The sequence below is a fragment of the Chiloscyllium punctatum genome, chromosome 47 (genome assembly GCF_047496795.1).
Source record: "Chiloscyllium punctatum isolate Juve2018m chromosome 47, sChiPun1.3, whole genome shotgun sequence".
Taxonomy (NCBI): Eukaryota; Metazoa; Chordata; class Chondrichthyes; order Orectolobiformes; family Hemiscylliidae; genus Chiloscyllium; species Chiloscyllium punctatum.
Window position 1 is genome coordinate 18,155,445 of NC_092785.1, and position 72,089 is coordinate 18,227,533.

Genomic DNA, 72,089 nt, shown 5'->3' on the forward strand with positions numbered 1-72,089 from the left:
AGGGTTAAATTGGAGAGGGTGCAGACAAGCTTAACATGGGCGTTATCAGGTCTTGAGTTTAAGTTATATTGAGAGGCTGAATAGGCTGGGGTTATTTCACTGGTGGATAGAAGGTTGACCGGTGACATTTTAAAGATTCATAAAACCTTGAGGGGCACACATAATTTGAATAGCAAAAGGTCTGTACGCTAGGGATGTGGAGTTCAAAGGTAAATCTTAAGGTGAGAAGAAAAAGATTCAAAAGGAACTTGAGGGACACGTCTTTCATAACGCGAATGCCGCCTGACCTGCTGTGCTTTTCCAGCACCACTCTACTCTTGACTCTAATCACCAGCATCTGCAGTGCTCTCTTCTGCCTGGTTAGATGAAAGGTCTGTTTCCATGCTATATGACTCTATGACTTAACTTTACTATGAGTTTGGAATTTTGTGGGGAGACATAACACAAAAATTTGTCCACAATCTCAGATGTGTTATTGGATTTTTTTTTCAAACACAATTTATAAAATTAATTCATTCTCTGTTACCTGCAGTGTAATGAACATGTACGGAAATAGACACTGAGACACACACACAAGCTCAACAGCAACAGATGGGAGTCAAATATGCTATTTTTCTTGCAATATACTGGACATGTACAGTGAAGAAAGCCAAAACAACTGACTGCTGGTGGGATAAAATTGTTTTAAGAAACCGTTGGTATGAAGCTAGTTCGGTATTTGCACACACAAGGATACAGAATTATAAAATCCCGGTATTAATCAACCTGGAGTTAGTTTACTGCAGTGAATCCGGATAATAATGTAGAATGGGAACTTGGTGTGAGGACTGATAAAGACAGAAAATGTAGAGTGTGAATAAAGTCGCTATTTTCAGGGTGTTAGGCTGGTATTTGTGGGTGCAACAAAGATCATCGCTGGAGAGACAACTCTTTTAAATCCTCACTGATGACTGACATATTGGGATCATGTATTATGCTGATTTCACAAAGTTAGGTGAGAGAGGAAAATGCAAGAGACATATAAAATGTCTGCAAAATGCATTGCATATGTTCAATAAGTGATTGATCAAGAAATAATTTGTGCAACATAATGTCAAAAATGTAAGCATTTGATCCATAATTTTAGTTTTGTGAGTGTTTCAGACTGTTGTTGCTTTTTTAGACAAAATCAGAAGTCACACGACACCAGGTTCCAACAGGTTCATTTAAAATCACAAGCTTCTGGAGACTGTTTCTTCCTCCGGTGACGTGGAGTGAGTGTACGGGCACAGAATATTTAGGCAGAGACACAATGGGAAGAATATTCAAATTAATCAAGCGGGTCAACGGATAAGTACAAATAGTGTGAGTAGGGTATCAACAGGCTGAATAGCCAGTGTTTACACTTAATCAAAGTGTCAGACGCGGTAAGTAAAGTGTCAACAGCTGAATAGCAAATGAATGGATGACATCTGACTTTGTCCACCGTAGTCCAAAACCTGCACGTCCATATTTTTAGACAATGATCCTTTCCTAGTTCAAGAAACATCAACATTGCCTTCTCTCCGTCTGATTTCATTATTCATTTGACCCTTCTAAACTCAAGAATACGACCCTGGGCTTGTGCTGGTTCACCCCTCATTTTGAATCGCAGCTGTGCCGATATCATTCTGACGAATGAATGCTGCACTGAAACTGCCATGGACTGGGACTTCTTTGCTCTTTCTGGCTTTTTAATGTTTATAAAATCAATGTCAGTACTGTGATAACATGAAATGGCACTGGTGAACAAACCTAAAATGGCGGACTGACTCACTGGGACCTGAGAAATTATCTGTCTTGCAGACTAACACACATCTCATACTTTATGCACTCTCATCTCTCGCCCTGTTTCATATGAAATACAGCGAAATGTGAAGTTAGACTTCACACTTTGGATGTTAGACTATGGAGGGCATTACAAACTAAATGGTGCAAGTTAAACCAGGTGCAGGAAGAGACAAACCTTCAGTTTCCGCCGAGCATCCTACCAGTACGACAGAGCAGAACACGTGTCAAAAGCTATTTCTTTCACACATTCCTACATGATAGAAAAATCTGTTTTAATTGTAGAAGCAGTGAATGGGGAGGCTGATAGAAAGAATATGCAAATTTCAATTGATTATGATGTGTTTTCCAGATTATGTTGAAAACCAGGTGTAATTGGAAAGGTGTTCTGGACATTGTCCAGTTCCTTCTGAGATGTTAGAACATAGAACATAGAACATAGAACAATACAGCACAGAACAGGCCCTTCGGCCCACGATGTTGTGCCGAACTTCTATCCTAGATTAAGCACCCATCCATGTACCTATCCAAATGCCGCTTAAAGGTCGCCAATGATTCTGACTCTACCACTCCCACGGGCAGCGCATTCCATGCCCCCACCACTCTCTGGGTAAAGAACCCACCCCTGACATCTCCCCTATACCTTCCACCCTTCACCTTAAATTTATGTCCCCTTGTAACACTCTGTTGTACCCGGGGAAAAGGTTTCTGACTGTCTACTCTATCTATTCCTCTGATCATCTTATAAACCTCTATCAAGTCACCCCTCATCCTTCGCCGTTCCAACGAGAAAAGGCCGAGAACTCTCAACCTATCCTCGTACGACCTACTCTCCATTCCAGGCAACATCCTGGTAAATCTTCTCTGCACCCTCTCCAAAGCTTCCACATCTTTCCTAAAGTGAGATGACCAGAACTGCACACAGTACTCCAACTGTGGCCTAACCAAAGTCCTGTACAGCTGCAACATCACTTCACGACTCTTGAATTCAATCCCTCTGCTAATGAATGATAATACTCCATAGGCCTTCTTACAAACTCTATCCACCTGAGTGGCAACCTTCAAAGATCTATGTACATAGACCCCAAGATCCCTCTGTTCCTCCACCTGACTAAGAACCCTACCATTAACCCTGTATTCCACATTCTTATTTGTTCTTCCAAAATGGACAACCTCACACTTGGCAGGGTTGAACTCCATCTGCCACTCCTCAGCCCAGCTCTGCATCATATCTAAGTCCCTCTGCAGCCGACAACAGCCCTCCTCACTGTCCACAACTCCACCTATCTTCGTATCATCTGCAAATTTACTGACCCACCCTTCGACTCCCTCATCTAAGTCATTAATAAAAATTACAAACAGCAGAGGACCCAGAACTGATCCCTGCGGAACTCCACTTGTAACTGGGCTCCAGGCTGAATATTTACCATCTACCACCACTCTCTGCCTTCGACCGGTTAGCCAGTTTTCTATCCAATTGGCCAAATTTCCCTCTATCCCATGCCTCCTGACTTTCCGCATAAGCCTACCATGGGGAACCTTATCAAATGCCTTACTAAAATCCATGTACACTACATCCACTGCTCTACCCTCATCCACATGCATTTGAGAACAACGGTAACATAACATTAATATTGACCTCTCTACGGCACTGCAAAACTTCTCCTGATGGTTTCTGAGGTGATTGGATCTTTACACCATCCTGCAACACACTAAAATGAGGTAAACTTGCTGAGACTTCTGGCATGTTTCTGAATTCCTCACCTGCGCCCTGATCCATGACGTGTGCACACAAAGGAGAAACGTCTTCTAAAAGAAATCAAATGTTTAAAAAATTCTTAAAGTTTTTCTCCTGCTTTGGGTATAGGATTTCTCCTGATTTCTGAAGTGTTTCACAAACACATGACACTTTCTGTGGTCTCCAGTTTTAATTCCCTTCAGTTATTCACTTTTTTTAAACATTATTATCGCAATGTTATGAATCAGCCTTTTCGTAAATTATTCAACATTAGACCTGAAAATCTTTTCCCGAGTTGGTGTCTTTAAAACATTTTGCATACATTTCACAAACGTGTTCACCGAACAATAACGTCGCTTAATTTTTTGAGGAATGTGCATTGAGTCTGATCCCTCAAGATTCCTGTTCTATTATGTTTCTGTGTATTGACTCTGGGGCATGCACAAACTGGACAGCAGCAGATGGGATTGAATCATCGTCAGTTTCCAGCAGTGTTTTGGGCATGTTTTGTGAAGAAACTTGAAACAACGGGTTTGGATGGGATGTAAAAGTTTGAAGGAATAAGGGGGCTGAGGCCAAGGAGAGATTTGCAAACACAACGATGTTGAATTATCAAATCCAGGTATTGTTGAACCAGGAACCCAAGCACGTCAGGGAATTCAGCTAGAGATGGGGAAAAGGGACTTGGTGAGTTAATTCAGAAAGGACAGAAACCTGACAGCGGGAACATCCAAGTCATTTTCATGCCGACAGACTGTTATTAGTGGGTGCCTCCAGAGTGTTGGGAATATTCAAATGGTGACATGTCATGCCCATGTCTGTATTATAGATATTACACATTGTTTTGAATATGTTGGAGAGTTTTAAGCTGTTGACGGACTTGTTTTCTCCAAAAAAATAAATCAACATCAGTCATGGAACAAGTATTTTACAGGAAGAAAACTACAAAAGCAATTTTTAAATCAGGATTCTGTATAACCTCTTTCTTGATACAAATGAGTGAAGTATAAATTGTAATTGTCAGAGCATGTCCAGAATCCTGACCACAAAGGTCACTGTCTCACACAGGTAGGAAAGACAATTAGAGCAAAAGAGAATGACGACTTTGATGGACGTTCCCTGGATATGACAATTTTTTAATCTTTATATTAATCAAACACATAGTGTTATCTCACGGGACGCATGGTCACGATTCTCACTTCCTCCAGGTCCCTTTAATTCCCTGCCCGGTCGAAAAAAACGTTCCTTCCATCTGGAGGCATATTGTTTCTGGAAAAGCTGTCTGAAACGTTTTCCTCTTGCAGAAGACGAGTTGATGTGGGCTTCCTCACTGGACTTGGACTTGCAGGGGTAATCTTCACATTGTCCAGTTCATTCTGAGGTGTTGTATTTGATAACAAAGAGATAATAGCTTTAACATGTCCTTTTCTACAAATCTGCAGTTCATCCTGCAATGGTTTCTGAGGTGATTTTATGTTTACATCATCCTGGGTCTCCCTGTTATGGAGTGAACTTGATGAGTCTGTTGTCATGTTTCTGGATTCCTCAGACGTGTACTGGTCCATGAAATCTCCATGCACAAAAGGAATATCTTTGGGAAGAAGCAAAAGTAAAAAAAAAAGTCACAAATATTTCTCCTCCACTGGGGTTTAATTAAGCTGGGCAAAACTTAATACATCTTTCAATAAACCTGACACGTTCCTTGTTGTCGACTTTCAAATAACTTCAGGTGTTCACTATTCTGTAACATTATTTTAACAAGTTAATTAATTAGCCATTTTACATACTTCAAATTGAGACTTAAAAATTAATTCTCCAATTTTTACTTGAAGAGTACTTTGTAGATATTTGAAGAATTTGGCCTCCCAACATCAATGTGACTTCATTTTACGCTGAATATGTGGAGAGTCAGTCCACCTCTCCCCCGCCGCCCCCCCCCCCCCACCACAGATTCCTTTACTCCTCTGTTACTGTATACTGACTCTGAGACACAAATGATTTCTACAGAAGCAGATGGGTGTGAATAATGTGCAGTGTTTCTGAATTCCTCACCTGCGTTCTGATCCATGAAATGTGTACAGGACATGTGCGATGAAGAAACCTAAAACAGCTGACTAATGATGGGATGAAGCAATTTGAATGAAACAGAGGTGATTTGCAAAAACGGCAAATTTGAATGATCAAATCCATTTGTTGTTGCACTCAGAACAAAATGGACGTCAGTGAGCGTAGTTCGTGATGGGGAAATGGGACGTGGTGTGATGATTCGTTAAGTGCAAGATGACCGTGGGACAAATAGTTCACTTCCTTTCTGACAGACAGGTATTAGTGTGTGTTAAAGAGTGATCAGAATATACAAACAGTAACCTGTCAGGTCAGTGACTGTGTTATCCTTATGGCACATTGTTTATGTTGGAGAGTTTCAAACAGACATGAAACTGGACTTATCCAAAAATAAGTCAACACCCCAAATGATTCAAATAGTTAACAGAAGAAACCCACAATAGTAAAATTTGAATAAGGATTCTACGTAACCTCTTTCCTGAGATAAATTAATGAAGTCTGAATCGCAAATAAGATAGCATTTCACGTTTCTGATAACAATGTCAGCAGTCTTACGCAGAGAGGAATAACAAATAAAGAAAAAGAAGGTGATCACTTTGATGGTGTTTCCCTGGATGTAATTAAATCTTTATCGGTGTATTAATTAAACACATAGTTTCATCCCGTCGGGTCCATTGTCACTGTTCTCACCTGCTCCAGGTCCCTTTGCTTTTACTGCCGTGCCGCACGGAATGCTCATTCCATCTGGAAGCATATTGCTACTGGGACCGCCGACTGAGATGTTCTCCTCTTGCAGAAGACCAATTGGTCTGGGATTCCTCACTGGACTGTGGCATGTAAGGGTAATCTGCACGTTGTCCAGTTCATGCTGCGATGTTATAGTTGAGAACAAAGGGATAACAGTTTTAACATGTCCTTCCCGACAAACCTGCAGTTCATCCTGCAATGGTTTCTGAGGTGATTGAATGCTTACACTATCCTGGGTTTCCCTGTTATGACGTAAACTTGCTGAGTCTGTTGTCATGTTTCTGAGTTCCTCACACATGTACGGGTCTGTGGAATGTCCATGCAGTCTAGGAATATCTTCGGGGAATAAAAAGCAAAGTATTAAAAGAAAAAGGTCGAATATTTTGAATTCTTTCGGGTAAATTTTGGCTGGGCACAATGTAATATATTTTTCAATGACTGGATACTTTCCGTGTTGTCCACTTTCAAATATCTTCAGGTGTTCACTGTTCTGTAACATTATTATAACAAGGTAACTAATTATGCATTTTTCATACTTCAATATGAGAAATGGATATCAATTCCACAGTTGTTACCTTAACAGCACTTTGTATATATTTGGAAAAAAAAATGGTCTCCTAACATTAATGTCACTACATTTTACACGGAAGATGTGAAGAGTCATTCCCTCCAAGATTCCTTCATTCCTCTGTTACTGTATATTGACACTGAGAGACAAATGATATTTTCAGTAGCAGATGAGAGAGAATCATATCCTGTTCCCAAGCAGTCTCCAGGATATGTGTAATGAAGAAACGTTAAGGAGCTGACTTCTGATGGGATGAAACACTTTGAAGAAAACGCAGGGATTTGCCAACATGGTAATTTTGAATGATAAAATTCAGGTGTGGTTGAACTCAGAACAAAGTGAATGTCAGTAAGCCCAGCTAATAATTGGGAAATGGGACTTGGTGTGAGGAGCGATAAAGGAAAGTAAACTGTCCGTGGGACACACAGATCATTTTTATGCTGGCAGACTGGTATTAGTGGGTGCTACAAGAGTGATAAGAAAATACAGAGGGTCACTTATCGTGTCAGTGATTGTATTATAGGAGTGACTTATTGTTCTAAACATGTCGGAGAGTTTTAAACAGGCATGAGGCATGTCTTATCCAAAAAAAAACAAGTCAACAGCCAAAATTATTCAATTATTTTACAAAAGAAAACTGCAATAGTAAATTCTGAATCCGGATTTTATGTAACTTCTTTCTTGGGGTAAATGAATGAAGTATAAATGTAAATATGAGAGCATTTCGCATTTTGAATAACAATATCAGCAATTTCACATAGGGAGGAATAACAAATAAAGAAAAATATTGAACACTTTGATGGTGGTTCACTGGATGTAATTAAATCTTTCTCTGTATATTAATTAAACACTCAGTTTCATCTCACCGGGTATTTTGTCACTGTTCTCAACTGCTCCAGGGTCCTTGGCTTTCACTGCCGTGCCGGACAGAATGCTTATTCCACCTGGAAGCATATTGATACTGGGACCGCCGATTGAGATGTTTTCCTCTCGCATAAGACCACTTAGTCTGGGATTCCTCACTGGACTGGGGCATGTAGGGGTACTCTTCACGTTGCCCAGTTCCTGCTGAGGTGTTGCAGTTGAGAACAAAGGTAGAATTCTTTTCACATGTCCTTCTCTACAAACCTGCAGTTCATCTTGCAATGGTTTCTGAGGTGATTGAATGTTTACACTATCCTGGGTTTCCCCGTTATGAAGTAAACTTTCTGAGTCTGTTGTCATGTTTCTGAATTCCTCACACATGTGCGCATCCTTCGAATCTCCATGCAGAACAGGAGATTCTGTGGGAAGAAACAAAAGTTTAACGAAATGAAAAGCACAAATATTTCTCTTCCACTGTGGTTTAAATGGGCTGGACAAAATCTAATGCATCTTTCAATAACCAGATACGTGCGGTCTGGTCGACTTTCAAATTCCTTCAGGTATTAAGCATTCTACAACATTATTATAACATGTTAATTAATTAACCATTTTACAAACTTCAAAATGAGAAATAAAAACGAATTCTCCAGTGTGTACCTGAAGAACATTTTGCAGATATTTGAAGAATTTGTTCTCCCAACATTAATGTCACTTCATTTTACATGGAATATATGGAGAGTCAGTCCCCCCCCCCCCCCCCCGCCCCCCAACATTCCTTTACTCCTCTGTTACTGTATGTTGACTCTGAGTCACAAATGATCGTTACAGTATCAGATGGGAGTGAATCATTTTCTGTTCATTAGCAGTGTACAGGATCTGTGTAATGAAGAAACCGGAAATGGACGTCAGTGAGCCTAGATGGTGATGGGAAAATGGCACTTGGTGAGAGAATTGATAAAGCACCAGAAAACGATTGTGTGCAAACAGGTCATTTTCCTGCTGACAGATTGCTCTTTGTGTGTGCTGTAAGAGTGATTAGAATATATAAACGGTAACATATCAGGTCAGTGACTGGAAAAAAGGAATGGCACATTGTTCTCAAAATGTCAGAATGATTCAAAAAGACACGAGGGTAGTTTTATCAAAAACGAGCCAACAGCCAACATGATTCAATTGTTTTACAGAAGAAAACTGCAAGAGCAAATTTTGAAGCAGGATTCTATGTAACCTCTAATTTCAGATAAGATAATGAAGTATAAACTTTACGTATCCTAAGCCGGATTTATGCACTTAATGGTAAGTTCCAAGGGAGTGTTGCTGAACAAAGAGACTTTGCTGTGCAGGACCTTCAAAGTAGAGTCGCTCCTTGAAGGTAGATAGGATAGTGAAGAAGGCGTTTGGTATGCTTTCCTTTCTTGGACAGAGCATTGAATACAGGAGTTGGGAGGTCATGTTGCAGTTGTACAGGACATTGGTTAGGCCACTGTTGGAATATTGCATGCAATTCTGGTGTCCTTCCTATCGAAAAGATGTTGTGAAAATTGGAAGAGTTCAGAAAAAAACTTACAAGGATGTTGCCAGGGTTGGAGGACCTGAGCTACAGTGAGAGGCTGAACAGGCTGGGCCTGTTAACCCTGGAGCGTCGGAGGCTTAGGAGTGACCTAATGAAGGTTTACAAAATTATGAGGGGCATGGATAGGAAAAATAGGCAAAGTCTTTTCCCTGGGATCGGGGAAACCAGAACTAGAGGGCACAGGTTTAGGGTGAGATGGGTTAGTTATAAAAGAGACCAAAGGGGCAACTTGTTCACGCAGAGGATGGTAGGTGTATGGAATGAGCTGCCAGAGGATGTGGTGGAGGCTGGTACAATTGCAAATTTTAAGAGGCATTTGGATTGGTATATGAATAAGAAGGGTTTGGAGGGATATAGGCTAGTTGCTGTCAGGTAGGACTAGATTTGGTTGGGATATTTGGTCGACATGGACGGGTTGGACCGAAGGGTCTGTTTCCATGCAGTACATATCTCTGACTTTTTGACTCTATGACTGCATTCCTGATAATAATGTTAACAGTCTTACACAGGAGAGAATAACAAATAAAGTAAAAGAGAATGAACACTTTGATGGTGGTTCCCTGGATGTAATTAAATCTTTCTCGGTATATTAATTAAACACACAGTTTCATCTCACCGGGTCTATTGTCACTGTTCTCAACTGCTCCAGGTCCCTTTGCTTTCACTGCCGTGCCGCACGGAATGCTCATTCCATCTGGAAGCATATTGATACTGGGACCGCCGATTGAGATGTTCTCTTCTTGCAGAATACCACTTGGTCTGGGATTCCTCACTGGACTGGGACATGTAGGGGTACTCTTCACGTTGCCCAGTTCCTGCTGAGGTGTTGCAGTTGAGAACAAAGGGATAATTGCTTTAACATGTCCTTGTCTACAACCCTGCAGTTCGTCCTGCAATGGTTTCTGAGGTGATTGAATGTTTACACTATCCTGGGTTTCCCCGTTATGAAGTAAACTTGCTGAGTCTGTTGTCATGTTTCTGAATTCCTCACACACGTGTGCGTCCGTGGAATCTCCATGCAGAACAGGAGATGCTGCGGGAAGAAACAAAAGTTTAACGAAATGAAAAGCACAAATATTTCTCTTCCACTGGGGTTTAAATGAGTTGGACAAAATCAAATGCATCTTTCAATAACCAGATACGTGCGGTCTGGTCGACTTTCAAATACCTTCAGGTATTAAGCATTCTGCAACATTATTTTAACATGTTAATTAATTAATCATTTTACAAACTTCAAAATGAGAAATAAAAACGAAATCTCCAGTTTATACCTGAAGAACATTTTGAGATATTTGAAGAATTTGTTCTCCCAACATTAAAGTCACTTCATTTTACATGGAATATATGGAGAGTCAGTCCCCCACACCGCCCCCCCCAACATTCCTTTACTCCTCTGTTACTGTATGTTGACTCTGAGTCACAAATGATCTTTACAGTATCAGATGGGAGTGAATCATTTTCTGTTCATTAGCAGTGTACAGGATCTGTGTAATGAAGAAACCTAAAATGGACGTCAGAGAGCCTAAATGGTGATGGAAAAAAGGCACTTGGTGAGAGGATTGATAAAGCACAAGAAAATGATCGTGGGAAAACAGGTCATTTTCCTCCTGACAGATTGGTATTAGTGTGTGCTACAAGAGTGATGAGAATATACAGACGGTAACATGTCATTTCCGTGATTGTATAAAAGGAATGGCACGTTGTTCTGAAAATGTCGAAATGATTCAACAAGACATGAGGCTAGTTTTATCCAAAAACGAGCCAACAGCCAAAATGATTCAATTATTTTACAAAAAAAACTGCAATAACAAACTTTGTCGCAGGATTCTATGTAACCTCTAATTTCAGATAATAGAATGAAGTATAAACTTTACGTATCCTTAGCAGGACTTATACACTTAATTGTAAGGCCCGAGGGAGTGTTGCTGAACAAAGAGACCTTGGAGTGCAGGTTCATTGCTCCTTGAAAGTGGAGTCGCTCATTGAAGGTAGATAGGATAGTGAAGAAGGCGTTTGGTATGCTTTGCTTTATTGGTCAGAGTATTGAATACATGGAGTTGGGAGGTCATGTTGCGGTTGTACATGAAATTGTTTAGGCCACTGTTGGAATATTGCATGCAATTCTGGTCTCCTTCCTATCGAAATGATGTTGTGAAAATTGAAAGGGTTCAGAAAGATTTACAAGGGTGTCACCAGGGTTGCAGAATCTGAGCTACAGGGAGAGGCTGAACACGCTGAGGCTATTTTCCCTGGAGCGTTGGAGGCTGAGGAGTGACCTAATAGAAGTTTACAAAATTATGAGGGGCATGGATAGGATAAATAGGCAAAGTATTTTCCCTGGGGTCGGGGAGTCAAGAACTAGAGGACAAAGTTTTAAGGTGAGAGGGGTAAGATATAAAAGAGACCAAAGGGGCAATTTGTTCAAGCAGAGGTTGGTACATGTATGGAATGAGCTGCCAGTGGATGTGTTGGAAGCTGGTACAATTGGAACATTGAAGAGTCATTTGGATGGGCATATGAATAAGAAGGGTTTGGAGGGATATGGGCCGGTTGCTGGCAGGTAGGACTAGATTTGGTTGGGATATTTTGTCGGCATCTACGGGTTGGACTGAAGGGTCTGTTTCCATGCAGTACATATCTCTGATTCTTTGACTCTATGACTGCATTCCTCATAACAATATTATCAGTCTCGCACAGGAGAGAATAACAAATAAATTAAAAGAGAATGGACACTTTGATGGTGGTTCCCTGGATGTAATTAAATCTTTCTCGGTATAATAATTAAACACACAGTTTCATCTCACCGGGTCCATTGTCACTGTTCTCAACTGCTCCAGGTCCCTTTGCTTTCACTGCCGTGCTGAACGGAATGCTCATTCCATCTGGAAGCATATTGATACTGGGACCACCGATTGAGATGTTCTCTTCTTGCAGAAGACCACTTGGTCTGGGATTCCTCACTGGACTGGGGCATGTAGGGGTACTCTTCACGTTGCCCAGTTCCTGCTGAGGTGTTGCAGTTGAGAACAAAGGGATAATTGCTTTAACATGTCCTTGTCTACAAACCTGCAGTTCCTCCTGCAATGGTTTCTGAGGTGATTGAATGTTTACACTATCCTGGGATTCCCTGTTATGAAGTAAACTTGCTGAGTCTGTTGTCATGTTTGTGGATTCCTTATACATGTGCGGGTCCGTGGAATCTCCATGCAGAACAGGAGATGCTGCGGGAAGAAACAAAAGTTTAACGAAATGAAAAGCACAAATATTTCTCTTCCACTGTGGTTTAAATGGACTGGACAAAATCTAATGCATCTTTCAATAACCAGATACTTGCGGTCTGGTCGACTTTCAAATACCTTCAGGTATTAAGCATTCTACAACATTATTTTAACATGTTAATTAATTAACCATTTTACAAACTTCAAAATGAGAAATAAAAACGAATTCTCCAGTTGTTACCTGAAGAACATTTTGCAGATATTTGAAGAATTTGTTCTCCCAACATTAAAGTCACTTCATTTTACATGGAATATATGGAGAGTCAGTCCCCCACACCCCCCCCCCCCCCCACCAAGATTCCTTTACTTCTCTGTTACTGTATGTTGAATCTGAGTCACAAATGATCTTTACAGTATCAGATGTGGGAGTGAATGATTTTGTGTTCATGAGCAGTGTACAGGATCTGTGTCATGAAGAAACCTAAAATGGACGTCAGAGAGCCTAAATGGTGATGGGAAAATGGCACTTGGTGAGAGGATTGATAAAGCACAAGAAAACGATCGTGGGAAAACAGGTCATTTTCCTGCTGACAGATTGGTATTAGTGTGTGCTACAAGAGTGATGAGAATATACAAACGGTAACATGTCAGGTCAGTGACTGTATAAAAGGAACGGCACATTGTTCTGAAAATGCCGGAATGATTCAACAAGACATGAGGCTAGTTTTATCGAAAAACGAGTCAGCAGCCAAAATGATTCAATTATTTTACAAAAGAAAACTACAACAGTAAATGAGGATTTTATGTAACCTCTTTCTTCAGATAAATGATTGAAGAAAAAATTGTAAATATCACAGCATGCCTACATTCCTGATATAACAATATTAACAGTCTCACACTGGGCGGGGAGGGGGGGTGGTTGAAACAGCAAGTAAAGGAAAGGAAAGTGAGCACTATGATACTTGTTCCATGGACATAATTAAATCTTTCTCAGTGGGTTAATTAAACAGAATGCTGGGTGCAAGGTCACTGTTTTTATCTGCTCCAGGACCCGTTATTTTCCCTGTTATGTCTAAATAAAATGTTAATTCCATTTGGGGGCACGTTACCATTGGGAACGCTGATTGTAATGTTCTCCTCTTGCTGAAGAACAGTTGGATCTGGATTCCTCAGTGGACGAGGACTTGCAGGGGTAATCTTCATAGGGACAACTTCCTTCTGAGGTGTTGTATTTGAGAACAATGGGATAATAGTTTTAAAGTATCCCTCTCTGCAAAACTGCAGCTCATCCTCCAATTGTTTATTAGGTGGTTGCCTATTTATAAAATGTTGCTCCTCCCTATTATGAGAAAAAATTGCTTAGACTGTTACAGTATTCCTGAGTTCCTCATTCGGTTTTGGATCCAAGACATCTCCATGCAGATCAGAAAATTCTTCAGGATGAATACAAAGGTTTGAAAGAAAAATGAAATAGCATCAAATACTTCCCCTGCTTTGGTGTTTATGACTGGGCATAACTTATTACATTTTTCAAAAACCGAAAACTTTCCATGTTTTTCCCGTTCGAATTCCTTTAGGTTTTTTAAACTGTTCTATAGCGTTAATATAACTAACTTATCATTCTGCATATTTCAATATTGCACATAAAAATCGATTCCCCAGTTCGCACCTTAAGTGCATTTTGCATATAATTGAAGAATTTGGTTTCCCAAAGTCGATGTAATTTAATTTAGACCGAATATATGTGGATGTTTTACTGGTCTCTGGTCAATTAGACATCAGCCTTGAAGAGTGATGCTGCCCTCATTATATGAATGTGTAAAGAATAAATATATCCATACTATGAAATAAAAGTGATCTCACCGAATGCTTGTGCATGTATGTTGTTTTCATTGTCTCCATTTGAATAGGGTTGAGGAGCTGAATCTCCATTCATGGAATTCCTGGATTTAATGCAAATGTCCGTTGTTTCAGACACAATATTTTTCTCTTTGTTCTGTTAGAGCAAGATAATAGTTCGTCATCAAAGGAGTTATATTTCCTTACATATTCTGTATTGACAATAAACAGAGCAAGGGAACTGGGTTTGATATCTGCTCTTGGTGAATGTCTGTGTGGAATTTGCACATTCTGCGGATGTGTAGGTTCGGCGCATTAGTCTGGGGTATTGTAGCATAATCGGGTAGGGGAATGGGCCTGGGTAGGTTACACTTAGGAGAGTTGGTGTGCACTTGTAGGGAGAAAGGACCTGTTTCCACACTGCAGATAATCTATGAGAATACGATTCTCCCTGTGCATGTGAGGATTTCGTCGCATAGTCCAAAGATTTGCAGGTTTGGTCGAATAGCCACAGCAAGTTGCCCAAATAGCCAGGGATGTACAGGCTAGTGACATTACCCACAATACATTTAAGAGTGAAGTGGTTCTCTTGGATGTAACATTCTTCAAACTGGGTGAATGGCGAAACTTGCACTATGAGGTTTCTCTGATTCTAACTTATTAATTTGACAAATGCCGAATGAGTTACATTATGTTTACTTCCCTGTGACTGAAACTGCCTTTAAATGACAAATTAAGGAGAACAATTCTTCACGAATACTTGCTTTTACATTTTGCGTGATTGTAATGACAGACAGCAACAAGATCTCGCCTCTGTGATATCACCATTAACTCTAGAAATCTTAAGGAATCCCTGCCTCACCAAAGTAAATTCTAGACATGTTACTGACGTGTACAAATGCAGAAGGCACAGATTTATTTCATGTCATATCAATTTGACTAATCCTTTGTTTGAATACAAGTGAGGAGCGATGTCTCAGAATAAAGATGGTAAGAGCACAAATCGAAGTCGTAGAGAGGTTGACAACATTGAGCCAACTAGGGAATAACATTTGTTCTCAGAGGCAAGAGTGCCGATATGATGTGCAAGAGGGAGGAAGAGTTACAAGTCCAATAGTCGAGGTTATCAGGAGATGTTTGAGTTAGTTGTTTTAAAGGTGGGTAAGGTCCATCGTCAAGCGGACAGCAGTTCAGAGAGCCAGAATATAACATTTTAAAAATGATATCTTATGTCACATAGGGGAGAACTGGCGTTTGTATCGGTTATCTCAGATATGGATCTTTGAGGATTAATGTGACACCATTGGAAATTAGGTCTGCGTTAATTATATTCAGCCACTCATATGAAAGTGGAATTTGTGCATTCTGAAGTGGATTGTTTTTGGGTTTATTGATATATAAGATTATGCGTTAACGCTATCTAAGCGTAACAGATGCAATATTTACTTCCTTTGGAAGCCACTGACATTATTCTGAGCTAAAAGTAATCCTCGGTTTTCGTCTGAAAAACTACTTAAAATTGAGAATTGAACAAATGAATCATATTATTAACACATGTACTGGACAGTCGGGAAACAGTAAAATAAAAATTGGAAAGCTCTCCCACTGATGCCTCGATCATGCACCATTTTGAATAGTTAGCAGAATAAGGAAAAAAAAAACAAAACAAAATAAGCATGGTCTAAAGTGAGATCATCCGTCCTGAGCCAACTTATTATCACGGAAGCCCGCAAAACCGTCATTCCTCCAACATTATGCTACCATCGGCACTGGAACCAACTCATATATAAGGCACCAATCTTCAAGCAGCATCTTGTACCGTGCGGCTTATTCAACTTGCACCACCTCGCTGTCAACTACGACGTTCCCAACAACATCAGCCTGTCATCTCTTGCTGCTGTGCCAACCTCACTGATGTGGTCGTAATACCCTTCTCCCACAGCTTCGCCACCAGTGCCAGAACCAACCAGCGACGAAGTCACCAACCCACAGAAGCTTCTTTTCATTCTTGGTCTTACCGTGGTCGATGTCATCTCTGCTAACATAGCAGTCACCGATTCCGATGCTAGATTTCATGCACACTCCATGTAAAGCAAGAAAGGAGTCATTTGAGTTCACGTGGGCTCCCTCACTGTCCTACTCACTGATGCTGTTACCATCAAAGATCAAGACAGCAGGGTAAATAAAAGAAAGCAAAACGAAAAGGAAAGAGAAAGCGTTAAAAAGAGGAACAGAGAAATAATAGTCAGTCATAGCGGAGATGTACTGGCTAACGACCCCATCTCCATTGCCACCTTGATGATGAAATTGCATGTGAAATGCAGCAGACTGGTTACATCAAGCTGTTGTAGAATCATAGAGACATCAAATCATTGAATCCCAGCAGTGCAGAAACAGGCCATTCAGCCCAAAGAGTCTGCACGAACTCTCCAAATGGTATCCCACCCAAGACCACCTTCACCACAACTCCGAAACAACATTTGGATTTTACCATAGTTAACAAACCTGACCACACATTCCTGCACATTACGCGGTAATTTTTAAGCACGGCCTATCCACCTCAGCTGCACTGCTTTGCAGCAGACAAGATAGGCCCTTTGGCCCATCATGTCCTGCTGCCCAGAAACAGCCATCTAACTATTGTAATCCTATTTGCCAGCACTTGCCCTAGAGCCTTGCCTGACTTGGCCCTTCTTCGAAAATAACGCCGTACATTGGATAGAAAAAATTTTATATGAATAATAATGCAAACTCATGAACCTGGAATTACCAGAAAAAAAATCAGGTTAGTTTTACCATCGGGTAATTTCTCTTTCTTACAAAGGAACCTCGAATTCTTTCAGAGTAAATGAATTCTGATCGAAATAATTTACACTAACCTTGTCCACGTCTTCTTTACTATTTTCCAGTAGTTTGTCCCGTTGTAGCTCTGCATCTCTGGATTGTTGAATGCCAGCTTCTGTTGACAAAGGTAGACCTTCTAAATTACTATCTCTCTCTAGAAAATGCAAAATAGTGATGACTTCATTGAAAAATGCAAAGGTGAAAAAGAATAAACCCAAGGAGAGGCCACATCATTTGTTTTGGGACTATATTGTGTGGTATATAATGGAATACATTTTCTCACTAACGTGATAACTTTTTCTTGTTTTACCTGTGATATTAGTTGCAACCCTTCACTCTTCATTCCCATCACAAGGAAAACATTAATTAACAATTTTACAGTTTTACGCTAGATCTGAAAACTCCATTCTCTAATTAGTTCCTTAAGTAAATTTTGCATACATTCGAATTGGTTGTCCTACCCAACATCAATGCTACTTAATTATATAGAGAAGGAGTGCACATTCAGATCTCCCTTATTGCTGTAATACTCTTCACATTGATGTACAAGTTCAAACTTTGTGCGTGATTTGCAACACTGTTCTTGCTCAGTAGTCCACAAGCAATAAGTTTTCATAATAATTTTTATTTCTTCGTTCCCCAATGCAATTCTAGATAATATTATTGAGAAAGAAATTTCTCTTTCAGCACTGGTTACTGTGAAGCTTTGAATTAAGAAAGCTGTTACAACACTCTTTCCCTGTTTCCTGTCTTTGCTGTCATTGAGTGTTCTTCAGACCGACATCAATAGCTTCTTCAGTCATGGAATCAAAGTGTGACAAGGAAAAGGCAGAAAAATGGGATTGAGAAACATGTCAGCCATGAAGGAATAGTACAGCAGACACAGCTTACAGAATGGTCTAATTCTGTTCCTACATGCTATTGTATTATGATGGTAAGAGGAACCGCCTTTATTAGCTTCTCTTCTTTTGTTACCTCCGAAGTTAATCACAACAAGTAGATCCCTTTGCTTCTAGTACACGTCCATTTCCAGTCTGACTAACCGTTCCAATTCTGAAGCTGAGCAGGAAGCGCAGACTCTGAATTCTCACTGTAAGCTGCAGCAAAATGTCTATTCCCCCAACTCTGCCGACTCCAAACCATACTACATTCCAATTCCATAAACAAAATCTAGACTTAAAAGTTTAACAATAACCATGAAACCGTTGTCGAATATCAGGTAAATCCATTTGGTTCAGTGATGTCATTTCAGGAAGGAAACTGCCATCCTGACCCGGTCTGCTCTGCTTGTGACTCCAGACACATAGTAATATGGTGGACTCTTGATTGCCCTCTGGGCAATTATGCACAGACAATGAAGGCTGGTACAGACCAGGGTACCCACTCACATGAATAAATAAACATAGAACATTACAGTGCAGTAAAGGCCCTTCGGCCCTCGACGTTGCACCTCCCTGTCATACTAATCTGAAGCCCATCCCACCTACACGCTTCCATGTACGTCAATTTGCCTGTCCAATGACGACTTAAATGCACCTAAACTTGACGAATCTAATTCCAATGCAGGCAAAGCATTCCATACCATTTCTACTCTCTGAGTAAAGAAAATACCTCTGACATCTGTCTTATACCTATCTCCCCTCACATTAAAGTTGCGTCCTCTCGTGTTTGCCGTCCCCATACTTGGAAAAAGGCTATCCCTGTCCACCCAATCTAACCCTCTGATTATTTTGCATGTCTCATATCCATTGGAGGAAATAAAAGTAACCTCACCAGAAACATTTTTGCCATTTTCATGGGCTCGATTTCGATGGAGTTGTGGAGTTGAATATGCATTCGCTGCATCCGTGGGTTTAATGTCATTGCAGTTGTCCTTACTGCATCGCATTTCAGTCACTCCATATTCCACTTTGTTCTGTTTGAGCAAGATTACACTTTGTTAGCAAGGGAATGACAATGCCTCGTCTACTCTGAAGTCACAAGGCAGAGAGTCAGGGACAGGTGTTTGATACCAACTCTGCGGGACTGTCTGAGTGGAGCTTGCACATTCTACCTTTGCCTGCATGCGTTTCATCTGCTTTCCTCCCACAGTCCAAAGACATGGATTGGTCATGGCAAATATCCCTGCATATCTAGGGATGTATAAGTGAGGTAGATTACCCACCATAAATATGAGGAGAGAGTGGGGTTCTGCTCCTGGTTTCAATGTTCTTCAGATTGGCTGAATTGCATCTATTTCCATTTTTTAGGATTCTATGATTCTGAATTATTAATTTGACAAATGCCATAAAGTTTACAAAATGTTTACCTCCCTTTAACTGAAAGAGTCTTTAAATGTCAAACTAAAAAGAAAAAAAGAATCTTTAAAATATTTGCTTTTCCATCTTGATGCCAAGTTGATGTGGAAATTGTGTGGGAAAAATGATAGGTCAGTACTAAAATGCTGTCTTTCCATCATAAAGCTCTGCAATTATAGAGATCCCTACAGTTCAGAAAGAAGGCATTCCCCCACATTTTGTCTGCACCAACTCTCAGAATGGCATCAAACCCAGACCCAAACCACCATAACCCCAAAACAGCATTGGTATTTTGCCAGGAACTCCACCTAACCAACACACCGCTTAACTCTACAGGGCATTTTTGGTATTGCCTGTCTAAATGAATTGCACACCGTTTATGCAGAGATAACCATCTAACTATTTTAATCCTATTTGCCAACACTTGGGCCCCAGCCTTTACTGCTTGGTCTGTCTTCAATAAAAAAACAGAATCTTTCATTGGATGTCAATTACTTTTTGGACTCATTATAGAAATTGCTGGCCCTCGAAATACAAGAAACAATATACTTTTGGTCAATTTCAAACATCAGTTAAGATCTATTTATGACAGAGGAAGTACGATTTCTATCAAGGTGAGTGAATTTTGTCGGAGTGGATTTAAACTGACCTTACACACATCTTCTGTACTAATTTCCAATGGATTGTTTTGCTGTTGCTCTGCATCTTTAGATTGTGGAATGTCATCTCCTGTTGACAAATTTGCATCTTCTTCATTATCGTTCTCTAGAAAATGCAAAACAAAACATGATTAGAACATCGCAAATTCAATGCATTGAAAAGTTGAAATGTAAAAATGAATTAAACCACACGCAGAGAACACGTCTTTTCCCTTGGGATTTAATTGGGTTAGAAATAATGGAGTACATTTTTCACGAACATGATACCTTTTGTGTTTTACTTTTAAAATTATTATCAACCCTTCACGAGTGATTCCCTTCATAACAAAATGATTATCTAGCCATTTTACAGTTCTACACGAGATCTAAACTATGCATCCCTGGTTAGTTCCTTCAGAATACTTTGCATTCATTCGAGGAATTTACCCAACCTAACATCAATGTTACTTAATTGTTTCAAGAATTAATGTACATTCAGGTCCCCCTGTATTCCTGTGCTCCTCTGTCACATTGATGAGTAATGACAACAAATGTGCTTTGATTTGCATCACTATTCTTGGTCGATGATCAACAAACAATAAGTTTATATTTGGATTTTTACTTCTTAGTTCACCTAGTCTAATACTACATAATAACAATGAGAAAGAAAATTAACTTTCAACACTGATTCCCAGAAACCTCTCAATTAAGGGAGGTATTACAAAACTTCCGAATTTTCTGTCCTTGCTGTCATTGATTGTCTTTTAGGTCGATATCGGCAGGTTTTTTAAAATAAGTGAATCAAGGGTGACAGGGAGAAGGCAGGAGAACAGGTTTGAGAAACATATCGGCCATGGAAAAATAGTAGAGCAGGCACAGTATACCGAATAGTCTAATTCTGCTCTGTTTTTTTATGGCATTATGTTCGTAAGAATAATCTCTTTATCAGCTTCTCTTCTTTTGTTGCAACCCGCGTTAACCACAAATAGTTCCCTATGCTTCCTCTACTCGTTCATTTCCAGTTTGAACAAATAGCTCCAATCCTGAAACTGAACATGTAGCGCAAACTTTGAGTTCTAACTTTCAGATGCAGCAGAATGCCTATTCCCCCAACTCTACTGTCTCCTGCTTCCACTACATTCTAAATCAATAAGCACAAATCTGGAATTGAGAGCAAAATGATGATTATGCAATATTTGTCGACTACCAGATAAATCCATTTGTTTCAGTAGCGTCCTTTAGGCACAGAAACGGTCAATCTTATATGGCCTGATCTGCCTGCAACTCCAGGCACACCGCAATATGTTGGACTCTTAATTGCCCCCTAGGCAATTAGGGTTGAGAATGTAGTGTTGGAAAAGCACAGCAGAGCAGGCAGCGTCCGAGAGGTAGGAGAATCAATGCTTCGGCCATAAACCATTCATTATAAATGGGTCTTGTGGGTCGGTGCTGAGAGTTAAATGGGATGGGGTGGGGCCTGGTGAAAGATAACTGAAAAAGTGTCAGGTGGATGACGGTGATTGCCAAGGTGATAGGTCAGAAGATGAGTCAAAGACAGGTCCAGAGGACGCTGCCGAGTTGGAGATTTGAAACTGGGGTAATGAGAGGGAAGGAGAAACGAGGAAGCTTTTTTAAATCCGCATTTATCCCGTGCAGTTGCAGAGTCCCAAGGCAGAAGCTAAGGAGTTCCTCCTCCAGACGTCGCATGGTAACAGTTTGTCCCAGGACCTGAATGTCCTTGACAGTGAGGGAGGATAAGTTGGCACGTCCAACCAAGGACGGTGGGAAAGGTGGGTGCAGATGTCCCAGAGATGTTCTCTGAAACAACCCGCAAGAAGGCATCCTGTCTCCCTAATGTAGAGGATACCACATCGGATGCAACGGATGCAGTAAATGGCATTGGTAGAGGTGCTGGTACATTTGTGATGGATGCGGAATGATCCCTTGGGGCCTTGAATCGAGGTGATGGGAGTGGTGTGGGCGCAGGTTTTACACTTCCTGTGGTGCAAGGAGTGTGGTAGGCTGGTGGGGGATATGGATCTGGCGAGAGAGTTGCAGATGGAATGGTCTTTTCGGAATGCTGACAGGGTTGGGGAGTCAAATACATCTCTCGTGGTGCAGTCTGTTTGGAGGTGGTGGATGTGGTGAAGGATGATGCATTCTATGCGGACGTTGTTGGGATGGAAGGTGAGGAACAGGAGTGTTCTGTCCTTGTGCTTTAGGAGGGGTGGTATCCAAGGACGTTGGTATGTGAAGTCGAGGAGATGCACTGGAGGACATCACCAACCAGATGGGAAGGAAATTTGCAGTTGTGGAAGAAGGAGGTCATCTGGACTTACTGAGTTGGAATTGGTGATCCCAGAAACAGACCCAGTGGAGGCAGAGTAATTGACAATAAAAGATAATCCTGAATGGGGTGCCCATACCCCATGAATGAGTACAGAAAAGTCATATCTGGATATAAAAGTAATCTCACCAGAAACATCTTTGCCTTTTTCATGCGCTCCATTTGGATGTGGTTGTCGAACTGATTCTGCATGCGTTTCAGTCATGGGTTTAATGTCATTGCAATTGTCCTTACACTGTAATATATCAGTCATAGAATTTTCCTCTTTGTTCTGTTTGAGCAAGAATACAAGTTGTTAGCAAGGGAATGACAATTCCTTACCTATTCTGAATCTGCAATGCAAAGAGTGAGGGATCTGGATTTGATAAAACCCTCGGGGACTGTCTGTGGTAAGTTTGCAAATTCTCCCCAATTCTGCGTTGGTTTCGATGGTTTTCTTCCCACAGTCCAAAGATGTAGATTGTCCATGCCAATTTTCTGCGAATGTCCAGGGAGTAATTGGCTACGTAGATTAACCACGATTAAAATGAAGATTGTGTAGCGGTATGTTCATGGGGGAAATGTTGTTCTGATGGGCTGCATGGCGTCAATTTGCACCGTGAGGATTCTAAGATTATAAATGATTAATTTGACTTGCGCCAGATGGTTTACACCACAGTTACTTCCTTTTGACTGAAATAGGTTTTAAATGTCGTATTAAGGAGAAGAAATCACTCGAAAGCATTTGACCTTACATCTCGTATCATTGACATGAGAGACAGCAAAATCACCTCACCTGTCTGATATGGCGATTGACTTTAGAAATCTCTAGGAATCCCTGAACAACAAAACAATGTACTGGAAATGCAACTGATGAGTAAAAATTCAGGAGAAACAGATATATTTCACATCAGAAGTGACTGAATAAAATATCAGTTTAGTAAATATAGGGAGAAATATTCGAACGTAAAGAAGTGAAGAGCCCAAATGAAAAGCACGGAGTGATTGTCAATATTGAAAGAATTGCACATTGACTAGAAAATAACATGCAATACAACAATTCGTCCTTGGAGGAAAGGACGCTGATATGACTTGCAATAGAGAGGGCAAGTTAAAAATACAAATGATGGGGTTATGAGGACTGGACAGACCCAGTTGTGTTGATTATAGGTAAGATCCATCACCACCTGGACAGCTGCTGAGACAAACAGTATGTAACTTCGTATTTCTGACATCACACAGACAAAAACTGGAGTTTTTAATCACTTATCTCAGAAATAAAACATTGGCAATTCATGGGACATCAATGGAAGTCAGATCTACATTAATAATATCCAGGCTCTCGTCTAAAAGAAGTATTTCTGAAAACTTGTTGGTACAGTTGTTGCTATTGAATATGTTAAAATATGCAATAACGCCATCTATAGGTAGAAGATCCAATATTCACTTCGTTTGAGAGCCAGCCACATTACCCTGGAGTGAAATATGACCGTGGTTTTCAGGTAAAAGAGACATGAAAGTAGAAATTGCGTGGGTAATGCATAAGTTCGTAAGAAATTGGAAGTTATAGCGTCTCAGAGATCTAGAATTATAGAATCCCACACTGCAGAAAGAGATTTTTCTGCCCATCGAGTCTGTCCTGACACTTAGAAGGGTATCCCACCCAGACCCAAATCCATTGCCCCAACCTCTACATTCCCCAAAAAACACTCGGGTTTTTGCAATGGTTAACTCACTAACCAACATACCCTAGGGACACTACAGGGCAATTGTTCTTTACAGCCAATCCAACTATCCGGCGCATCTATCCAAAACAAATAAAAGACGCCAATCAGATCTGTGTCAGTTAGAGGCAACAAGACAAAAAAAAATCCTATGTCCCAGTACTTGGTCCATGGTTTTACTGTCTTGGTCTTTCTTATCATGTAAAATGCAACATTGTAAATATTTATTTTCTAAGAACTGTGAGACTACTTGATGACCCTGTAAGTACAGTAAACAGTACACTGTTGGGTTCCACTATTGGATAAGATCCATTTATGACAAACGAAACTCAGCTTCAATTGGAGTGAATGAATTCTAATAGAATGGATTTGCACTGACCTCGTCCATATCTTCTTTAATTTTAAATGTATTGTCCAGCTGTAACGCTCCATCTTTGGATTGCTGAACGTCAGCCACAGTCGCCAAAGTTGCCATATTTACATTGTTATCGCCCTCTATAAAATGAAACATTCATCACATCATTGCAAGATTTAATGCACTGGAAACTTTAATGTGCAACAGCTCTGAACGACTGGAACATGTATAATTTACAACTGTACCAACGAATGTCAAGTACAATTGATTATTATATACATGTAGAATTATTTATCTGCTTTGTAACGTCTTGCCATCCACAATTAATCTTTCGAATTGATGATCGCCTTATTTTGTTCTTACTTTTTGCAAGGTTTGTGAACGTTGTAGCTCAGGTTGTGGTTTAGGGTTTAGGTTTGCTCGCTGACCTATAGGTTTGATATCCAGACGTTTCATTAACTGGCTAGGTAACATCTTCAGTGGCGACCTCCAAGTGAAGCGAAGCTGTTGTCTCCTGCTTTCTATTTGTATCTTTCTCCTGGAGGGGGTTCCTGGGGTTTGTGGTGATGCCATTTCCTGTTCGTTTTCTGAGGGGTTGATAGATGGCATCTAGATCTATATGTTTGTGTATGGCGTTGTGGTTGGAGTGCCAGGACTCTAGGAATTCTCTGGCATGTCTATGCTTAGCCTGTCCCAGGATAGATGTGTTGTCCCAATTGACAAGGTGTTTTTTTTTCATCCATGTGAAGGGCTATGAGGGAGAGAGGGTAGTGTCTTTTTGTGGCTAGCTGGTGTTCGTGTATCCTGGTGGCTAACTTTCTTCCTGTTTGTCCTACGTAGTGTTTGTGGCAGTCCTTGCATTGAATTTTGTAGATGACGTTGGTTTTGTTCATGGGTTGTACTGGATCTTTTAAGTTTGTTAGGTTTTGTTTGAGACTGTTGGTGGGTTTGTGTGGTACTAGGATTCCGAGGGGTCTCAGAAGTCTGGTGTCATTTCTGAAACTTCTTTGATGTATGGTAAGGTGGTCAGGGTTTCTGGCTGTGTTTGGTCTGCTTGTCGTGGTTTGTTCTTGAGGAATCTGCGCTCTGTTTTTTTTGAGTATCCGTTCTTCTTGAATACGTCGTATAGGTGGTTCTCCTCAGTTTTTTGAAGTTCGTCTGTGCCTGCAGTGTGTGGTGGCTCGTTGGAATAGTGTTCTGATACAGCTTCGTTTGTGTGTGTTGGGATGGTTGCTGGTGTAGTTGAGTATTTGGTCAGTGTTTGTTGGTTTTCTATATTCACAGGTTCGTAATTCTCCCTTGTCCTTTCTTTCTACTGTGACGTCCAGAAATGCGAGTTTGTTGTCGGTTTCTTCCTCCTTGGTGAATGTTATGCTTGTGAGGGTGTTGTTAATGATGTTAAATGTCTTTTCTATCTTGTTTCGTTTTGTGATGACACCTTTGTCATCTACCTAGCGGACCCAGATTTTTGGTTTGATGATTGGTAGGGCTGTTTGTTCTAGCCTTTGCATTACCGCTTCTGCTCTGAATCCTGATAATGGAGATCCCATGGCTGTGCCGTTGGTTTGTTTGTAGACTATGTTGTTGAAAGTGAAGTGGGTGGTGAGGCACAGGTCCACTAGCTTTATGATGTTTTCGTTGGTAATATGATTGATGGTGGTTGGTGTGTGGTGAGTGTTTCCTTTGCTCGGTCAATGTTGATGGAGGTGAACAGTGCTGTTACGTTGAATGAGATCAGTGTTTCGTCTTCCTCTATTTTGGTGTTTTTGATGATTTTTAGGAATTCCTGGGAGGAGTGGATGGAGTGCTGTGACTCTTCTACTAGGTACTTCAGTTTTGCGTGTAGTTCTTTGGCCAGTCTGTAAGTTGGTGTTCTGGCTAGTGAGACTGTGGGTCTGAGGGATGCTCCTGGTTTATGGATTTTTGGTAGTCCGTAGAATCGTGTGGTGTTGGTCCCGTCAGGTTTTATTTTCTAGAATTCCATCTTGTTTATTTGTCCAGAATTGTGTAATTTCTTTAGGAGATTTTTAATTTTGTTTCCTAGTTGTGGGGCCGGGTCTAGCGCCACCTTTTGGTAGGCGTTGGTGTCTGCGAGTAATGCATTGGCTTTCTGAATGGAGTCCCACCATTTGGACTGGGACAACACATCTATCCTGGGACAGGCTAAGCAAAAACATGCCAGAGAATTCCTAGAGGCCTGGCACTGCAAACACAACGCCATAAACAAACACATAGATCTAGATGCCATCTATCAACCCCTCAGAGAACGATTAAGGAATGACATCACCACAAACCCCAGGAACCTCCTAGAGGAGAAAGATATAAATAGAAAGCAGGAGACAACAGCTTCGCTTCACTTGGAGGACGCCACAGATGAGGATACTTAGCCAGGTAATGAAACGTCTGGATATCAAACCTACAGCTCAGCGAGCAAACCTACACCCTTGGTGTTTACTTGCCAAGCGTACAATTTGAAGTCATTGATTTCACTTCAGTTTACTAAATATAAATTGGTGAACTGTCACATGTGTAAAGGTGTATAAATAATCGTACCACAATATGGTGACAGAAAACTTCCATGAAATAAAACCTCTCCCTCTTTGGACTCTAACCCCACTCTCTTTTACTCCTTTCACCCTCCCACACTCTATCTTCTGCGAAGAAAACGACACTTTCCGAGCTACCATCAGTTTTGAGAAAGAGTAAAATATCCAGAATGTAAACTCAGATTTCACTCTACAGGGACTGTCAGACCGATGATTATTTTCCAGCAACTTCTGTTTTTTTTTCTGACTTACAGTGTCCGCAGTCTCTTTGGTTTTTTATCTGGCACAAATCTTAAATCTATAAAACAGTCCTCTTAAATCTATTGTCACCTATTCCAAGATGATTCTTTTTAACTCACCAGCTTGAAGTCTTCTTCTGCAATGGTGACACACAATATGTCTATATATCGTCCATTTATGTCTGCCATCCACCTGTCCCATACCCCTCACCCACTGCCACTCTAAACTCTCCACTTAGAGTCATAGAGTCATAGAGATGTACTGCATGGAAACAGACCCTTCGGTCCAACCCGTCCATGCTGACCAGATATCCCAATCCAATCTAATCCGACTACCCAAACCATATCCCTCCAAACCCTTCCTATTCATATACCCTTCCAAATGCCTCTTAAATGTTGCAATTGTACCAGCCTTCACCACATCCTCTGGCAGCTCATTGCATACACGTACCACTCTCTGTTTGAATAAGTTGCCCCACAGGTCTCTTTAATATCTTTCCCCTCTCACCCTAAACCTATGCCCTCTAGTTCTCGACTCCCCGACCCCAGGGAAAAGGCTATTTACCATATCCTTGCCCCTTATAATTTTATAAACCTCTATAAGGTCACCCCTCAGCCTCCGATGCTCCAGGGAAAACAGCCCCAGCCTGTTCAGCCTCTCTCTGTAGCTCAGATCCTCCAGCCTCTTCAAAGTAGATTCCAAATCTACGTCTCCTATACATCTTCCTTCTATAATGCACCAAGCCCACTCAGACCCGTACCTAGTGTTCAAAACACTTTTTCAATTAAGACGTTATCCTCTCAGTACCTTGCTCAATGAGCTTTCATTCTTTATAAGTTTCCGTGGGACAGATAGTGTGAAAAGGTGGAAATTGACCTCATTGCAAAATCTCTTAGACGCTATCCGAGAGGGGATTGATGCATTGTTTGTGATACAGAGTGACATCAAGGGAATGAGGTAATTTCTTACACTGGCTGAGATTACTATAAAGGTATGTTTTTCCCCACCTCTACCCTCATCTGAGGCGCAGTGAACCTCAGGTTAAACCACCACAAAGCATCTCTCTCCTTTTTTTTAATAAGGAAGAAGTCCTATGCTCCGGGTGGACTGTTGTGACTTTCACCCACAAGGTTTGCCATATTTTGTCAATTCATTTTCAAAGACTACTCCATGCCAAACACATTGGAGGAACATTAGGTCGTAACGCATTGTCTGATTTGTATATCAGATATACCTTCTAATCCTGAGAAGAAGTTTATTTGTATAAAATTGTACACAAAGCTGCAAATATGATTTCAACTGGAAAATAAAAACTCACCGGGGCCACTTGTGTTTCTGTCATTTGGATGCTCGCAATTATCTTCCAGTCCTAGAGGAACCTGCTCAAACATATTATTTGTCGGGCTGACATCCTCATTGGAACTATCACCAGGGAATATAGTTTCCATATGTGCATTTTCCTCTTGCTGCTAAGCAAACAAAATTTGAATAGATGATCTGTGACAAAACTTTATTTTCTGAACTTGCTCAACTTTGCATGCTCCCACCCAGTGCAGCCAATTACAATGAATCCCCCTGATCGACCATAGACAGGTAATAAAGAAATGAACCACACTGCAGATCGAAATTTCAAATTGTGTTTAAAACCTTACTAATATATGGCGTTCAGAATTGTGTGCAGTTCATCAAATTACACCGAGTCTAAATTGTGAAGAGATGCATATTATTCCCTTATTTTGCAACCCAAGAATACATACAGGCACAGTCTGCAAAAAATGCATACTCAGATAAGCAATAGATTGCGGTTATAGGTTGTATGGGAATAACAACTTCAATGTTACATGTTTCTCTGAATTCAGGCAGCCAATTTGTCTCTTTACATTAACGTTTGCAGGTAGTCTATCAAACTGAGGTTTTAAAATGTTCTTAATCCTAACAATTCCAGGTCATTTATTTGTTCCCCTCACTAGTTTCAGGAATGGCCTCTCTTAAGGACGCAACTGTCTGCCACGTATGACTGAAGAGGCCTCTTTTCGATGTTTAAAAATGTCAAATGCATAATTGGAGCATAGTACTGGACTTGAGTCGTTAATATTCTTCTTTGCCACATCACTGCCAAGCCTTTGACATTTTTCAAAACATGATGAAGCTTCATGGGCAAGTTCTTATAAATTTGAAATCGCCTATCTCTCCTTGTATCATAGCTTTGTTCTCAAAGAGCGTTTCAGGCTGATTTTATTTTGTGGAAATTCCTTAATTCTCGCTTGACTGTTGTCTTTTTGATAATTGGGCAAAAGGGGCCAGGAGGAGACACATGAATCAGTTATCTGGAAATAGCATTGGATTCGTCATAGTTGATCTTGTAAATGTTTTTTTTTTCCTAAGTTATGTGTACAACTGGCTTCAAGAATGAGACTCTGGCTTACTTTTCAGTTCGATAAGCTGAATAACCTCTTTCCACCTTATACAGATTCTACGATTCGAATCAAAACATGATTTAAACAATGCAGAACTTAACCTCAAAATTTGGTCCCTTAGTTCCTTCAACATCTGTGGAAACATCCAATCCATTCCCCAACGGCTTCATGTTGAACCCTCCCTAGCAATAATCGGTTTGGAATCCAATATTAGAAAGACTAAAAGTAATCATGTCCAGTAAATGCAATTCTTGAGAGTTGAGATTTTCTACAAACCATGAACTACGAATACAGTTGGCTTGATGCTGATTCAAAGCATGCAGGTGCAACCGGCTTGCTATATACCAGTCTAATTCTGATTCTTAATGACGTGTCAGGATGAAGGATGAAAGAAGGAGGAAGCAGTGGAGGAAGGTGAAGACTGATCAACAACATTAACTGGCCTGGAGGCTGAGGAATGAATGTTTCGTATGCAAAATATCACAGTGTAGAAAATCACAAAGCGGCAAGTCTGCTTTTTTAAGTTTACAACAAGAAACAAAACGTGTCACATAACATTGCTTATACGCAAATGATCTCAGTTGGTATGATTCGAGAACACGACAAGATACATTTATGTTAAACCTACCTCGAATTCTCGGTCATTGACTGCATTTTGTTGAAACTGATTTGGACGCATATTGTTCACAGATTCCTCACCATTTTCAGATGGACTGCCCTGTTGTCTCGCTGTATCTTTGGACAGCTCAGGGCCAGCCATACTTGACTCAATGGGTGCAGCTGCAACATTATCTTCCACTATAAAATAAACATTGGGAAAACTAAAGCTGGAGAGTTGCAGGATATGGCAAATATTTCAAAAATCATCCATTCATGAGCATCATGTGTTGCATGAAAATGTTCAAGACTTCAGCATTAAGAACACAACGATTGTAAACCAAATGCCCTGTATTCACGATATAAATGTGTCATAACTTGTCTACTTTCGATTCTCCAACGCGACTCTGCCACCATCCAAATCCATTTCTAATTTTATCATTTGCTTATCCAATTTTCAGAAAACATCAAGTGCATGTACGTGTCATAGATAACTCTCCCCATGTCTGGACGCAACATGGACATAAAAGGACGAATTAATAAATGGTCACGGTGGGTTGTTAAAAATGATTGCAATTGGTTGGATATTCATTCATAGCCGCTGCCTTAATCTGGACCACAATACTCAAGCCGATATCTGTTATGCCAAACTCTGTCAGGAATGATGTCGGACTTGTAAAGGAAAAGCAGTAATTTGAAAGTGTTTTATCTTATTGACTTTTGGCATGTGAGATGGAGATATCTCCATGACTTACTGGGGTTAACGCACATTGATGAATATTCAGACTCTGAAATGGTGGGCATAAGACTGAAGATTGATTGATCCTCACATGTACTGAAGTTATTTGGATGTATGTGCTCAGGGGTTTGGGGGGTATTTGACGGGAAGGCGGGGTCGTCAGAAGCGCTGATGTTTTATCAGGGTCTCTCAGATACATAATGATCATTTGATTGAATTGTGCCAGTCATCCCTGAATGATCCCCTGAGAGAGGGAGAGAGAGAGCAAGTGAGTGGGGAGAGAGAGAGTAGGGGGTAGGGCTGATAGTGAACTGCTAGTGGCAACAAGGGATAGTCAATAAATGCCATGAGGGAAAAAAAGGTAAATCAACTCACCAGTTGCACAGTCATGGTTACTATTACCATGGTGTTTATTTTCCTGCAGTCCTGGATTTTCAGCCTCAGTGATCACATGTGTTGAGTCTTTGCTGTCAGTATCATGATTATGCAGAATTTCCATGGGTGAATTTTTGTCTTGGTCCTAAATATGCCAAAGTCATGATTAGGTGTTTTATAGCTGTATCCTCAGCCACATTAAGGATCTTTAAGCAATCTTTGCATAAGCACATGGATGATGATTGGATAGTGTAGGGGGAAGAGCTGACAATAGTTCACAGGTCGCTGCAACATCGAGGGCCAAAGGGCCCCTTATGCCCTCTATTGTTCTATGTTCTTGGCGTTTCCGAATTGATTGAGATTCACAAATCACTCACTGGACTGTTAATTCAGAAATCCAGATCATGCTCTGAATTCCGCCATAAAATCTGGAAGCATGAATGTAATGACTGTGGATTCATTGCTGAATATTAGAGAAACACATCTGATTCTTCAATGTCTCTTGAGGGACGGAAGCTGCCATGCTTCCCTGGTCGGGCCTCCATGTGACCCCAGACCGAGAGCAATATGGTTGACACTTAACTGTAATAATGGATGGGCAATAAATGCTGGCCCGCCAGTGACGTCCTCATCCCATCAGTGAATGGGAAAAAAAAAACTAACACAGAGAAGGGGAGAACGTACAAAAGCTACACACACAGTCTGCAGAGGCTGGAATCAAGCCCAAGTGCATGGCACTGTGAGGTAGCAGTGCGAATCACTGGGCCACCATGGCACCCACTGCACAGAAATCCTTAAAACAAATACAAAATATTAAAGTGTTTATTGTGCCAGAATTGAAACGTAGATGTCATCAAATTAGCTTAGGTGCATAATTTGTTAAACAAAAGTGCATTCGTTTCCTCATCCTGCCTTCAATAACATTGGTAAAGCCTGGTATCTCAAACATGTTCATAATTCTCCACATCAATTTCCACTTTCTGTGTGATCGCATAATATACAAAGAACTCCGATCTATAGTTTCTCTTTTCAATTCCACTGTTCCATATTATTCTCATCATTCTGATCAAATCACCTCAGTGTTTCCTCTATTCATTTAAAGTGGAGAATTTCAGATGTTCTTGCATATCTCCTGTGTTATTGCTCCTCCCTGCGCCTAATAGGACTACCTGAAGTCTTTACTGATATCTGCTCATAAGCGACAATCCTACCAAACAGGTTCAGCAGTAGACTGAAGGAGAGATGATGGCCTTATGGTTCTACTGTTGGATTGTTAATGAAGAAACCTAAGTAATGCCCTGATGACCGAGATCCAAATCCTTCTGTGGCAGATGTTGTAATTTGCATTCTACATAGTATATAATGATAGTTATGGATTGACTGTTTGGGGAAAATACAACCTGGCTCAGTAATGTCCTTTGGAGGACAAACTGTACCTTCCTGCCAGCGTTAAATATGACACCATACATACAGCAACATGATTGATTCTGAACTGCCCCCTTGGAAATTCGGTATCGGCAATAAATGCTGGCCTAGCCAGCAACGCCCTCACCCATGATTGAAATAAACAGAACCTGGGAATATTGCTTTTGTTCTACAGTCACACATCAGTTACACAAATTGTGAACGTCTAAATATTATTGGGATAAACATTGTAACTGCTACGTTAAACTATTATAATCAAATAAATCATAATGTCAATTCATTAAAATTAGTGATGATGGCCAAGCATGCGATTGGAATATTCTCGCTTGAGTCTACAAGGAGAGCATGACGGCCAATTGGACTGAATGCTCAGCCGAATGGGGATCTTGGGATGTGTGTCCATTTATTTTACTTCAGACTCACAGATACTGGTGTTGGGAAATATATTTGCTCATTCTTATGGATCTTGATGTCTGAATGCTGAACTCTTTGGCACCGTCTGTCTGGGTTGTCCATCATTCTCCTGCCCACCACCATTTGCCGCCTTCTCGCGGCCCACAATCTGCCATCACCAGATCAAAAACACCGTCTTGTCATGCTATTCTCTCCCACTTAGTAGTAATGGTCAGAATTTTCTAACACACGACATCCAAAATGTTCTTTACAAATTGGCATAAAAATGCTTCTTTCTATATATGTATGTGAAAAATCTATAATTACAGTCAGCAGATTAAACAGGTGGTTCGAATTCAAAACTTGATGATCTTCTGCAATTCCGTGATTGCGAATTAATCTGAAAGACATTGAAATCATGAAACATCTTTAATTTTCAACCATTATTTAGTTATCAAAATAAGTTTTAAAATTATGTATTAATGTTGGGACGGAAATAAAGCATTTTTCCATTATTCAAGGTAAATGTACTGAAGGATAATTTAACTTGAAAAGAACAGTTAGTTAATACATACGTGTAATACAAATACCTGATTTCTTTGATATTATTTTTGCATTTGATGAGATGGTGCAAGGAGGGGATGCATTTTTCAGTCAGTTTGTTTATTTGTTCTTCATCGTGATTATCATTACTCAAGTCCAGCTCCAACAATGAACCATTTTCACTGAGGATGGAGACGAGACCTTCCACACAATCATCTGTGAGATTGTTTGATTTTAACCTATAACCATTAAAATATAAGTCATGGTTTAATAAAGCAAATTCACATTCAAACGCAAACAGACCAGAAAACAGGTAAACACAAAGACAAACGAAGACAACAAAAAAAACCCAGAACACAATGCAAATTCAAATACAGAATTAAATGTACACAAGTCCACATATATCGACAGAAGCACACACAAACACAAAATCAAACACAAAAACATGATCAAAACACACAAACACGAAGACACATGCATTGGTCAACACAATATTTTATGAGGTATTGGCTTTGGTTTTTGGAAAGGAAATGTGTTCACAGCTTATATGTGTCTGTAACCTTTCTGATTTTCATCCTGGCATAGCTGGAGGAACATATTATAGATCATACAGAACACATTAATCTGAAGTCGGAGGATGAATTAATACATTTTCTGATCAATACTTTTAATAAAGTTACTCACTCCAGTGTCTGTATTTTGCAATCATACTTTTTCAGAGCTGCAGCCAAGCAATTTATTCCAGCATCTCCAAACTCATTCCTGTTAAGTCTAAAGACCAGTAACATGTTGAAAACAAAAAATGACAGGCAGCAATGCAAAAAAAGGAACATAGGTAATGATACAATATACTTAACCCAAGCTTGTTGGGAGCTCGGAGAATGAAGATAGTTTCTGTAAATCAAATGCAATTCAATCATTTGTGATATGGTATTAAGATGTAATACAAAGTGAGGCTATAGAAACAGTGAGGCTATAGCTTGTTGGAATTATTGCGAGTCTATTAATCCAGAGAACCAGGTAACATTTCGGAGAACCCAATTATGAGTTCCATGGAGTATGGTGGAATTTAAATTCAGTACTAATCTACAGTTAAGAGTCAAATGTGGACCATGAAAGAATTGTCAGAACACCCCATCCACTTCGTTGAGATTCCTTAGGAATTCTTGCCATGTCCAGTCCGACATGTGACTCAATGGCCGCAGCAATGTTGTTGACACTTACTTAAGGATAGGCAATAATGCTCCCCCAGTCGACAATGTCCAAACCCCGTGGATGAATTTTGAAAAATGCTGGCAGTCGATTTGAACATGTGTGATTTATACATTATTAGGCATGTACCGGCTAAATTACTACCATAGCAAAATAGGATGGCTAGTATTTCGTGAGCTGGCTGCATTGCTCAGGTTCAAAGGTGGGTATGTACATTAATTAGATAGTTCTTTAAATAGTGGATGGCATAGGATCAGGAAGGATGCTGGATGAGACGTGTAAGCAGGGAATTTGGCCGTATGAAAGTAATTGGGTGACCAAGTTGTGTAAATAAATAAGGTACATATCTGGAATTTGTTTGAAAAGGAAAGTGAGATATTTTATTGGGTAGTTACACAAGATTATGAGCTGAACATGTAGTTGAGAAAGATAACTCATTTATTTTGTATCTCATTACGACAAGGCACACATTCGTTTAGCATGTTCTGTCAAAGTTTCCAAAATGATGAATGGACAGGATGGACTCGATACTGTTCTCAATTGTAAAGGATTGAAGCAAGAAGGTACAGAATTTAAAAAAAAAAACTTTTTCACCGAGCGAATGGCATTAATAGTATGGAAAGCAACGTCATAAAATGTAGTCGTGACAGCTCGTTTATGGCATTAATAGCGTATTCGATGATTCTTTAAATGGGAAAAAAATGCAGATTTTTGGGATGAACACAAGACATTGGCAACATGTCAAAATACTCTGTGAACAAGTAAAAATACAGTAGCTGAGCGGCCACTTTCAGCAGTGTAACATTTCTGGGATTGTGTTCCTCAAGCTGGTGAGGAGCTGATGGACTCATTATTTGATTCTGTGCTCTCGGGTTCACTGAATCTCTGAAAGGTCAGTTTTCAATTCCATGAAATGATATCAGATACTTGAACGAATGCAATGTTTCTGAATTCTTATTCGTTCACAGGATGTGTGTATTGCCTGCTGGATAATATTTATGTGCCCGAGGACAGTTAAGAGTCAACTGCATTGCTATACGTCTGGAGTCACATGCCAGCAAGACCAGGTAAGAATGTCAATTTCTTTGCCTAAAGGGAATGAGTGAACCAGATGGCATTTTCAAACAATCAGCAATGTTTTTTTATGGCCATCAGTAGACTCGTAATTCCATTTTTTAAAATTCCATTCCTGCTCTGGTGGCATTTGAACCCAAATGCCAAGAAGCTTACATGGCTCTGGATTTAGATTAGATTAGATTAGATTAGATTACTTACAGTGTGGAAACAGGCCCTTCGGCCCAACAAGTCCACACCGCCCCGCCGAAGCGTAACCCACCCATACCCCTACATCTACATCTACATCTACATCTACCCCTTACCTAACACTACGGGCAATTTAGCATGACCAATTCACCTGACCTGCACATCTTTGGACTGTGGGAGGAAACCGGAGCACCCGGAGGAAACCCACGCAGACACGGGGAGAATGTGCAAACTCCACACAGTCAGTCGCCTGAGGCGGGAAATGAACCCGGCTGATTACAATCCAGGGTTTATATCACGTCGTCATTACCTACCATGTTACTCCTCTGTTCGCTGAATATAGGACAAACTGGGTTGCACCAACCAAATTTGCTTCAGTCCATAAAAATTAGGGACAAGAGTAGTCCTTTCATCCTCTCGGCCCTGCTCTGACATTCAATATTTACACTCCTCACGTCCACTTTCCTCCCTTTTTCCTATAATCCTTGATTCCCCGACTGATTACAAATATCTCACTCTCTCCCTCCCTCTGTCTGTCTCTCTGTGTGTCTCTAACTCACTCTCTCTCTCTCAGCCTTAAAAATGCACAAGGATTCTGTCCTCACATTTGTCTGTCAGAAGGCGTTCCAAAGGCTCATAAAGAAGAAGGAATAACTTCCTCATTTTCTGAGCAATTTACTCTGATCCCATACCCTCTGTTTCTAGACTCTCTCGTGAGGGAAACATTCTCTCAGTGTTTATCTTGTCAAGCTCCTTCAGAATCTTCAATGTACCTGATCAGCTCATCCCTATCTATCAGTTCATTCCCGTCTATTATAGTTCCTCTAATCATACCGATGAACTGACATAATACTCCAAATAATTTACAATGTTCCATTTCACTACTATCGTTGATATAGTGCAATATTGTGACTTAACACGTTGAGAGAGAGTTACCTGAGTATTTTACATTTAGACAAAATAGGCTCTAGCTGATGAACACCTCCATCTTTTATTCCACAAGCAGAGAGATTCAGGTCTTCTATCTGTTCCATGTATACAAATGAAGTGGCAAGTGCTGCACAGTCAGACGGTTTCAGAAGACACTGGGTGAAAGTTATTAATTGTGGCGGTTGGAAGGAGTCACTAATCAATGCTTTGTCTTGAAATTCAACAAAGCAATGCATCAGCTGTAAGAAGATCCTCTGGCTTTGCATATCTCCTGTTTTCTGAATACGCCTCCTAATATTGTCTCTGAGCCAAACAGACACGAGTTGAGTTGCTTCAGAGGGAAAATCAGCCAAAAGCTTCTCGAGCTGATTGTTCGAATTGTGTGAAAGCAGGCCAATTAAGAAACGTGAAAATATCTCGAATCTATTGTCACTGCAGGTGAAGCCTTCATCAAGCTGCCTGATCAGACCTTTTGAGGATGTGGTCAGACATTTGGCTACTGCAGCAATGAAATCTTGCAGAACAGATTGATTGAAGGTGTAAGCAAATCTATGTGACTCTCCAATCTCCCTCATAAAGGAAGAGATGAAATTGGAATCCTCAAGCTTGTGCTGATTGATTTGATCCGAATCAAACACAATGGTTTTGCTGCTAACTCCTTTCCAGGCCACCTCGCCAAGTTTCATTAGTTGACTGCAAAGGTTTCTCTCATCACAATGACATCTTGCTAAAAGTTCAGTGATGTATGCAGAAAACATCTCTGTGCTATTTGGAACCAGCAGTGGCCCCTGTTTCTCTCGTTCTTTTAGTCGTGTCGTCAATAGTGAGGAAAGAACAGCGCAGTACAGAGGGTTATAGCACATGGTGTATAATGTCTCATTCTGCTGAATAGATTCCAATACACTAGTGGCTAACTGTTCATCTGCAAAACATTGGCGAAAATATTGTTTTATGCTCTTCGAGGTGAACCCCAGGATCTCCCCTCTTAGATTTATTTTTGTCTTTGTTAAGTTCCCCATTTTCCAAGGCCGACTTGTGACCAGAATTGAACAACCATGCAGCAAGTATCCCTGGATAAGGCAACGCGCAATGTCTGATACCCAATGCAGTGAGTTGGTATCAAAACATTGATTCTGTGGGTCTTTGCATCTCTCCAAATCAATGAAATCCACGCCACTGTCAAACTTGTCTAAATCGTCGAAAATGAACAATATGCTTCCAGGATCTTCCCATATATATTCTAATTTACTTGCAAGGTAGGGGTAGGAATTCAGAATAAGAGTATTTAGATTTGTTTTGACATTTATTGAGTTTAATTGTGGGAAATTTAATTGAAAGACAAATTTAAACTCTTGGTATATTCTCCCGTTAGCCCAATCATGGATTATCTTCTGGAGCAAAGTGCTCTTTCCAATTCCTGCAGCCCCAAATACCACAGTTGTTCCAAATTTGTCTGTTTCAGAGCCACTCCTCAGTAACTGATCGATCTGAACTTGATGCACATTCTTGATGCTTTCTGTTAGCATTCTTTCACGTTCTTCACCTCGGGAATTTAGTTCATTTTCTATCAAGCTACGTTCACGTATGGGAGCTACAATGATCATGTCTGTGTATTTCTCCTCAAGTGAAGATGTCTCACACTTATCTCTTCCTGAAGTTACTGTGGAACTCAACATCATAGTCTGTATCCGAAGGTTCTCCCTGTGTTGACATTCTTGCCCTTTAATTGAAAAGAATACATTTATTTCCATAGTTCGTCTAATTTAGGAGCAAAATATCACGTGGAACTCTTCACTGAAGACGGTCATACCCAATATTTATCGACTTCTTTGATAAAAACAGAAAAATGATTTACAGTTTCGGGGAAGGTCTTCAAATTTAAATATATTAAATTCCAGAAGCATCATAACAGCACGTATAAGAGTTATGCATAATACAGCAACGAATATTTGGAAGCTCCTACATTGTATATTAAAGTTTTTATGATTACTTTGAAGTAAGGGCGAATTGCAATACACTATTGGGTTGCTATCTCATTAGAGAGAGAAAGCTGTTGGCAGTTTAGCCTGAGGCGAGGGAAGATATTGAGAAAGTGAGTCATTCACGATAACTTCAGCCTGAAATTGAACCCACACCCTTGCCATCACTGAACATCACCAAACCTTTTGCCAAGTCAACTGAGCTATCCAATCCCAGCACAGTCAATGTGGCCAATCTTTCAAGATAAGTTGCAATGTTCGCTGTGTTTTGATCACGAGGCAGTCTGTGCCATCACCAGAAGCAGATAAACGCATTGCCCGATATATCACTCACTCAAATATCAACATCAAACCAGGGTCACTCATTTCTTTGGGCAAAAGTCCTCTACCCATCTCTCAAACCCCTTCCCCAACCTCCAGCACTCTCCCTCCACCTTGACACTTCCCTCTGGCCTTTTACCAGCACCGAGACTTCATCAAGAACTACTGGTGTGACATCAGTCACCTTCATTTCTCTGTCACCCTCACCCACCTAACCTTCCCTCTTTGGACTGAATGTATCCATGGTCTCTTGTCCTACCCTGACTTAGTCATTATATTTACAGTCAAGGCTGGTGCTGTTGGTATCGGGTGGTGGCTGAGCACCAGTTCTCAGAAATCTCCTCCTATCTCCCCTTGTACAATAACCCCACCACTGAGCTTTAGGCTGTTGAGTGCAAGATTGCCATTAACCTCATCAGATCTGGGATCTCCAAGTGACAGCCTCCCAGCTCATATCCCTCAACCCTGTAGCGCTCACCTCTATCTCGTTCCCAAATTCCACAAACAGGACCATCCGGGCAGACCCATTTTTTCTGCCCCATAAAACACATCTCTTTCTACCTTGAATTTGTTTTAACTCCGCTTGTCCAGTTCCCCTCTACTTACATCTGTTATTCTTCTGACAGTTTACGCCAGTTTTGGAATTTCCAGTTCACGGTCTCCATTCACCTCCTCTTCACCATGGACATTCAACCCCTTAACACGTCCATTCCCCCACTAGGATAGTCTGGGGGCTCTCCAGTTGTTCCTACAAAGAGGCTTGAACCATCCCCATCCATCCACTACACTTCTCCACCTGCTGAGCTAATGCTCACTTTGAACAACATCTCCCTTAATTCCTCTCATTTTCTTCAGGTCAGTGGGGTGCCCCTGGATTTCTGCATGAGACCCAATTTTACCCTTCCATATTGTAGAGAATCTAATCTAAACTAAGCTATGTGGAGAATGTGGCGTGTTCCTTGCTTTAGTCATCCTCTAGCCCACATCCATCGTTCTTTTTCCAGTGTACTGATGATATCATCAGTGCTGCTTCTGGCTCACATCCTGAATGGGGAAGGTTTATCAATTTCGCTTCCAATCTCCACCCCATTCTGACATTTACCCGTTTGATCTCTGACTCCTGCCTCTCCTTTCTCAACATCTCTGTTTCCATTTCTAAGGGTCGGCTGACCTTTAATATCTGCTACAAATCCACCGACTCTGATAGTTACCTTAATGATGCTCTTCCCCTCCTTCTTCTTCGAAAGCTCTATTCGATTTTCCCAGTTTCTCTGCGTCTGTCACATCTGTTATGATGATGCCAACTTCCTCTGGAGTGTTGGGGGTTGTGGTGTTGAAATACTTACATTTATCCTCAACCGAGGATTCCCCACCACCGTCGTTCACCGGTCCTCACCTGTGCCCAGATCCTCTCCATCACTTCAGCCTTCACCCACTCTCTTCCCTCTCACAATAGCAGTAAGGTAGCAAACAACATCAATGACCACCTCACTCGAATCTGCATCCATAGCATCATTCATTGCCATTTCCTCTGTCTCCAGTGGAATGCTACTACCCGGCAAATTTTCCCCTCCACTAATGCGTCAGCTTTCCACAGGGACAATTCTATCCAGCACACCCTGGTCCCCTACTCCATCACTCCCACTCCCTGCCCCACAACCTCGTGGCACTTTCCCCTGCATTCGCAGAATTTGTAACCACTGCTCAAATAATTCCTCTATCCTCAATTTCCAAGGCTCCAGAGACACCACCCAGTGTGATTTACCTGCACTTCATTTAATCTTGTCTATTGCATTCACTGTTCACAATGTGGTCTCCCTGACACAGGGGAGATAATATGTTGACCAGGTGGCAGTTTTGCAGAATCTTCGTTTTGTGTGTAATAATGACTGAGCGCTTCCTATTGCTTACCACTTTAACAAACCACCCTGTTCGCTGACAAAATCTCTGTCTCAGGCTTGCGACATTGTTGTCGTGAGGCTCAGTGCAAGAAGGAAAAACACAATATGATTTTCTGCTTGGTGACCCTGCAGCCTTCAGTACTCAATAGAATTCAATACGTTTAGAACCAGAACACCTCCTTCCATGTCCTATACCCAACCCCACACCTCTGGTCCTGTCATAATATTAGCTACTTTGATCACAACCAATCCGTTTTCAACTACCCATTGTGAGTTTTTCTTTCTCTTTGGCTTGTCATTATCCATGCCTTTGTCTGCCCATCTGGGCTCAATCGCTTCCTGTTGCTTTCGTGGCTTCCTCCACCATCCAGTCTTCAGCATATTTATAAATCTTTTGCTCACAACAGTCAGTACAGAAAAATGTCACTGGACCCAAAATGTTAACTCTGTTTCTCAGTCTTCGGATGATGCGAGAACTGCTGAGTTTCTGCAACGACTTCTCCATTTTTTTAAGAAGTAGCTCATGCTGGGTTGTACAAACCCCTAAAACACCACTTCGATGTACAGGCCAGAAAAACAAAACAAAATTAAATAGCGTTTTGTCTTTATATTTTCTAATGTGGATGAAGGGTTAGGCGCAGGCTCGTTAACTACTTTTGTCTTTATCCAGATATAACCTGAGGTTATCTGTCATCAGGCCATGCAGGACTGTCTAAATGTGCTTTAACATCAGATTCAGAAGGAGGTAAATCCAAGAGTACATGGCACCCTCAGCACACCACTGGTGTTACTGCCTTCATTCATATCCTCAAGCCATTGGGGAGGATCTGAGCCCCAACCTTTATGAACTGGAGATGCTTGAGATAACTAAATCCCAGCTAAAACGTCATGTATCTAATCCACCATTTCGGAATATAGCTTTGATATCTTCAACAATTTTAGGGCTTTCACTTCGACTCTGCAACTGTTACCTTGTGATGTTATGAACGTGGTCTGATTTATGAATTGTGACTGAAAGGTTTGAGGAGGATAAAGCTCAAACACTGGCCTCTGCCTTTGCTTTCAAGAGTTCACAAATGTCCATTTGAAACAAGAGTGGACAAATATCTTAGCCATCCTGGAATATCCATATTTCACTTTTGCTTAATGTTCTTTCGTGTTGTCTTTGTTGGATGTGAAACAAACTAAAATGCAATACAATACAACGGAGCACTGGAACAGGCCTTTCAGTCCACCAACCTCATGCTGATTGCTAATCTTTGTTTCACCAGCTGCTTGCTGCACATGCGCAGTATTGATTTTGGCAACTAGAGCTCAACGAAATATTCCAGATGTGGTACGTCAAAAGTTTTGTAAAGCTGTAACATAGCTTGCCAGTTACATATTCAATGCCCAGGCCATTGAGGACAACTTCATGTATGCTTTCTTGACCGCCTTGTTCAATGGTATTGCCACTTTCAGGGGTCTGTAGACCAGTGCACTCAAATCGCTCTGTATGTAAATACTCCTAAACGTTCCGACATTTATTGTAAAAATTACATCTTAATTAGATATTCTAAAATGCATCACCTGGCATTTGTCTGAATTTAACTCCATCTGCGATTCTATTCAACAAATTTGCAATCTTTCTGTATCCCACTCTATCCTTTGACAATCTTTCTTACTGTCTGCAACTGCATCAATTTTGGTGTTATCCACAAATTTATTAATCAAACCACCGACATTTTCCTCCAGATTATCTGTGGATATAATAAACAGCAAAGGTCCCAGCACTGATCCCAACGCAACGCCTTTGCTTACTGATCTCCATTCCAAGAAACACCCTTCCACTATTTTCTGTCTTACACGACCAAATCAGTTTTGCATCCATCTCGCTGGCTCACCATGGATCCCAGGAGGCTCTATCTTCTGTGCTATCTTGCCATGAAGCATCATATTAAATGCCTGGCTAGAGTCCACGTAGACAACAACCACTGCCCTTCCTTAATCAATCATTCCTGTCAACACCTCAACATAAACTCAAACAGGTTAGTGAAACATGATCTTGCCCTCGCAAAAACATCCTCCCTATCACTCAAAAGGTCCATTCGCTTCCAAATGTAAATAATTCCTGTCTCTCACCATCTTTGTTAACTGATCCCAATCATTTCGTCTGCCCAATGCGCCTAAGTTATGACATTCCTTAACAGTCTGTGCGCCACAACGGTGCAAAATTCTTCATTAAAAGTTACCTCTTACAGTCATGGGGCAGCTTGCTCCATAAGAACTAAAGCAAAGATTAATTGTGTACTCTCCTAATTCAGAACCCACAAACAGCACAATGCCTGACCAGATTTCAGTTAAACAGTTGGCGAAGCAACTCGCAATGAATGTTAAGCATGTCTATTGTGTTTAAATCCTCAGCTAGTCCATTAAAGTAACAATAGGTTACCTGCCACAGGAAATTTGCAATTGGAACAGAATTAGCTGAGACAAAAGATAAACAGATATTTGGAATATCAATTCAGCAAAAACACATCTTACAACTTCTTGGATTCTTGTTTCGTCCTTCTTCTTCCAAGTACGAGTGGTCATCTTTATTGACGATTTCCGTGGGGTTTTGGTCATTACTATGCACAGGTGCCATAGCAGCAATCCGTTCGTCGCTTCGATTCGACATTTCATCCATTCTTTAGATTTTGACAGTCCTGCTATTTGTAGATCTGTTGGTTTGAAAAGTGGTTGAGAGGTATCCCTTTCAGCAGTATCAACTTTGAGCCTTTAATCTCCCCCAGCCGTTGATCTGCACTGATCAGTTCCTAAATGTGCAATCTACATATCATCCATCTCCATCAATATATTTCCTCTAGGAAAAGCAAATCGGGGCAAGTTTCCAACTTCTTCACTTAAAGTGAAATGTGTCGGTCATTGAATTGTTCATCCAGGCTGTGATGTGGGCAGACACAATGTTCAGAACCTCCACCTAATATCACGTTGACTGTGCCTCTGAAGCTATTAGTCTAAGTGTGAAAAGGACAGAAGATTCTTTTGAATTTGATTTTCACTTTTACTTTCAATTTCTGAGTCCCACATTGGAAAGGGTCTTGTTCTGAAATAAGGATGCCAGGAAGAAGATTCTGTAAAGTAAAAAAAAAATTCAAGATTGGTATGGAAAATCGTGCTCTCTTTATATTTTATTTGAAGCTGGGCTTTCAGAACCAGTCAAGGGGAGATGGATCAGCCTTTGATCCCATCCATTGCATAGCAGCTTCAAAAGGCTGATTACTCTTAACCCCGCTACTATTTACTTTGTTCCACCAGGAGGCTTTGCATGAAGCTGCCACTACATTCGGAGAGCCATTTTCCTCTCGTCTGTACGCTACCATCTCTCTGGACCGTTGGCAGTGGTTCTCTTCACACAGGGAGATGAGTAAGGCACTCATTGGTGATATTGTCAGGAGGAAATGGTGTATGTTGGTGGTGTAGGGAGGAGTGGCATGTGGTAGGGATGAGGGGTTTAAGAAGTGGTGGTTGTTGGGAGTGGTGAAGGGGTTGAGGGGATTTTTAATAATAGTTTAGCCACTGGTCACGATTTTCAATTTTTTTTTCTTTTATTTCAGTATATGTAATAAATATATTGTTTTATTCTCCCATGTTCCATTTCAGTCCCTCTGAAATTAAAATAAATATCTGTCTATGTTATCGAGTATTTAGAATAAGCAACCTGAGAAATTACATTAGGACCAGGCTAAAAGCTTGTTAGAATGAAACAACAGGCACAAACTGAGTTATTAAATGTTACTGCAGAAGCTCTTACTGAGGTCTTGGTGTTGAGTCATTGCAATGAGTGAAATGACTCCTTTGAACTGTGGTTGATGTAATGTGTTTAATCAGAAAGGTTTCTTTGGTGTTTTACACTTCGAGAATTGATCTGAGAAGTGAATCTCTCAAATCCTAAATCCAGAATGGTCTTCTAGGGAACACCCTTTGTGACTTAGCTTAGAAAAAACAGTATAGAAAAAATGAATCTTGAAATTAAAAGCTACACAAGGGAAAGTCGAAATTGCAACATTAAACGTGCTAACATTCTGCGTACCTGTGCTGTGTGGGTTACCATACATCATTACCACGGATTGGAGAATATAGAAGGGGAAAAAACATTTTGCCCTTCTTTATAAAGTCATTTTTGTCAGATCATAGGAATGGGAGTGGGTCAGTCTGCCCCTTATGCTTATTCCTCCTTTCAGGGATTATGTGGCTCATCTCTGATCTCACATTATGTACCTGCATTTCGCCCATATCTCTAAATACTTATGCTTAGGACAAACTTATTTATCACAGTTTTAAGATTGAACAATGATGCAGCATCCATTACCATGTCTAGAAGATAGTTGTAAATCTCTACCACCCTTTGGGTTTACAAATGCCTCCGGAACGGTGTCCTGAACGGTCTCACCCTCATTCTCAGGTTATTCCCCCAAGTTCTAGAAGCCCCAAACAGTGGAAATAATTTATTTTTATAAACCCTGCCTTTCCCTGACATCATCTTGATTTGATTAAGTAATCCATTACACTTCTAACTTCCACAGAAAACATTTCTGTAAGCTTTCCTCATAAAATGACCACTGGCATAAATGTGTAATTCTTGGAAATCCTTATTGGATTCCCTCCAATACATTGCTATGGTGAGGTGCCCAGATCTGCTCACAGTGCTACATGTTTGGTCTAAATCGAGTTTGGATAACTGTAGCATAAATGCTACACCTTACTATTCCGGTCCATTATATAAAAAGGCCAGTATTCCATTAGCAAACTTCATTATTTTTCTAAAGCTTTTTTTGCATTTTTAACATCTATGAACCTGAACACCGAAGACTCTTTGGAAATTCATTACATTTAACTAAAAAGTACAGGAGAAATTGAGAATTAAAAAGATGGCGCTGGAAAGCACACCAGGTCTTGAAGTATCCAAGAAGTAGAATAATTGACATCTCGAACAAAAGCTCTTCGTTGTAAATTTACCTCATTCCTGATGAAGGGCCTACGTCTGAAACAGCGACTGTCTAGCTCCTTGGATGCTGCCAGGCCTGCTGTGCTTTTCCAGTCCACCCCCATCTAGAAAGTACCATGATCCATGCTTTTCCAGTCCAAAATAAATAACCTCACACTTGCTTATATTGAACATCATCTGTCACTGTTTTTCACATTCTCATGGTCTATCAATATCACTTTTTCAACTTTGTGCTACCATGCATACTGTCTTATAATACTGCCTAACACTGTTTCCTCAGCACAATTGGATCTGACTTTTTAAGCCATTATCCAAATTTGTAATTAATTAAATAAGAAATGTGGCCCGAACGCAAATCTTTGAGAGACACCGCTGGTCAACTCCTGACAATTTGAAAAACTACTCATCATCCCCACCTTCTGCCATCTGCGATTTTCCCAGCCGTTCTGTGAGCTTCTACCTGCACAGGACTTTATGTGAGTCTTTATTCAATACTTCTGGAAGACTGTACAAACAACAAACAGACACATACCCATGTCCACTAACATAGTCATCAATCCAAAAAAAAATCAGTAAGTTTTATTAGGCATGACCTAACTGTCACATATACATGCTGGCTTTCCCTGATTAACTGAAAATGTTCTGGGTGTCCCGGGACCACATCTTTGTTTCTACGCTTTAATAATTTCCTTACCATAGATCTTAGGTTAACTGATCTGTAATATCCTGCTTAACGTCTTTCAGCCTTCTGTAAAAACAAACTAACAGGTACAATTTTGTAATCCAGAGGGACGAATCCTGTGTCTCGAGACCAGTGAAGCCCTATATTCAGGGCGATTACATTGTGCTCCCTCCACACCCCCACTTTGTTTGGCACATTCAGATGAATTCACCGACAAGTCGGAATGAGATTAGAGGACGATGTGAACAATGTGTTGGTCAAGGAGGTGACCAGGCATTCAAGTCAAAATTTAATGTCACTACTTCTGGTTACTGCTGGTTGAAACGATAAATGCAATGTCTTAGTAAAACTTATGTTTTGAAGTCAAACTCGAATCTTTTGTTAGAATTAGTGAAAATGTCAACTTTCCAAACAGTCGTAGAAAGACCATACAAATGACCTTACTCGTCATTAACCTCAAACAATTTTAACCTCTGCAATAGTAAGTGTGAAGAGTCGCAGTCAAGGAGGGTTAGAAAAGATGACAAAGCAGTTGAACATTTAGAACAAAAACTAAGTTCACTAGATCCGTTCAAATGCAACACAGAAGATGCAAATGCCAGAACAGGATTTTGGAAGAAGCAAATACGAATGAATTAGTGCAGGTTTCTCCTTACTTGACAGATAGATACTTTTTCTTCCTTGCAGATTCCTTTTTGGTCGCCCTCATGCTCATGCAGAAAGATAATGAAAGTAGTTACAATGCAATGATCCCGACGAAACTCGGTTGAACAGGTTCAAAGTACTGCACCACCTTTCGATGGAATGATAATCAAAAGGAAGCTTTCACTGCGTTTGCAAAACATTAATGAGAGTTCAGGACGATACCGAACTCATAATCTTGGTATCAGTCAAAAAAATAACTGAACTTTGTGAACGGGCAGGTCCATTATTGCTTCATGAAACCAATAAAAAAATCTTACTGGAGATAACAATTGATTCGCTTTCTGGGGAGGATTACTGAAAGTTAGAGGAGCAGATTAGTTGACGTTTGTCAATTAAATTTGATCTTTGTCTCGGCAATCACTGAAGGAAATGGGAACGAGGTTTCAGTTTACAACCTGTTTCAACTTCAACAATCTGTTACAATTCTTAGAGGAGGTAACAAGCAGGTAAAACCAAGAAGGTAACATTGATTATCAGGTAGATATCTACCTGAACTTCGAGAAGGCCTTCTAAAAAGCTGCTGCACGGAAAGTTACTGAGTAAAATAATGATCTATCGTGTTAAAGGCAAGGTATTAGCATGAATAGAAGGTAGGATGTCGGGCACAGCGCACAGATTGGGAATACAGGGTTCCTTCTCAGAATGGTGACCGGTGACTAATGGTCTTCCACAAGGTTCAGTGTTGGGACCACAACTTTTCACTTTGTACATTAATGATCTAGATTGAGGAACCAAGAGCATTCAGGCTCAGTTTGCAGATGGTGCAAAGGTTGATGCAGGGTACAAGTAATGTTGAAGAAGGGGAAGGCCGCTGAAGGATTTGGAAGGGGGGGTACAGTGGGAAAAGAAATAGCAGTTGAAGCACAATATGGGGAAGTGTGAGGTCATGCACTTTGGTACGAACGTATCGAGACATGGAATATTTAAAAAATAAGGAGAAAATTCAGAATTTGGATGTACAACCAGAATTGGGAGTGAAATTCAAGATTCTCTTAAGATTAACTTTCAAGTTTAGTCGGTATTTAGGAAGGCAAATATTTAATAAAGGACGAGCATATAAAAGCAGGGATGTCCTTCAGAATCTTTATAAACCTCTGGCGAGACCACATTTAGAGCATTGTGAACAATTTCTAGCCCCATATCTCAGGAAGGATGTATTTCTGCCTAACAGGTCCAAATAGGGTTCATGAGAATGATCCCAGAAGTGAAAGGTTTAACATATGAGGACTCCGGGTCCATACTCAATGGAAGTTAGAAAGATGAGGGGGTAATCTACCTGAAACAAACTGAATGGCCTGGACAGAATGGATGTAAAGTACGTGTTTCCATTTTTACGACAGTCTAGGATCTGAAGGCACGGCCTCAGAGTAAAAGGAAGACCTTTTTTGAAAATGGAGATAAGGACAAACTTCTTCAGCCAGAAAATGGCGCATTGATGGAATTCATTTCCACAGAAGTCTGTGGAGCCGACGTCATTGAGTATACTTAAAACAGAGATAAATATGGAAATCAAAGGTCATGGGGAGAACGTGGGAGAACAGGCTTGAAAAATGTATTTGTTAAAAACAAGGACTTCAGATGCTGGAAAACAAAGTCAAGATTAGAGTGGTGCTGGAAAAGCACAGCACGTCAGGCACCTATTTGCAATGATCAATTTTTGTTGTAGATTCGATTAGATGAATGGCCTAATTTCTGCTCCTTGCGTCTTCTTGTATTATGGTCTTCTTCATGCGGCTTCTGTCAAAGAATTCACTAATGAACTATATGCCTCTTGTTTACTAGTTACAAAGAATTGTACCAGATCTTTCTGCGGGAGTAATGGGTTGGACCAGACTGCATTTTATGTGTCGTCTGCAATTTCTGATTCTGTCAAACAGCTAATTCAGGAATGACTGTTTCGCCAAGATGTTGAAAATGTGAAATTACTAACTCCTTTAGTTCAATGGGGCACAGTGACTCACTGATTAGCACAATTTCCTCACAGCGCCAGGGATTTCTTTTCCATCCCATTCTTGGGCGACTGTCTGGGTGGAGTTCACATATTCTCCCAGTATCTGCATAGGTTTCCTACAGATGACAAATTTCCTCGCACAGTCCAAAGATGTGCAGAGGTTCGGTGCAGTGGCTGTGCTAAATTACCCAATAGTACTACAGTGTGCGTACATTTGGTGCTTCATTCATGACGAAATGGAAGTTTCCAGGGATGGGGAAAGGAGATGCCCCTTCAGGTTTACTGACCATGAGAACTTTTTTCTACTTATGGAGTCAGCTATTACGAGGGGGCATAGCTTTAAATTAAGGGGTGTTAGGTATCGGACAGATGTTAGGGGTAGATTCTTTAAATAGCGAGTCATCAGTTCATGGAATGCCCTGCTAGTAGCAGTGGTGGACTCTCCCTCTTTATGGGCATTTAAACGGGCATTGGATAGGCATATGGAGGATAGTGGCTAGTGTAAGTTAGGTGGGCTTGGATTGGCGCAACATCGAGGGCCAAAGGGCCTGTACTGCGCTGTATCGTTCTATGTTCTATGTTCTATGAGATGAGTCTGATTGGGATCTTCTTTGCAGCATTGCTGTGGAGTCATTCTGCCAAATAACCTGCTTCCACACTGTAGAATTCTGAGTATTGCGAAATTAGTTTTGCCTGTTTCAAGCAGACTGCAATATCAGTTGATCCAGTGGATTTTGAACGATTATTTTTTCCAGATATTGGAATGGTTTAGGCTTTGACCGTTGTGCACGGAATGTAGAAGTTTACAGCACATAAAGGATCCTCTCGCTCCCGCTGGCTATTGAGAGACCTTTATCGTGGTTACACCTTTCCTATTGCTGAGTCCTCTGGGTATGGCCTTGCCTGATGATCCCTTCAATAGGCCCTTTCCCAGTGCACCTGTGGCATTCTTCTCCATCCTTTGATCATCATCTCCATTACGCCAGAAGCATATATATTCTGAGACACTTAGCAGCTAGTCCAGCACTTAACGCCAAAACGTTTCTGTAATGGCTACCACATTGTACTTTGATACACTAATCCATGCTCGAAGCTCTCTGGATTACTGTTTTACTCCTTGTATTAAAATGAATGCACTTCGGATCACTAGTCACCCAAAGTTCATAAACCTGGTTCTGCCCATTCTACCCACGAGACATAATCGATTCAACCTTCTCTTCTTTTCTCTGCAGTCACTCCACATGCAGAATCAATTCTTTGGTTCCTACCTCCAACACTTGTTTAACCGTCCTATCTGATCGCCGCAAACCTTCCTGCCAGAGTATTGATGTCCCTTCAGGTTTACTGCATCACATCCTGTGTGTATTGGACTCTCTCTCTCTCTCCCTCCCTCTCCCCCGCCCCCGCCCCCGCCCCCGCCCATCATCGCCCGGAAGAAATCCCAATGATTCAGACATCTGAAGCCCTGCCTTCTATACCAGCCCTATCGCCCCTCACTCACCGTTTTTTTTATATGTGACCTTATTCGCACATGGCACTGAAACTAATACCAAGATCACATCTCTACATCTCACCAGATAGGTATGGCATTTTCACTTTCTGCCTGTGTTTGCATTTATCGCACCTAATCAGTCATAAAACACACATACGTATCAAAGTGCACATATTTTCCACTGTTAGATAAAAGTGCAATTCCTCCATACAGTGGTTCAGTGGTTAGCACTGCTGCCTTGTAGAACCTGGTACCCAGGTTCAATTCCAGCCTCTTGTGACTATCTCCCTGGGTCTGCGTCAGTTTCGAGCGGGTGCTTCAATTTCGTCCCACACTCCAAAGATGCTCAAGTTAAATGAATTGCTCACTATACGTTGCTCACCGTGTTCAGTGATAATTAGGTTTGGTGCATTAAGCATGGGAAAAGTCGATTAAGAGTTTAGGGGAATGCTTCTTTTTTCACTTTTTAGGCTAAATTGCCTGTTTCAACGCTCTAGGGTGGCTATTATTCACTTGGCAGTCTGATAAAATAAACTTCAGAATTTTAATAACTTTTGAGGGATAGATGATAGATCGAATCAGCAATAACTCTTTTCAGAATAAACTTTCCTGGATTAAAGGGAAACGATTAAACTCTTATAAAACAATTAAAAGCAACATGTCAATTAACCATTCCTGACTAAAAAGAGGCAAAGCTTCATAAACGAACTGTTTACTGGGAGGGCAGAGGGAACAACTGCTTGATAACCTGCTGCCTCCGGAAAATGGGGAATTAAGATTACCTGCCGAAGAAATGTTCTGAGAGAAAGGGGTTAATTGCAGGACAGATTGTGGTTTGATCAGACAGCAACCATCGAATTTCACAAGGAACAAGAAACCTACTCCTGACAAGAAGGCAAGCTATAGACTTGACTACTCAAGAAGACTAGTCATTATTGTGGATGGACAGAGCGAAAGAGCCATTAATAATGTCAAACCATTAATCACACAATAGTCAATTTGAGGCTAAACTATCATGATGGAGGGCCGTATTTTGCATGTTACGTGCACTGAAGTTTAAATCATTGTTTCAGCACTTGATTGTCTTTGGACTTCTGAATAAGCAGAGAAATTAAAGCTGTATTGTTGTAATTTACACACAATGATATTCACCCTACCTACTTATAATAAATTTATATAATCAGCCACTATTATGTACCAGACTCAGGATTGTGGTGCTGGAAAAGCACAGCACGTCAGACAGCATCCAAGGGGCAGTAGAATCAATGTTTTGGGAAAAGCCCTTCATTAGTTATATGTCCGAAATGTAGCTTCTCCTGTTCCTCGGATGCTGCTTAACCTGCTTCGCTTTTTCCAGCACCACAGTCTCGACTCACATCTCCATCATCAACAGTCTTCAAACTGTCCTATTATTATGGACCAGGCCAGTCACACTCAAAATGATTTGAAGAAGGTAGCCAGGATTCTGAAGTTTTCTTACTTTAAAAGCAGATGTGAGGTGGGTGTTTCAGGTGTGATACAGCTGTTCAAACCATTCAACTTTAAGGCAAAACAAAATTTGATGAAACACTAGAGATGAAACATGAAAATGTGAAAACGGAAATATGAACAACTTAACTATTGGGAATTGTAACTGATCCATTATAGTAACATCTAATAAACACACCCTTTGGCAGAAACGTAAATTGAAACACAGATACTTACAGGCAGGAGGGAACAATTTCTGGAGAGACATTTCATTGTAAGTTATAGGAAGTTTTACTGAAGTGTGCAACTTTCCTGTATTCACATTTCTTTCGAATGCTACAGCTAGAAACAAACAAGAGAAATCTGAACTGGGAGAACTGGCCACTCTCCTGCTATTGTTAAACTGGACACTTCAGTTACTCTGCAATTACAAACTCTTCAAAAGAAACAAGGACAAAGTAATCCTTTGAAAGTGGCCACATCGTCACATTATCCATCAGATGTGTTCACGATCAGACCAAATCTGGTTGCCCAAACACTTTATAAATGTGAATAGACTGATAAATGCCACACAATGTGAAAACATAAGTCGTTAGAAAAAAAAAGTGTGCAAATAGTCTGATGATACATGTTAGAGAGAGATAGCTTTAACGTCTGTGTCCTTTATGGGACACGGAAGCATTCCCTTCCACTTTCAGAAGGGAAAATCTGGAAAGGTGGTTTTAAAAAGCAATTGCATTTTGCAATCCTTTCCATATTTTGTTTAAAAGTGTCCTCGCAGACATTTGTGTACGCTTTACACTGACTGCATTTCTCACATTCTGTCAAAGTTAGCCGTCTCCCATTTTAAAATTTCTGCTTGCCATTGCTCCCTGCTTTTCTCTATCAAATAAAAATAATCGAAAAAGAAAATGGATTTGACCATTTCACCTTTTGCACTGCTCCGCCTTTTAATATGATAAAGGCTGATCATCCGACTCCAACCTGTTCCTGATCTCTCCACGCACAGGGGGTCCACAATGTATGATCATTCCACGTGCAAGCCTTCATACTTATGAACATGATCCCATTGTGTGGGTCACTAAGTTAAGATTGAGACAAGAGAGTTGTAAGTCTTCGCCAAACAGATATGTGGGGCAGTGCCCTTATGCATTGCAGGCTGAGATAGATCTTTGATCATTCGGGGAAACAAGGTTTACTGGAAAAGGTCCGCAAGTCGGTATAAGGATTGTCAGATGATCTACAATTACATTCAGAGCAGGCTTGAAGAGTTCAAAGTGTCGATAAGTTTGGAACTTGAAAAGGCACAGTAGGTCAGGCACCGTCCAAGGAGCAGAAGAGCTTTGGGCATAAGCCCTTCATCTAGAAGGGTTAAAAAGCTTGTCTCTGTTCCTATTTCTTCTGGCCTTATGATGTAAAGTATTTTTCCAGTACTTGACCTACAGCCTTGTATGATTTGGCATCACCAGTGTGAATCTATCACCCTAACAAGCAGTGAGTTCCAGATTCCCACCAGCGTCTAACTGAAATCGTTTTCACTAACTTTCCTTCTAAACATCCTGCACCTGACTTTAAATCAATGTCCTAATGTCAGTGATCATTACAACAACGGAGGTTATTTCTTCCAGTCTACCCTCTCTGTGCCCGTTTTATTTTAATCCTTAGACAGCACCTTCTAAATGCACAGCGACTTCCTTTTAAAGGGCAGCAGAAGCATAGGAATACCACCACCTGCAAGTGTCCATCAATCCATTCACAATCCTGAGTTGGAAATATATCACAATGCTAGAATTCCTTCACTAAGGTCATTGTAGTACATAACACAAAATGTGGTTTTTCAACAGTTTAAGAAGGACACTCTTAACATTCAAATGGGGACGGGTAATAAATGCTGGCCTGCGTCCTACAACTGGATTAATCAGACATCTCACTCATGTACATTCAGTGCAAATCTGCGTTTCAACTGTAGATGGATGCTCACCTGGACAATATGTAAATTCAAACATGAATCAAAGCCAGACATCTATTTTCCCAAGGAAATTTTATTTCACTTCCCATTAATGTTTGGGCAATCTAGGAATCAAGGTCCAAGGAGTTAGCAATATTTTCTTCAACTCTTCTCGAAATTTTCCCTGAGTAGCTGCATAGATGCATGTGTTTAGTGGTGAACTCAAATGTTTCAGCATAGTTTCGACTTCGGTGGCAATATGTTCAGGAGCTGAAGCGTCATCTCTGTAATAATTGGTGTTGGTCATTATGGTCATTAGGAAACTCACAGCAGCCGTCATCCAGAGCAATATAAACCTGCTTGATACAGTGAGTAGCAAAATTATTGATTTCTTCTGGTTCTCCATCTTAAGGTCGCTTTGTGCCCTGCTGTGGTGACCTCTGAGTTCTCTGCACACTCTTCTAGCCACTAAAATCCAAGTGATTAGCCAGGAGTTTCAAAAAATGATTACGGCAACTGGAAGCCAGACGATCATGATGCTGTGAAACCAAGATCAAGGTCATACAACAGGTAAAGATGAGAAAGCAACATTCTTTTGACAGCCCCCTGCACATTATTAAGTGCTTGTTCTGCTTCAAATGCAATGTGAACATCTTTGACAACGCTAAAAATGGAGAAAGATATTACGCTATTATGGTGATTTTAACCATGCAATGCTTTAATTTAACCATTTGGTTGTATATAGCAATATATCTGTAGAATATAATGGTGGCCATGAACCAAATAGATAAATTAAGGGCAACAGTAGTCACGTACAGAACAACCCTGCACACAGGAGTGAGGGACAGCAATGAAAGTGGAAAGTGGCAACTGAACATATAATACAATATTACATTGATGATCATGACCAGTAGACCCGCTATTGCCAAAGCTACCATACATTTCGACAGGTCATCGTTTCTCTGTAAGTAAATCGTGATAGTCACCAGGTTTGTTGTAATGAAGACAGAGGAATAATCAAGCTTATATTTCTGATTGAATTGCATTAGAAACTGCCTGTGATAGAACAGTTCAATCAATAGACAGTTTAATCAGCAGAATGGAGCATGTTTAGAATAGCATTGCAATTGAAACTATCATATGTGAAAAATTTCCCTGGGAATAATTAGGTTCTCAAACATTCACATTGCATATGGTTGTAAGAATGCCTGGTATTCTACAAAATAACTTTCAAAGTAAACATTGACACCTCTGTAACATTAGCACATAAAAAGTCTGAATACATCTGTGTAGTTCAAGAGTTTGTTCTTGGAATGAATGACTACATAAGGCTCACACTTGGCAAACAGGTTAGCTTACCAAGCATGCACAATGAGCAGGGAGATAGTTAACACCACACAAAAATACAAAGTACAGTGTCGTACAGTGAACTCATATAATGGCAAGAATCGGGTAGTGAATTTCCTTTATCTACAAAATAGCCTGTTGCCCCATTTTCCAAAGAAGATGACTGATTTTTATCAGCTGAATGACTTCACTTAGTGCACAGCAGAGGCAATGACAGAGTACCAATGTTTTTATACAAATTAATCATTCAGTGATGCATTGGTTCACAGTCATTGAACAAACGATCTCAGTGCAGGTGCTCTTTTGTGCCAATGTACATTAAGAAAAGCAGATTAGTTGTTTAATTGACTGTGATATTTTTTTCTTAAAAGGACAATCTCATTCTAACTTATCGACATAACTGAAAGTTGATATGCTCACTATTTGGGTTGAATACCCTCTGAAAAGCAATTATTCGCAGACCACATTGCACCCAATGTATCACAACACTTCCCTGGACTGAGTCCAATTCGTCCACATTTTGTAGGAAGGGAGTAAGTCAGGTCCTCCAGCACAGGAGATAGATGCAAGCTTGCTTACGTTTGTTTGATGCCCTGCGGTATCGAACATGAGATAAAGTAGTGGTCTTCCTCCGGCTACATTCACATTGACATCCACATTGATTTTGCCTCAAAGGTGTCACATGCTTAACGTTTTAATCTTGACCAAAACCTAAATTGGACGTCTCATTACCTACGGCATCTGTAAGAATATCGCAGAGGCGAATACAGTGATTAACTTACATCCTGATTCCCCAAAGCCTGTCCACCAGCTACAAGGCACACGTCAGCAGTGTGACAGAATACCCCTCACTTAACTGGATGCATACAGCTCCAAGAACACACAAGAAGCTTGAAAAATCCAGGACAAAGCAGCCCACGTGATTGACACCACGTTCACAAACATTCCCTCCCTCCACCACCAAGGCTCAGCAGCAGCCGTGTGCACCATCCACAAGATGCGCTGCAGAAACTCATCAAGCATCCTTTCACAGTATATGCAAAACCATAATCCACGCTGGCGTGAAAGAAAACAGCAAATACGTGGGAACACGACCGCCTTGGAATTCTCGTAGCCCCCCCCAAAAAAAAGGTTTACCATCCTGATTTCCAAATACACTGTTCTTTCAGTGTCACTGGATCAAATTCCTGCAACATCCTTTCGAAAAGCATTGTGCTGCACTTAGAACAGATAAACTGCAGTGGTTGAAGAGGGGAGCTCACCACCACCTTCTGAAGCACAGTTAGAGACAGACAGTAAATGCTGGCCAAGAAAGCATTTCCCACATCGCGAAAATTAAAGATAATAATATTTGTCAGCACCTCTACCTAGAGGTTCATTTATTCTCATTCATTCACTCATTCTGCCAGATTATACGATAAACTGTCTACTATAGTCTGCTCTATGCTCTATGCTCAAAATGTTCTGCTCCAAGATACGATCTCGAAATCATTTATCACAGATGTTACCATTGCCAATAGGATTTCTTAATTAAATTCACATGTAAATTAAGAGCTCTCATGACTGTTCCTTTAATCACAGCTCCCAAAGTTTCTTCTTTTATATGTCTGCATACATTAGGCACATGGAAGATGGTAAACCGAAGGGTATGTAGGTTGTTCAATCTCAGAGTCGGATTAAAGGCTGGCACAACGTCAAGGATTGAAGGGTCTGACTGTGCTGTACTGTTCTGTGCTGAAAATGTGTTGCTGGAAAAGCGCAGCAGGTTAGGCAGCATCCAAGGAACAGGAGAATCGACGTTTCGGGCATAAGCCCTTCTTCAGGAAACTGTTCTGTGTTCTATATTCTATGCAGTTGAAGTTCAATTATCAGAAAGTAATTTGATAAAATGCTTGAGAAAAATAAAACAAGAAAAGTTAATATAGCTTATTGGTATTTTTAGATCAGACAAATTTGCGCAATTATAACAGTGGGCAGCATGGTGGCACAGTAGTTAGCACTGTTGCCTCACAGCGCCAGAGGCCCGGGATCGATTTCCGCCTCAGGTGACTGAGTGTTTGGAGTTTGCACGTTCTCCCCGTGTCTGCGTGGGTTTCCTCCGGATGCTCCGGTTTCCTCCCACAGTCCAAAGATGTGCAGGTCAGGTGAATTGGCCATGCAAAATTGGCTGTAGTGTTAGGTAAAGTGTAAATGTAGGGGTATGGGTGGGTTACCCTTTGGCGGGTCGGTGTGAACTTGTTGGGCTGAAGGGCCTGTTTCCACACTGTAATGTAATCTAATGTAATCTAATCTAGAGAATAACGGCTAAAAGGGCATCCAAAATCCTTCACCCAAGATGAATCTGAGTGCATTCACGAATGTTATAATCTCAAAACTGACGTCTTCATGAGGGATTGGAGACCAACGCATATTCAAATGAATGTGAAATGTGTAGAGTTTCTTCAGGTTAGATTACTATTGGGGTATCAAAAGGAGGTGTTGTGTGTGGCAAATCAGTTACCAAATTGAACGTTCCGAATTGGCACCACCCTCTTGACCTGCCCGACATGTCCATCTTCCTTCCCACATATCCAATGCACCCTCCACACAGACCTATCGCAATTACCCCCCACCTGTATCCGCCTATCACTTTCCCCCCAGCCCTAAACCCAGCCCTCTACTTGTCTCTCAATCCTACTCCGCCTCCACATTTCAGACTGACGGACCTTTGCCTGAAACATCGACTCCCCTGCTCTTCGGATCCGGTCTGATCTGTTATGCTTACTTTTCGACTTTTCGACTCAGAAGTTTAGAAGATTGCATGCTCCACTGACTGAATTGCTGAAGGGCTGAACATTGCAGTGAATGGATAAATATCAGAAAAACTTTACCAACTTGAAGCTGTGTTCACCAGTGCCCCAGTGTTACCCACACCTAATTAGGAAAAAAACCTTCCAGTTCTCCATCAATGTGAGTCATGTGTGTGTCAGTCCTGTACTCTTGCAAGAAGACTGCAAGAAGAAACAAAGAAAAAGGATTTTTTTTTCCCAGAAAATTGAATGGTCATGATAATTATTGGACAATTGAGAAGGAAATTTTGAGATAAAGCATGTTAACATTTATATTGCCAGTAATGTGTCTGAGATATTTGTGTATGTTGATTGTGACGATGCTGCTCCTTTGGAAAGTGTATTGTGTCCTCAGTCTGTTTGGAAACACCTCATTGAGAAAGGTTTTAAATGTTTTTATAAACACTTGTACAATTGAAGGGGCGTGCAGTTCTCCCAGTTTGGATAGATTTGGTGTTAGCAAGCTGCTTTGATTGATTGTCGGCACCCATCCCGTTTTACTTTTGTGTCTATATCTTAGTGTCTACCTGCACCACGACAGCTGGCTCTTCACCCTTGTTCATTTTCGGTAAAACTCGCAAAATGACGTCTTACATTCCGAGAAAACTCTTTGTGACTGAAATAGCATTGATTACACAAGACACAGCCTGTTTTAACTAATCAAATGCAACACTCAAGATAAAGGTCGCTAAGACTTCCAGTTCTCTGCCTTTGAGTCCAATAATCCTCAAACTTACGAGAAATTGGAAATTTTGATCCCAACAAGAGCACCCAGACGGTTGTGAACCAGACCAACTCACCTCACAAGTAAAAAGGTAGCTTCAACCCTAACTTGTTTCGTATGTTAAAGGTAAATGTAAAGTATGTTCCACATGCAATTTTATTGAACAAACTACCGAATTTGTTAAAAAGCAAAACAAAACAGAAACGAAGAAAAGAATTAGATAAGCTATACCTCTACTGGAAAACCTAACAGAATAAAAGATTAGTTACTTACAAAAAAGTAGCAGCTCCAGTATCATGACATCCCATGAACACACCCTTGGTAAAAGATACATACAGAAAACAGATTGTCTAACATGCAATTCTAAAAAACTGGGAGGAAAACCTCAAGAGAAAACTTGGAAAGAATGCAGCAGGGACAGATGGATTGCAGCAATATTCTCAGCAACAATTGTTACTGCTGAAAACTAAAACAAACCTAAAAATCTTGTTTATGTGCTAGCTTGATCACATCCATTCAGACTGCTTCATTTGTTCCAACATCCACAATAAAAAAGGTCGAATATGCTGTTTACTTTGAGGCTTCAATAGACGTCAAGGCAGTTCTTCCTTAAAATCTTTCTTTTTTGAAAGGAAGAGAGCAAAACAGACCTCTTAGACCCGTAGTTTATTCACACAAGTTTTCCAGCATCTGCAGTACAACACATCCAATTAAATCCATGATTCGGAGAGGGGAATGAACGACTGTGACAGGTAAAAAAATCAGCAATGTCATCGTCATCAGTCACTGACTAACCACTGTGATGCCCCACCTAGGAAATGATGGTTAGTGCTGTTCTACACCTAACGGTTCCGATTCTTCATTTTAAATCTACCTGTAGCACTTCAAAACTTTTCTGAACTTATATATTTGTTCATTTGTTTTATTTCAAGATTGCATATTTGATGGTGAGGTCAGATAATCAATTTCTTATCTCGGAATGTAACAATGATGTATGTCATTAAAGACAAACCAGAATGAAACATGTTCTTGTGGACAGCATCTCAAGTAATAGGAGCAATGTACAAAAACATAATAGCAGTGATATCTAACAGTCTGACTCTAAACTCTTAGCTCCCAATGCGCTGAAGTGACAAACAAAAGGGGAACAAACTTCTGAATAAGGTAAAATCAGAAATTTCTGAAGAAGCTCATCAGGTCGGACAGCATCCGTGGATAGAATGGATGAGTTGAGAAATCTGAAAGATAAATAGATAGTGCCACAGAAACGCAGCAGGTCTGTTGACACTTATATAAAGAAACAGATTACCTAGTTCGAAAGATTGGTCACTCTACTTCAGACATTAACTTTACCATCTCTCACCAGTTGTTGCTGTGTTCCTCCAGGGATTATTGATTTCTTTTTGATTCAGAAATCTATCATTCACACTTCATTCTTTAATTTTGAAATGCACAATCATAGCTAACACTCAGTGCCAAGAGATGCAGGAATGCAGTCCAGGAATTCATGAGATTATGAATAGAGAAAAGAAAATTATCAATTTGACGAAAACTGACACACCAATATTATAAACAGAGACTAGTTTGTATTTATTTGTTTTTGAACGATTCTTAAAATCTGGACCCACGGATATTTCAGCACCTTCTACAGCTCCTCTCTGATCTTTCTACGTTGCAGCATAAATTAATGTCTGTTTGTTAAAGTGTATGTCTCTGTGTTCAGGGTAGTGATTCTGGCTGAGACTTTGTGAGGGACTATTAAGTTTTGCACCACAAAAAATGTATTATTCTGAAACATTTATATGTTTCCAACTGTTTATATGGAGAACTGAAGACAACGACAAGAGAAAGAAAATAACATGATAAGAGATTAAAGTCTTAATTAAACCCGTACCCATTATTAAATATAAAACTTTATAAATTATTTGCCTTCATTACCTGGTTATTACGAATTTTGGGATGTCATGCTACAGTTGAGCAAGGCGTTGGAGACTAAATTTGGTGTACTGTGTGCATTTCTCCTAAATTTTGTGACCCTAATTATCAAACAACAGCTCCTAATTCTTGAATCCCCAACCAGTGAGTTTAGTGGATCTTTATCAATCCTGCATTTTTCCTGTAAATATCTTGAAGACTTAGATCAGATCACGCCGTAACTTTCTAAATTACAGACAAAATATGCTTGATTGTACAATCCTACCCCTTCCCCGGAATTCAGGGGTTCAGTGGCGGTGTGGAAGTGGAGTTGAAGATTAAATCCGCCATGACTTCTTTGAACAGTGGACAGATTCGATGGAGTGAATGGCCTGCCTGCCTGTCTGTCTCATGTGCTGAAAATGTATTGCTGGAAAAGCGCAGCAGATCAGGCAGCATCCAACGAGCAAGAGAATCGACGTTTCGGGCATGAGTCCTTCATCAGGAATCTTGTCTGTCTCATGTACTGATTGTCGATAATGGCTGAAACAAAGACATTCCGATCAATTTCTTGCAAGTTCAAGTTAGGTGTGGTACTTCTGATGAGAGACGGGATGTTTACATTACTGCCGTGAATTTAATCTTACTGATCGTGATTATGGTGTTAATTGGGATTCTGCTGGCTGTGATTGTTAGATTTCTTCTCCTTTCCTTTGTGCAGTATACATTATGTCCTTCTGATGTGGCAGATATTGAGGTATCAGTCTCTCTCTGCTTCTCTGAGTGTGTACCCGTATCTGTATCGCCAACGTTTGACAAATTACAGAGAAGAATTCACCCTTGGTTATCATTGTTATAAAGCGGAGGTTGATACCCCGAGAATTTAAACTGAATGACCCAAAGGGGATCGCCTCACTCTTTTAAAAGGAGTGTGTCATAGAAGTATCCCTTCAGTGATGAAACGGGCCATTTGGCCAAACAAGTCCGCACTGACCCTCTGAAGAGTATCCCACCCAGACGCATTCCCCTACCCTACAACTCTATATTTACACCTGACTAATGCTCCTAACCTACAGATTCCTGGACACTATGGGTAATTAACATGGTCAATTTACCTAACTTGCACATCTTTGGATTCTGCGAGTAAATTAGAGCATCTGCAGGAAACTCATGAAGACACTGGGACAATGTGCAAACGTCACACAGACAATTGCCCGAGGCTGGATTCGGACTGGGTTCTGCGCTGTGAGGCAGCAGTCCTAACCACTGAGACACGTACCGCCCCTGAGAAGGGATGCAATTCATTTTGTATAGTGGTTAAGTAAAGGAACTCCCGGATGCTAACTTTTAATAATTAACAATTTCTTTATAAAACAGTGAATAAATTAAAAAAAACTTTTAAAAAATGAATCAATTCCTCCCTAACTACTTATTTCCCAATAACATAAGATTCTAATGTTCTAATAAGTACAAGTCCCAATCACATAGTAAAACAATAGAATTTAGTCTCTCAAAATTACAGCCAGGTTATGTTCTCTTAGTGAATTCTGCTGTCTGGGGTATTAGCTAAGGTAGAAGCTATTAGAAGTACCTTTATTAATTAAAAGGTGCTTTCTCTGAGAGCGGAAATTTGTTATTTCTTGTAAATGGCAGTGGCTCCCGTCCTGTGTACACTTAATGACCCATCAATATTTATCAAAACCATCAGATTTAAATGTAAAACTTTTTGATAGGTAAGGGCTTGATTTAAATTGATTGGCTGAATTTAAAACAAAGTTTTGCTGTCATTTCTAAAATGCTGCATAACCATTCCATAAAAAAATATTTCACTTTGGTGGCTGTGCACCTGCAATTTGCACTGCTTGGCGGGGGCAGTTAGGATGTGATTGAGACTTAGAGAATTCTAAGTGGTCTGAATAAAGCTAACGTTTGGAAGATGTTTTCACTGGTAGAAACGATTAGGACCCAAGGCCATAACGTTAGCATGAAGGGATGACCAATTGCAACTGAGATAGGGAGTGCAGAATTTCTTCAGCCAGAGCCTGGTGAACTTGTTGCTGCAGAAGGTTTTGTTGGCCAAATCATTGAATGTACTACAACAGAGGAAGTTAGGCTCTTGTTTAGCAAGAGAGATCAGGAGTATTTGGTTTAGATAGTATTTACAATATGTAAACAAGTATAGGAGTTCAGTCAAAAGTTTTCGATATCACCACACATTACGCCCTATTAAGTACAAGTATCTGGGTACAAAATCATATGAACAAGTTAAAAATAAAACTAAAATTAGAATATTAGTGCCCCGTCAAAGTAATAATAAATTAATAAGTTCAACACTACAGACATTTCTCCTGAGCACAAAAACAAAGTAATTAAAAATAAAGCAAAGTGGTTAAACATTAGACGTCCCAAAATGCTCAGTCATACTGGGAGGAGCCTGGAAAATTCGGTCATGATCTATTGGCGGAACAGTCTCGATGAGCTGAATGTTCTCATCTGCTCCTCTATCTTGTGGAGTGTGTTAATTGAATTATATTGGTGAAGCAAAATGATATTGTTTGAAAAGATTTACAAGATTTTCAAAAGATTAAGTTGCCAGAGTTGAACGGTTTGAGCTTTTGGGAGAGGTTGAATCGACTGGAGTTTCAATGGCTGAGGATTGACCTGTCGGAAGCTTACAAAATCAGGAGAGGAAAGGAAAAGGGTGAATAGACAGGGTCTTTTCGCTTGGGTGGGGCAGATTAAAGCTAGGGCATAGTTTCACATGGGAATGAAAAGATTTAAAACTTTGTCACACAATCTGTGAGTGTGTATGGAATGAGCCATCAGAGGAAATAGTGGAGGCTGGTACAATTGCAACATTTAAAAGGCATCTGGATGTGTATATGAATAGGAAGGATTTAGAGTAATATTGGTCAAAAGCTAGCGAATGGAAGATTTTTTAGGGATATCTGGTCATCACGGGCAAGTTAGAATTAAGGGTTTGTTTCCATGCTGTATGCCTCTATGCCTCTCAGGGCTCTCGGGATTTGGGGATTGAGAAAAGATGTTGTAAGAGGGTTTTCTTTTTATCTCTTCACTTGACACACAGGCTATTCCAGTGTCTGGTATGACTCTGTAAAAAAATCTTTCATAATGAGACTGATTCTAATACGCATACCCCACAATACAGACCAAAACATGAAACAATAATTATACACTTCCCTTCACTCTGTTATTATAGGAAACAATTCAATGCATGAATCGACTTCAATCTTGTCAGTCCTTCCTCAGAAAATTGATTATTTCTCAACCTTAAAATTAAGATCATAAGATCATAAGACATAGGAGCAGAAGTAAGGCCATTCGGCCCATCGAATCCACTCCGCCATTCAATCATGGCTGATGGGCATTTCAACTCCACTTACCCGGATTCTCCCCGTAGCCCTTAATTCCTTGTGACATCAAGAATTTATCAATTTCTGCCTTGAAGACATTTAGCGTCCCAGCCTCCACTGCACTCTGTGGCAATGAATTCCACAGGCCCACCACTATCTGGCTGAAGAAATGTCTCCACATTTCTGTTCTGAATTTACCCCCTCTAATTCTAAGGCTGTGTCCACGAGTCCTAGTCTCCTCGCCTAACGGAAACAATTTCCTAGCGTGCACTCTCTCCAAGCCATGTATTATTTTGTAAGTTTCTATTCGATCTCCCCTTAATCTTCTAAACTCCAATGAATACAATCCCAGGATCCTCAGCCGTTCATCATACGTTAGACCTACCATTCCAGGGATCATCCGTGTGAATCTCCGCTGGACACGCTCCAGTGACAGTAAGTCCTTCCTGAGGTGTGGAGACCAAAAATGGACACAGTACTCCAAATGGGGACTAACCAGAGCTTTATAAAGTCTCAGTAGCACAACGGTGCTATTATACTTCAACCCTCTTGAGATAATTGACAACATTGCATTCACTTTCTTAATCACGGACTCAACCTGCATGTTTACCTTTAGAGAATCTTCAACTAGCATTCCCAGATCCGTCTGTAATTACTTAAATCACAGTAATTACTGACAAGCAACAACTTCTGAGATTGATGATTGGTAATGATATTACTTTCTTTTAAGATAATGTTTTTAGTGGAAACTTCAATAAAGAAATATTTATATCCATGAAATACAGACATTACTGGGCAGTTAACATTTCTTGAATTTCTTAATTGTGATTTATACAGAACGCAACAAGATCCTTTGGTCCAACTAATCTGCACTGACCAGACAGCCCAATCTGACCTAGTCCCATTTGTCAGGACAATCATTTGTGAGGGCACTCCAGGGGACTGATTGCGTTCTAGTGAAGGAGCAGAAATTAATTTTAAGCAAGTATGCATTGTTCCTTGGTTCAAAACTGTTCGAGGTGCCAGAGATGTTTGAAAACATTGTCCAGGCCTTTATGCCAGGCCTCTGTTGCACCTGGTACCCTTCAGTTACTGTTGTCCGAGGTGGTACAATATGGAAAACGCTATTCATCTGTGTTTATTCTGCAAATCAATGTATATAACTTATGGAAGAAGGACAATTTATCCTCAAAAAACATTTTAATGTCAAACTCACTTGATTTATTTCATTTGTGTGCTACTTTGAATGAACTGTGACTGTGAATGAATTGGTTTCTCCGTCAGCTGTTGGTGTGGTCACCACTTACATCATCATTGCTGATATCCAATTTTATAGCACAGTATTTTTAGTGAGCAGAGAATAGTATTTCCACTCAGGCATTTGTGAGATTCTTTGATTTTGAACTACATTGATTGAGAAAAGCACAAATTATATATATAGTAACATAAGACATATACAGAGAGGCAAAGGTCAAAATAAATAGCAACCTGCAAATAATCACATTGATATTCCAACTTATGTTGTTTGCCATCTTTATGTCTAAATTATTACTATAATAATACAAATGGAAAGGAATATTTGCTAATAATTATTAAGATGGAACTTAAAATTTGTGTAGATAAATAACACGTGTTGTTTGATATTTTAAACATGATTACTTACAACAATGTTCGTATTTTTGCAATGTTCTTTCTTCAGAATGGCAGAGAGACAATTGCTCTCAAATCGCCCAGTTTATTCATGTTGAGGCTAAAAATGAATGAAAAGAAACTCACTGGGAGAAATGAGTCGGATTTGACTAGCACTGATGGAAAATTCTAGAATTAGGATCATAATCTAAGAATGTGGACCAGGACATTCAGGAGAGATGTTAGGAATCACTTGTACTCACAAAAATTAATAGAAGTCTGGAACTCCTTTCTCTAAATGGTGCTAAATGAGTTGTTATTTTTAAATCTGAGATTAAGCAAATTTTGTTGAGCAAACGCATGAAAGGTTAAGGGTTAAAAGCAGGTACCCTGTATACGGATTTAGGCCACAGATTAGCCATTGAATGAACAACTTCAATTACTATATTCCTATGGTTGTTCAATGCTTACCAACGCGATAATTAGAATCTATTCATGTCATTTGATACTATTTTCTAATCACAAATTTTGAGCATTAAATTATGTAAATCCTCCTACCTATTCTCATCCCAAAATCCCGCATCAAATAGAACAAAGAACATAGGACATAGAACATTACAGCGCAGTACAGACCCTCCAGCCCTCGATGTTACGCTTCCCTGTCATACTAATCCGAAGCCCATCCCACATTACACTATTCCATGTATGTCCATTTGCATGTCCAATGACGACTGAAATGCACTTAAACTTGGCGAGTTTACTACCCATGCAGGCAAAGCATTACATACTCTTACTACTCTCTGAGTAAAGAAACTAACTCTGACATCTGTCTTATACCTATCTCCCCTCACTTGAAAGTTGTGTCCCCTCATGTTTGCTGTCCCCATACTTGGAAAAAGGCTCTTCCAGTCCATCCTATCTAACCCTCTGATTATCTTGTATGTCTCTATTAAGTCACTTCTCAACGTCCTTCTCTCTAACGAGAACAGGCTCAAGGCCCTCAGCCTTTCCTCGTAAGACATTCCTTCCATACCAGGCAAAATCCTAGTAAATCTCCTCTGCACCCTTTCCAAAACTTCCACATCCTTCTTATAATGTGCTGACCAGAACTGTACACAATACTCCAAGTGTGGCCATATCAGAGCTTTGTACAGCTGCAGCATAACCTGCTGGTTCCGGAACTGAATCGGTCTATTAATACAGGCCAAAATACTGCATGCCTTCTTAACAACCCTGCCAATTTAGCTGGCAACTTTCAGGGCCCTGTATACATGGACACCGAGGTCTCTGTGTTCATCTGCACTCCCAATAATCCTACCATTAGCCCAGTACTTTGCATTCCCATTACTTCAGCCAAAGTGTATCACCTCACACTTGACCACATTAATCTCCATTTGCCACCTCTCAGCCCAGCTCTGCATCCCATCTATGGCTCTCGACAACCTACTACATCCTTTTTCACTATCCACAACTCCACCGACCTTAGTCTCGTCCGCAAATTTACTAAACCACCCGTCATCAAGGTCATTTATAAAAATGATGAACTGCAGTGGGCTCAACACCGACCCTTGCGGTACGCTGCTAGTAACTGGACTCCAAGATGAACATGTTCCATCAACGACAACCCTCTGTTTTCGTTCATCAAGCCAATTACTGATCCAAACTGCTATGTCTCCCACAATCATATTCCTCCGCATTTTGTTTCATAGCCTACTGTGGGGAACCTTATCGAACGTCTTGCTGAAATCCATATATACAACATCAACTGGTTTACTCTCATCTACCTGTTTGGTCACTTTGTCAAAAAACCCAATAAGATTTGTTAGGCACGACCTACCCCTCACAAAACCGTGCAGACTGTCCCTGATCAGATTATTCGTTTCTAGATCGTTATAAATCCTACTTCTTATAACCTTTTCCAACACTTTATCAACAACTGAAATGAGACTCACTGGTCTGTAATTACCAGGGTCGTCTCTGCTATCCTTTTTGAACAAGGGAACCACATTTGCTGTCCTCCAGTCGTCAGGCACTATTCCGGTGGACAATGATTATTTCAAGATCAATGCCAACGGCTCGGCAATCTCTTCCCTTGCTTCCCAGAGGATCCTAGGATAGATCCCATCCGGCCCAGGGGACTTGTCAATTTTCACACTCTGCACTATTTCTAATACCTCTTCTTTGTGAACCTCAATCTCTTCTAGTCTAGATGCAAGTATCTCTGTATCTTCCTCGCCAACATTTTCATTTTCTATAGAGGGCACTGTCGAAAAATATTTAGTTAGTGCTTTCCCCTATCTCCTCTGACTCCACACACAAATTCCCACTATTATCCTTGATTGGCCCTAATTTAACTCTCGCCATTCTTTTATTCCTGACATACCTATGGAAAGCCTTAGAGTTAACCCTGATACTATCCACCAACGACTTCTCATGTCCCCTCCTGGCTCTTCTGAGCTCTCTTTTAAGGTCTTTCCTGACTTTCTTTTAACCCCAAGTGCCCTAACTGAGCTTTCACATTTTGTCCTAACATAAGCCTTCTTCTTCGTCTTGACCAGGGATTCCACTTCCTTAGCAAATCAAGTGTCACGCATTCTATATCTTTCTCCCTGCCTGACAGGTACATACTCATCTAGGACACGCAGGAGCTTTTCCTTGAATAATGTGCTCATCCACAGTTTCCCAGTGCGGTTTTATTTTCACCCTCTAGAGCTCATATAATATGTCCTACAAGGGGACAATTTCAGTCATTTAATCAATGAATCAGACGGTGTTTTAAGTGTGTACAAGACCTTGATGCGTTACTGTTAAGATCTATTTACTGACACACTGTTGCACGACGTGTTATTATACTGATGGTTTGGTTATGTTTATTGGTATTGCAACGTTTCAGTGTCGATATTACGGGCACTGTTTCGGAGACAATCGTATACACTGATCATGACCCTGTTGACATTCGAGGAGAAATTCAAAAATAAAAATGCCAGGCTGTTTCGATGGCGTTTGTTGTCACAGCCATTCAATTTGACAACTGTGCATGTGACAGGTCAAGAAAACCTGATTGCCGATACATTGTTTTGTTTGGAATGAGGTCCAGAGGCATTCGGTGGCTGGTGTGCCATAGTCTGAATTCAAATGAGGTTGTGCATGTTTGCATGTATATAGTTAGTATTGCGTGCATCGATGTCTTAGATACTAAACGTTTCTTTTTTTAAGGGTTTGAGATATGAAGCCTTCTTTGATATTGATGATTCACTTCAGTTATGGGAGAATGTTTCAAAAAGCTGGTCTATTTTTTCTAAAACCTGTTGCTTTTCTCAGAGTTAGTGTGTCCTTTGTATTTCTTTTTCAGAGGGGTCTAAAACAGCTCGGGTTCCGAAACAGCTGGATTTGGTACAAAGATAAAATGCCTGTTGGATTATATGTAAACAGATGAGATTTTAGACCAAAGCTTTTGTGTTTTTGTTTGATTTACCCTGCGTAAATCAAGGTGGCATGACCAGCTCTATAGCTATACAATTCAGTTCAGAACTTTAGTTAGAGAAGTTCAACTGTGGAGCTGTGTGGAAACAGTACGCTGATTTATCTCTTCTTCTGACCTTCTAACATCGACCTGTAAGCTTATGTTTCTTTTTTTCTTTGCTCTGTATTTAAGAGGTTTGTTTATTGGGCCTGTTGTGCATATTCAAAACAGCATAATTAAGACTATTTGGATGGATTGTTTTCTGTCACTGTTTTATTATTCTCTTCTTTGTATTTTATTCCGTAATTTTGTGAATCAATTTTTATCTGTTTTTAAACCTTGGTCAACCAAGCTAAGTTACTCTGGCTAATTTTGACTGTGCGCCTACTGAAACAAATTGTAAAGTTATGGTCTGGGCTGCCAGTTTACGAATATTTTGAGCAGTGGGGCCTAGTCCATATGATCTTTCATCCCAGGAAGCAGTTTGTTTCTCAAATGTCATCTCCCTTTTCCCGGGATGGTTAATTATCAAGTTGATTTTAATTCTTTTATAAAGGTTTTTCCTTGTCCCTTTCATCCATGATTGTTTATTCTGAAAATAGTTATTGCTCGTTCTTTGAAACTCTGAACAGTTATTAGAGTTCTGAAGTTTAAAGTAGAGTGAATAATAGTTAACTACACGTTTGTCATACAGCATAAAATTACGTGAACTTTGGTAAGTATGTCTGTTTTATGACTGATTAGGTGCAATTATTTCATGTACAGGCAGAAGGTGAAAACACCACATCGATCTGTCGAGATGTAGGGTTATGATCTCTGGGTTAGTCTCAGTGCCAGGTGCCATTGAGGCCAGAAACGCGAAAAAAACATGCAAATGCGGGTTTAAATGGCTAGTGTAAGGCTTCAGATATTTGGGTGATTGGGAAATTTTCGGAAATGAGGGAACTGTGCAGTAATGATGCGTTGCAGTTAGCCTGGCATCAATACCTTGGCAGGGAACTTTCCTACTGCCAGTTGGGAGTGTAAAAACTACCGTGAGGGGTGGGAAGCATGCCATCAAGTTATTATAGAAGTAACTGGAGAAAATAGAAGAGAAGAGAAGAGAAGAGAAGAGAAGAGAAGAGAAGAGAAGAGAAGAGAAGAGAAGAGAAGAGAAGAGAAGAGAAGAGAAGAGAAGAGAAGAGAAGAGCTAAATCAAGTGCACCTAGTGAGAACAATGGACAGGACCAGATTAATGAACCTAGTGGGACTGACAATCGAAAGTGTATTTTTTTAATGCAAGACGTGCAACAGGTAAAACTAATGAGCTGGAATAGTACATGATAGTACAATGTGTTAGTTATTACAGAAACCCGGTTGCTAGAAGTGCAGGAATGGCAGTTCAATGTCTCAGTGTTTAGGTGTTCCAGGCATAATTATGAAGAATGCCAGAGCTGCTGTGAGAAAGGACATCTTGGAGGGCTCATTCTGCAAGGCTGTATCTGTCGGACTCAAGTGATTTGCAATGAATATTATAGGTCTCCCAGTAGCCAGCGGGGGAGAGATGATCAGATGTGTTCTGTACCATTCTACATTCCATGCACCACAGACAAAACCTAAACCAGTGCAACATCTGATATATTAAAATATCATCCAGTGTTCACTGGATTACCTGATATTGCTGTATGATTGAAACAGACAGAAGTAATTGCATTAGAAACCCCACAGCGTAAAAGCAGATCATTCGGCCTAATAAGTCACACTAATGCTCCAAACAAAATCCCACCGAGTCTTATGTCTCTCCCCATCCCTATAACCTTGCATTTCGTCATTCCTAACACACCTAATATGCACATCCCTCAAAACTATGGGTAATATCACATGGCGAAGCTAACTAACTTGCACATGTTTGGGATGTGGGTGGAAACTGGAACTCTCAGACTCGTGGAGAACTTGCAAACTCCACACAGACATTTGCCCGAGTGGGAAATCAAACCTGGGCCCTGAGGCAGCTACGATAACCACAGAGCCACCATGCCAACCTTGGGTAAAAGAGTTAGTGATATCAGATTTTCCGTGTCTTCGTACAACAGTCACTACTGAAATAGCAATTT

The 72,089-nt window shown here is 40.4% G+C and overlaps 2 protein-coding genes across 2 annotated transcripts; both read right to left on the minus strand.

Annotated features, from left to right (window-relative positions):
* Positions 1–4,532: 4,532 nt before the first annotated feature.
* LOC140468444 (uncharacterized) lies at positions 4,533–8,022 on the minus strand. Its single transcript, XM_072564536.1, has 3 exons — positions 7,790–8,022; positions 6,299–6,691; positions 4,533–5,135 (listed from the first exon to the last, which is right to left on the minus strand). The coding sequence occupies exons 1-3, from the start codon at positions 7,917–7,919 to the stop codon at positions 4,759–4,761; spliced, it is 900 nt and encodes a 299-aa protein (XP_072420637.1). The 5' UTR covers positions 7,920–8,022; the 3' UTR covers positions 4,533–4,758.
* Positions 7,943–44,150, minus strand: LOC140468652 (uncharacterized). The gene is made up of 17 exons (XM_072564736.1): positions 44,006–44,150; positions 37,288–39,001; positions 33,924–34,115; positions 33,661–33,733; positions 31,516–31,660; positions 30,433–30,602; positions 28,706–28,853; positions 24,626–24,741; positions 22,673–22,814; positions 20,208–20,323; positions 19,035–19,176; positions 17,297–17,376; positions 14,442–14,574; positions 12,165–12,581; positions 9,977–10,393; positions 8,048–8,206; positions 7,943–7,950 (listed from the first exon to the last, which is right to left on the minus strand). Exons 1-17 carry the CDS (start codon positions 44,148–44,150, stop codon positions 7,943–7,945), a joined length of 4,317 nt encoding a protein of 1,438 aa, XP_072420837.1.
* Positions 44,151–72,089: the final 27,939 nt, after the last annotated feature.

Coding starts and splice junctions, on each gene's coding strand:
- LOC140468652 (XM_072564736.1), bottom strand. CDS start 44,150: ATGGATGAAATGTCGAATCGAAGCGACGAACGGATTGCTGCTATGGCA. Junction 34,116..37,287: donor TCTAAATGTAAAATACTCAG/GTAACTCTCTCT, acceptor TAATGGTTATAG/GTTAAAATCAAACAATCTCA. Junction 30,603..31,515: donor TAACCATGACTGTGCAACTG/GTGAGTTGATTT, acceptor TTTATTTTATAG/TGGAAGATAATGTTGCAGCT.
- LOC140468444 (XM_072564536.1), bottom strand. CDS start 7,919: ATGCGAGAGGAAAACATCTCAATCGGCGGTCCCAGTATCAATATGCTT. Junction 6,692..7,789: donor GAACAGTGACAAAATACCCG/GTGAGATGAAAC, acceptor TATTCCCCGAAG/ATATTCCTAGACTGCATGGA. Junction 5,136..6,298: donor AGCAAAGGGACCTGGAGCAG/GTGAGAACAGTG, acceptor TTCTTCCCAAAG/ATATTCCTTTTGTGCATGGA.